This window comes from Nicotiana sylvestris, chromosome 2 (assembly GCF_000393655.2).
Source record: "Nicotiana sylvestris chromosome 2, ASM39365v2, whole genome shotgun sequence".
Taxonomy (NCBI): domain Eukaryota; kingdom Viridiplantae; phylum Streptophyta; class Magnoliopsida; order Solanales; family Solanaceae; genus Nicotiana; species Nicotiana sylvestris.
In genome coordinates, this window is record NC_091058.1 from 210700771 (window position 1) to 210772859 (window position 72089).

The 72089-nt window shown below is 40.1% G+C and overlaps 1 protein-coding gene, 1 non-coding gene and 1 pseudogene across 2 annotated transcripts; 1 reads left to right on the top strand and 2 right to left on the bottom strand.

Annotated features, from left to right (window-relative positions):
- The first annotated feature begins 13832 nt into the window (after positions 1 to 13832).
- Positions 13833 to 13939, top strand: LOC138886616 (small nucleolar RNA R71). The gene has a single exon (XR_011405666.1). It is a non-coding gene; the product is annotated as a small nucleolar RNA R71 (small nucleolar RNA).
- Positions 13940 to 16184: 2245 nt separating this feature from the next.
- LOC104247949 (putative late blight resistance protein homolog R1B-14) lies at positions 16185 to 21653 on the bottom strand (annotated as a pseudogene).
- Positions 21654 to 55187: 33534 nt separating this feature from the next.
- On the bottom strand, positions 55188 to 55868 carry LOC138886244 (uncharacterized). Its single transcript, XM_070167308.1, has 2 exons — positions 55604 to 55868; positions 55188 to 55345 (listed from the first exon to the last, which is right to left on the bottom strand). The coding sequence occupies exons 1-2, from the start codon at positions 55866 to 55868 to the stop codon at positions 55188 to 55190; spliced, it is 423 nt and encodes a 140-aa protein (XP_070023409.1).
- Positions 55869 to 72089: the final 16221 nt, after the last annotated feature.

A 72089-nucleotide genomic window follows, 5' to 3' on the forward strand; every position in this document is an offset into this window, starting at 1 on the left:
ATTCAATGAAGGGACTGGGATGATCATATAGCTTTCCATTATCGAAGGCGGATGAATTACATGCCCAACATGTTCGCCCATCCAGAAGACGCTAAGAGATGGTTAGAGCTGTTTGAAAACCTAACTGAGGATCAAATACAATGGATGTTCGAATGGTTCCCTACCGAGGAGTTTATCTCCCGATCCAGAGACGCGCTGTTTCTGATATTAATCGGTCTGAGAGGAACCTACCATTATGTCCCTCTTCGAGTTATGAGACAGGCTGGTATGAAGCAGATTATAACAAGGGTCGACAAGATGAGTCACTTCCGGGCCGACTTCCAAGCTAATAACAGTCCTTATAAGTGCCAAGCTCAACATATGTGGCATTGCAAGATCATCATGGGAAGAGATACTATCGAACTAGACAGATACCACGCTGGTTGCGCTCCCTACTATTCAGGCTGGTTGGAATCTAATCACGACAGTCTGGGTCAACCTTTGGTTCCCCTCCCCAAAGGTTAGTTCGTGCACTCTGTCATCATCATCCTATTCAACGAGATCCAGGGGCCCCCCACCCACTCCTCCTCTTAGTCCTATCATAAACAAGAACAGAGGGAAGGCGGAAGATTTGAACAACACAGAAAGGAAAACTCAACTGAACTGGTAGAGGTCACTCATGGTACTCAGGTTTCCAAAGAAAGTGCATCCCAACTCGAGCAAAACTGTTGAAGTTCCAAGAGGAACTTGATCAAGTTTGGAATCTGGCAAATTTGTCATTTTCCCTCACCACTCCAGATGTCAACTTCCCAAATGCTCAAGACCCCACACCTCCACAAAATATCCCAAAGCCACTAAACCATCCCGCTCCTCACCGCCACTACAACACTTGCCATATTTCCAACAATACTCCACTTCCCATCTCGAAACCCCAAAACTCCGCAAATGACCACTTTTGCACCCATCATAACACCCATATCTACGTGGAAACCATGCCACACTCCACCCAACCCATCTCAAGCGCACCCGAGTCTGATAATAAAGACTTGCTCATTAGGAATCTGGCTGAAGAACTCAAGAAATTGGCTATCCGAATTCAGGGCGTCGAAGAAAGTAAGGGGATTGAAGGGTTGAACTACGAAGATCTTTGCATACAACCCGGTGTCGAACTGCCCGAGGGGTACAAACCTCCTAAGTTCAAAATGTTTGATGGTACAGGGGATCTAAGAGTTCATTTGAGAACATACTGCAACAAGCTGGTAGGGGCAGGAAAGGACAAGAGGATCCGCATGAAACTTTTCATGAGGAGTCTGAAAGTAGATGCTCTGTCTTGGTACATTAGCCAAGACCTGAAGAAATGGTCGAACTGGGTGAGTATGGCATCCGACTTTATGGACAGATTCAGGTTCAACACAAAAAATGCACCATATGTGTTCTACATCCAGAACCTAAAAAAGAAGCCCGCGAAAACATTCCGCGAGTATGCTACTCGCTGGAGATCAGAAGCTGCTAAGGTCAGGCCTACTTTAGAGGAGGAACAAATGAACAAGTTTTTCGTCCGGGCTCAGGACTCGCAGTATTATTAAAGGCTAATGTTGATTGAGAACCATAAATTTTCTGACATCATCAAGCTGGGAGAAATGATCGAAGAAAGCATCAAAAATGGTATGGTTACAAACTTTGAAACTTTACAAGCCACCAATAAGGCTTTACAGTCTGGTGGTACGTCCAAGAAAAGGGACGTAGGTGCCGTAATGGTGGCACAAAGAACAAAATTACCTATCAAATACCAAACCTATCCAATGCCTCCACTCACATACCAGCCTACTCCGAACTACCAGACACCCTCACCCTCTTACCAAACTCTACCACCCACTTATCAATTACCTCCACCTCCCACATATCAACCTACCTCACCAAGATACTCCCAACCTGCACATGTCTACCAAGCCTACAATGCTCAACCATCCCACTATCAATCGCCTCCTACACATCAAAACTTTCCTATACTTCGACCAAATTTTGTTCGAAGACCTCCCAAAATAGTATACCGCCATTGCTAAACCCATTGACCAGCTGTATGAAAGGCTCAAAGCTGCTGGTTATATAACCCCTATTCCTGTCATAACCCCTGAGAACCCTCCTCAATGGGTCAACCCAAACAAATCATGTGCATACCATTCCGGCATGAAATGACATACCATTGACGGATGTCGCTCCCTGAAAGACAAGATCCAAGCCCTAATTGATAACAAGATTATTGTGGCAAGGGAGCCTACTCCGAATGTCCGCAATAACCCTCTACCAGACCAAAAGGGTGGAGGTTTTCACATGATTGAAATAGAGGATAATTGGGACCCCAAGGGATCGATCGGTTTGATCACAGAAGGTGACGTTCCAAATAAGCCAATAGTCACCCTTAATCCAATTGTAGTCCAGATTTATCCTTCTGGGGATGCCGAGGTAAATATGTCCATGCCACTTAAGTTTGAAGCAACATCCTTTGCAAAGACGCCAAAGCTAATTGAGGTCAAATTTATGTCACCAGCAAATGCATCTGCACCTTTCGAATTGTAGTTTTACCGCCTAAGGTGCATGCTCCGTTCGGAGTAAAGATAGCCACGCCAATTTCGGTGGCAATGTCTGTCGTAACATCATTCCATACAAATGCCATACCTTGGGACTACAAAGCCAAAGCAAGAAGAAAAGGGAAGGTCAAGTTTGGGAAAGCCATTGCGGCACAGGGTATGGCGAGAACCGGTAGGATTTATACCCTGGAACATTTGGTTAAGTCAAGCAAGCAGGCCTCTGGTCGGCCAACCATCACTGAAACCGGGCCCGATGATCTCTAGAGAAAGATACAAGCCAGGGAATACTCGGTCATTGATTAGCTGAACAAAATGTCGGCACAAATTTCTATCCTAGCGTTGCTACAAAATTCCGATGCACACAAGAATGCCTTTTTAAGGATGCTGAGTGAGGCATATTTACCAAGCAACATCATCGGAGGAGAGATGGCAAACATGGTGGGGCAGGTATTGGCAAGTCACAAGATCACTTTCCATGAAGATGAGCTGCCACCCGAAGGGTTGAGTCACAACAAGGCGTTGCACACTACCGTGCAATGCGAAGATTATTTTATCACCAGAATCCTGATTGATGGAGGGTCCAGCCTCAACATTTCTCCGTTGGTAACACTCAAGACATTGGGAAAGGGGTTGCATGAGATCAAGGACAGGGCCATCAACGTCAAAGCTTTCGACGATTCCCAAAGGTCCACCATTGGGGAAATCATCCTGTGTTTGCAAATAGGGCCTACTTGGTTCGATATTGATTTTCAAGTGATAGACGTACCGACATCTTACAATCTACTGCTGGGATGACCTTGGATTCATATTGCTGGGGCCGTAGCGTCAACACTATATCAGACAGTGAAGTTTGAGTGGAACCACTAAGAGGTGATCATTCACGGTGACGGTAGCAATCCCATATACAATCGCCAGACCATCCCAGCAATCGAAGGCAGAAGAAAGATAGGCAGGGAGACCTATCACCACATCGAGCGAGTCAACGCCGTTGACAAGGACAAATGGTGGGACAACAACATTGAAAGAATATTGAACTGGAGTGGATACGAACATGGCAAGGGACTTGGCAAGAACCTCCAAGAAATCGCTAAGCCTATCAAATTAAAGAAACATGGCACCACCTTCAGTCTGGGATATGAGTACACTTGGGAGGAATTCAACAACTGGCCGCCACCATGGCGCAGTCCTTACTATCAGCTGGAGTAGCCAATACCATATTTGGAGCAGACTTTCTAGCCAACCGATGTTATGTATGAGTCAGAAGAAGAGGAAGCACTGACAGCAGTGAGGAATTTGTTCTTAGAAGACGATGATATAGATTGTTGTGTTGTTTTCAAGGAGGAGGGGGAGGAAGGCCCTTCTATACAGGTAGTAAGCAGAGGAGCCCGCCTCAATAACTGGACCATCAGGACAACCAGATCTCGACGAGCCTTGGGGTAGCAAGGCTGAACAAGCATCATGCACTATCTTTTATTTTTACTAGTTGACTTTCCTTTCGTATTTTAAATTTCGTAATAAGATCTTTAATGTTCAAAACAGTCATGGAATTTATCAAAGCATTTCGATTTTCCTTACAAATATTACTCTTATTATTTTCTCTCATTACTTTACTTATACAACATTACTATTACTTGTCTTGATGGACCGATAACTGTGACGTGCAACAAGACAACGCAACAAACGGACATAGATTCAGAGGAAGATAATATACCAGAAGAGATTGTTAAAGAAGTCAAAAATTTCGAGAACAGACCTAAGTCCAACCTGGACGAGACTGAGATTGTTAACCTGGGAGATGCAGAAATGTCAAAGAGACACGAATTAGCATTCATTTGTCACCGTCAGAAAAAGGAAGAGTACACATAATTTCTAAGGGAATATGAGGACATATTCGCTTGATCGTATGATGACATGACTGGTCTGAGTACATCCATTGTGGCTCACAAACTGTCAATCGATCTAGTATGACCGCCGATAAAGCAAAAGCTTAGAAAGTTTAAGCCTGACATGAGTCTGAAAATCAAAGAGGAAGTCGCTAAGCAAGTCAAAGCCAAGGTTCTCAGAGTAGTAGAATACCCAACATGGTTATCCAACATTGTGTCAGTACCAAAGAAGGACGGGAAGGTCAGAGTCTGTGTCGACAACTGGGATCTCAACCGGGCCAGTCCGAAAGACGACTTCCCCTTTCCAAACACACATATCTTGATCGACAATTGCACCAAGCATGAGTTGTAGTCATTTGTAGATTGTTTTGCGGGGTATTATCAGATCTGGATGGATGAAGAAGATGCTGAGAAAATGAATTTCATTACGCCGTGGGGGATGTACTGTTACAAGATGATTCCATTCAGATTAAAGAATGCTGGGGCCACCTACATGAGGGCCATGACCACCATTTTCGACGATATAATACACAAAGAGATCGAAGTATATGTAGACAATGTTATCATTAAGTCCAAGAAAGCCACTGATCACATGGAAGATTTGAGAATGTTCTTCAACAGCTTGCAAAGGTACAACCTAAAACTGAATCCCGCAAAGTGTGCATTAGGGGTTCCTGCCGAAAAACTACTTGGGTTTAGTGTGAGTCGCCGAAGAATTGAACTGGATCCATCAAAAGTCAAAGCTATTCAAGAATTGCCACCGCCAAAGAACAAGAAGGACGTAATGAGTTTCTTGGGGAGACTCAACTACATCAACCGATTCATAGCGCAATCTATTGTCATATATGAACCAATCTTCAAGATGTTGAGGAAGGACACCGCTACCAAATGGACTGATGACTTCCAAAAGGCCTTCGACAGAATCAAGGAGTACATGTCAATACCACCAGTTTTGGTCCCGCCCAAGCCAGGTAGACCTCTATTACTCTACCTTACGGTACTGGACGGAGCTTTCGGTTACGTCCTAGGGCAACATGATGAGACGAGGAGGAAGGAGCAGGCCATCTATTACCTAAGCAAGACGTTCACCCCGTACGAGGCCCTGTATTCTTTGTTAGAACACACTTGTTGCGCTCTAACTTGGGTAGCTCAGAAGTTGAGGCATTACTTATGTGCCTATACTACATATCTCATATCAAGGATGGATCCTTTGAAGTACATCTTCCAGAGGCCCATGCCCACTGGAAAGCTAGCCAAGTGGCAAATACTGTTGAGTGAATTTGACATTGTCTACATAACTCAGAAAGCGATCAAAGGACAAGCACTAGCAGATCACCTTGCTGAAAATCCCGTGGACGGAGAGTACGAATCCCTAAAAACGTACTTTCCTGACGAAAAGGTATCATTCATGGGAGAAGATATTGCAGAATCCTGTGATGGTTGGAGAATGTTTTTCGATGAAGCAACAAATTTCAAAGGAGTCAACATAGGAGCAGTCCCAATATCAGAAACCGGTCAGCATTATCCGGTATCTTCCAAAGTCAGGTTTTCTTGCACCAACAACATGGTCGTGTAAGAAGCCTGCATCTTAGGGCTCAAGATGGCCATTGACATGAACATTCAAGAATTGCTAGTAATTGGGTATTCAGACTTGCTTATATATCAGGTCCGAGAAGAATGGGCGACTAAGAACTCCAAAATACTCCCTTAACTACATCATGTACAGGTGTTGAGAAAGAGTTTCACAAAGACAGAATTCCAACATGTCCCCAGAGTCCAGAATGAATATGTCGATGCACTGGCTACCCTATCTTCCATGATACAACAACCAAACAAGAACTTTATTGATCCCATTCCGGTAAAGATCCATGATCAGCTAGCTTATTGTGCTCATGTTATGGAAGAAGCAAACGAAAAGCCTTGGTTTCATGATATCAAGGAATATTTGACGAAAGGAGAATACCCAGAACTTGGAAAAAGCTACTCATAATTGCACACTTCAGAGGTTGTCCAGCAATTTCTTTCACAGCAGAGGTATCCTGTATAGGAGGACTCCTGATGTGGGATTACTAAGGTGTGTCGACGCGAAAGAAGCATCTAAACTGCTAGAAGAAATCCATGCTGGGTCCTGCGGTTCACATATGAACCGTTTTGTCTTAGCCAAGAAGATACTCCGGGCTGGTTACTTCTGGATGACTATGGAAACAGACTGCATCCAGTATGTCAAAAAATGCCACCGCTACCAGATACATGCAGACATGATCAAGGTGCCCCCAAATGAGCTTACTGTAACAAGCTCACCATGGTCGTTCGCCTCTTAGGGAATGGACGTCATTGGACCACTAGAACCTGCCCCGTCCAACATACACAGATTCATCCTAGTAGCAATCGACTATTTCACCAAATGGGTTGAAGCAGCATCTTTTAGAGCAATGACCAAGAAGGTCATGGCAGACTTTGTCCGTGACCGCATTGTTTGCCGATTCGGGGTTCCAGAGTCAATCATCACTGATAATGGCTCCAATCTCAACAGCGACTTGATGAAAGCTATGTGTGAAAATTTCAAGATCAGACAAAAGAATTCTACAGCCTACAGGCCTTAGATGAATGGAGCCGTAAAAAACGCCAATAAGAACATCAAGAAGATACTAAGGAAGATAATAGAGAAACATAAGCAGTGGCACGAGAAGCTATCATTTGCTTTACTAGGGTACCGCACCACAGTTCGCACATCAACAAGGAAAACCCCCTACATACTGGTATATGTCATAGAAACGGTCATTACCGCTGAAGTAGAAATTCCTTCCTTGAGGATCATACATGAAGCAGAGCTCGACGATGTAGAATGGGTAAAAAGTCGATATAAGCAGTTAGCCCTCATAGATGAAAAGAGGATGAACGCAGTTTTTCATGGTCAACTTTATCAAAACAGGATGTCTAGAGACTTCAACAAAAGAGTCAGGCCGAGACAGTTCACACCGGGGCAGCTGGTGTTAAAGAAAATTTTCCCGCATCAAGATGAAGCCAAAGGGAAGTTCTCTCCCAACTGGTAGGGTCCGTACATGGTTCACCGGGTTATGACAGGAGGAGCCCTCATACTTGCAGAAATGGACAGAGAAGTCTGGCCAAAGCAAGTTAATTCAAATGCAGTCAAGCATTACTATGTGTTATCTTTATGCCTTCCTATACGATGTAATTTGAACTATGCCTGACTTGATTCCCGTTTAAGAGGGGATACGTAGGCAGCCCTATGGGTTCGGTTACAATATAATAAAATTTCCATTTTCCCCCGCTATTGGAAACTGGGCAGAAGTTTGAGGAGGACCCTCAAAATTCCAAAGTTGATTTCAGCCAATCATCGCAAACAACAGTCAGAAACATCAACCCATTAAACTGGGGTAGAATTTTGAGGAGGACCCTCAAAATTCCGTAGCAAGAGCGGTTGCAATATTCTGAACCACGTCACAGTTGTCGATTCATCTAAAAGCTGTTTCTTTATCATATACTTATATCGTATTTTTACAAAATCATGCATGTTTATTACTGAAATTACATTGTTTAGCAATGCTACCCCAATGATACATACAACCTCACCAGATCAAAGTCAAGCGGGTCAAGCAGAGCCTGCGGGGATACGAACTAACCTCCCCCCTCTACAAAAGTCATGATTTTTCTTTGGATGTAGGTACTTGAGTTGCAAAATCATCAAATATGCCATACACTCATGAGACTTACACTATTTAGAAATACAACTCTCAGAACTATTGCACTTATTCGCAGTTGCTATCCGCACACAATAGTGTCCTCAGTAGGCACAATGTCCCTAGCAGCCACAATATCGCAATCAGCTATCAGCTAAGAAAACTCTATGTCTTTCATTTCTTGCATAAGGATACTATTTTGCCTTCCGATGTTAAGCTCTACTTCCATCTGCATTCTTGCATTACATAAGGCTACCATTCTGCCTTCCGAGACTAAACACTATCTCCATCTACATTTCCTGCATTGCATAAGGCTACCATTCTACCTTCCATATGCATTCTCTCTTGTTTCTTGAACTGTGGACTGTTTACAAGACCTACTGCCTGTTTTTCTCTATTTACTTCTTTGAAACATGTTTGTCCTGATTTAAGATTTCAACTTCACAACAATGTGTTTATTTATTACTTTTGGTATCCCTGTCTGCTTACTACTTCTGTATAGTTCAACACTTGCTCTAGCATATTGATTTCTTTCCGCCTACTCTATTATGAATCCCAAACCCCTGCCTCCCTATGTGTTTAAGCTATGGTTTGAGGCATGGCAATACTGCAGTTATTGTCCATGAATCAAACTCGATCCTTTGGGATCCTAGCCTCAAAATAGTGTGTTCTGGCAGGTTTGAGAGTATGCTAGCATCCTCCATTGTTGAGCATGCTTGAAGCCTACCCTTGCCTAAGCAATAGGTTCTTTACAATCTCCCTATTCCCTATTCCCCTATGTGTACTTATTTGTAGCTATTTCCCTCTCCCTTTCCCCTTTCAGATTTTTTCTGCACCTGCACCCTCTCTTAGTCTTTAAGTTCTGCCCCCCTCTTGTGAGCCTTGCCTTGGGACCCTTTGAGCTCCCTCTGAACTTGGACACTTGAGGGCTGACCCTTCCGCACTGCACTTGTCCTAATCTGATAATACATTTGGGTGTGAGCATTGCCCGGAGTCCCATTGAGGCTCTTAGGGAACTTTGACACATTCAAATGGGAGAAATGCTTTGGATCATGATCTCTTGGAGTTGGTTTACCTCATATTCAGACATGAAGTCTGAATCAGGCTCTCCTTTGGTTGTACTTTTATATTTTCTGATGTATTTTGTTTTACTTTATTCCAAGCTGTAATAATTTGTAATAATCTCTTGGGGATGGCTAGTGAAAAGGACGGGTAACTATGTATGCAAAGGGTAGATACCATGCCTATAGGTCATTCAGAATTCTACATTCTCACGTAGATACTATGCCTATATGTCATTCTAAATTCTATATTCTCATATAGATACCATGTCTATAGGTATTTTGAATTCTGCACATTCAAATGCATATAGAAAGCATGCTTATAGGGGATTCTGAATGTCCATTTTCGCATAGAAATCATGATCATAGGATTACTACATTCATATAGATATTATGCTCATAGGTTTTAAACAAATGCTACATCTAGATATCATGCTCATAGTTTTTTCTGCCAGTTAGATACCATGTTTATAGGTTAAAACCAGTCTTATACATTTAGATATCATGTCTATAAGGCTTCTGCATTTTTACCATGTCTACAAAAGGCTTAAAATCAACTACGCATAGAAAGCATGTCTATAGGAATTCCAAATCGAATCTGAATCGCTTCATTTACGTATAGAGCTAAAACCAATAATAATAAGTACCATTAGTTGCAGAACTTATAACCTTCATTAAAACTTGTCTTTTCTTTTTGATTACCGTATTCAGTCTATTTTTAGACCTTGTTATTTCATTGCTTTATGAATTTAGTAGATGTCATGCCCATAGGATCCTTGTCCAACACTTAGACAAGCCTTAGGGTAAAGTTATAAACTAAATCTGTTCTATTAACTACAACCAGCAGGCAGGCCAGATTCAGGCTTCTTATCTGAATTATGTAATAAATCAGTCTACCTAAATCTTTAAGTCCTCTCATGTTAGTATTTAATCAGGCCCTAAACAGTATGTGTAAATCATGCTAATTACGTGCTTATTTGTTTAAAGGAGGTGTATCTGAGCCCTTTTTGCTTGTTATGTGCTTTCTCCTAATTTGCTATACATGTTTTGTGTGTTGCCTTAAAATTTTACCTTTGAAACTACAAATAAGCCTATTACCCCTCCCCTTTAGGATTAGTAGTTCTAAATGCCTCCAGAACTGATATGATTGGGACGGGTAATAACATGCAATAAGTAAAACGAGACCATTCTGCGCTTTAATACCTTAACAGAGTGGGAAAGGTAGATATTGATATGATGACCACGCGATAATGTCACGTGTAGCCCCTCATTGAGGAGTGATTACCGGGCATTATGTGGGGTGATCCATATTATTAATAAACCTAGGACCCCTTTTCCTTTTGTTTCTTCTAAAGATTTCAAACTATGTCTTTAAGGAAAATCAGCTTTCTTTTAGTTCTTTCCAACTTGTTTATTTGTCAACCATTATGTGAAAATCCCCTCTTATTTGAAGTTTCATTTGCTTACATGTTATTTGCACCTAAAGTCACAACAATAGTCTGGTCGGGAACCACACTAGTGGATCCTGAGGGGTGCCTAACACCTTCCCCTTGGGATAATTTCAAGCCCTTACCCAATTTCTAGTTACTCAAATCAAAAACTTCTTGGTGTCCTAATGCACCTTAATCATTAGGTGACGACTCTTCAATTCAAACCCAAATTTCCAAAAGGGAATGAGTTGCCCTCCCAAATGTCATAAACCTGATTTCGCGAGAAAAAGGGGGTGCGACAACCTACAAAACAGAAGATTGTTCTATCTCGGGGATGCACCTCCAGATCATATTGTCAACACATATTCGAAACAGGTAAGGTTCATCCCAATAATACATGCGGCAGTCATGATAAAACGTTTTCTTTTGTACAGAGGAAAGGTCATGGGGAACTATACCGTTGGCCAGGTAATTCGCAAAGTCTGCATACCATGCCATTTCCTCAAGGCTAGTAGTGAGCAGCTGCTCGTCTGGAAAGGTTTCCAGAATATCCTCAACCTCAACTGAGTTTTCACCTCCCTCAAGTCGTGATAGATGGTCAACGACTTGGTTTTCCATGCCCTTATGGTCACAAATTTCGTGGTCGAATTCTTGCAGTAGCAACACCCAACGAATCTGGCGTGGCTTAGACCCCTTCTTCTCAATCAAGTACCTGAGATCTGCATGATCAGTGTATACAATTACCTTAGAGCCAATCAAGTACGATCTGGATTTGTCGAAAGCAAACACCACAACCAACATCTTCTTCTCAGTCACAATGTAGTTCAACTAGGCTCCACTCAGTGTTCTACTGGCATAGTAGATTGGATGCGTTAGCTTGTCTTTTCACTATCCCAGTACTGCCCCCACTATGTAGTCACTGGCATCACACATGAGTTCGAATGGTTGCTCCCAGTCGGGGGCAACAATGATGGGTGTTGTGACTAGCCTTTTTTTCAACTCCTCGAATTCTACCCTGCAATCATCAGAAAACAAGAAAGGGTGATTTTTTCTAACAACTTACAGAGAGGGTTGGCAATTTTTAAGAAGTCTCTTATGAATCTCCGGTAAAATCCGGCATGCCCGAGGAAGCTCCTGATTGCCTTGACTGAAGTTGGAGGTGGCAGCTTTGCTATTACGTCAACTTTAGTGCGATCCACCTCAATTCCTCTACTGGACACCCAGTGCCCCAAGACTATGCCCTCTTGTACCATGAAATGGCACTTCTCCCAATTAAGAACCAGGTTAGTCTCAATACAACACTTAAGCACACGAGTCAGATTTATAAGGCACTCATCAAATGAGTTCTCCAAGACTGAGAAATCATCCATGAATACCTCCATTATGTCCTCTATCATGTCAGTGAATATGGCCATCATGCACCTTTAGAATGTGGGGGGTGCATTACATAAGCCAAAGGGCATCCTCCGATAGGCATAAATTCCATATGGGCAAGTGAAGAAGGTTTTCTCTCTGTCCTCTGGTGCAATGAAGATCTGATTGTACCCTGAGTACCCATCCAGAAAACAGAAGTGAGACCTCCCTGCTGATCTGTCTAGCATCTGATCAATGAAGGGAAGTGGGAAGTGGTCTTTCCGGGTGGCCAGATATAACTTTCTGTAGTCCATGCAAATTCTCCAGCCCGTGACGGTTCTTGTTTAGATCAGTTTATTGTTATCATTTTTGATCACCGTCATGCCACCCTTCTTCGGCACATATTGCACCGGGCTAACCCAGTTGCTATCAGAGATTGGGAAAATGATTCCCGCATCTAACCACTTTATCACTTCTTTCTTCACCGCTTCCTTCATGTTTGGGTTCAGCCTTCTTTGGTGTTCCTTGGAAGGTTTGTGTCCCTCTTCCAGCAGAATTTTATGCATATAATATGAAGGGCTGGTCCCCTTAATGTCTACCATGGTCCACCCAATGGCACTCTTACACTCCTTGAGTACCTGCACGAGTTGTTGTGCCTGTACATCTAACAAACTGGCTGAGATAATAACCGGTAATGTGGAGTCAAGTCCAAGGAACTCATACCGGAGATGGGCGGGCAGTGGCTTCGATTCCAGCTTTGATGGTTCTTCAATGGATGGCTTGGCTGGAGGTGTTTCTCTATTTTCTAAGTGCAAGGGTTCAAGTTCAAGAGTTTTATAGCAGAACCCTCTGCCATCTAATGTCAACACCCATTCATCAAGTTCTTCTCCATTCACCTCATCTAAATTCATCAGACATGCAGCAAAAGGGTCCTTAATAGTCAACATCTCATCATCAGTTTCTACAATTACATCCACGACATCAATAAGAGAGCAATTAGCGAATTCACTTGGTCACCTCATAGATTTTTGCACATTGAATGTTATCTCTTCATTATTCAATCTCATCTTGAGCTCCCTAGTCTCACAATCAATGAGATCTCTCCCAGTGGCCAAGAACGACCTTCCCAAAACTATGGGAATTTCTTCATCCACCTTGTAGTCTAAGATCACAAAATCTGCAGGGAACACAAATTTCCCTACCTGAATCAACACATCATCCAGGATACCCGAGGGTCTTTTTACAGTCTTGTCAGCCAGCTGTAACAACATAGAGGTGGGTCTAGCTCTTCCAATCCCCGACCTCTTATAAATCGCTAGGGGTATAAGATTTATGCTGGCCCCAAGATCACAAAGTGCTTTAGCAAAAGCAAAATTACCAATGGTGCAGGGAATCGTGAAACTCCCCGGATCAGACAGCTTCTCAGCAATTGGTCTAGTCACCACCGCACTGCAGGTCTGAGTAAGAGTCACTGTTGCCATTGGAAATCGAATTTTCGGGACATCAAGTCCTTCATCATTTTTGCATAACCAGGCATCTCCTTCAACGCATCTGCCCTGACTCTTCCACCTTTTTGGTGAGTATACTCATCTGTGTCAATAAGGTGGCCATATTTTCAGCCATAGAGTTGGATGAATCTAAGGGCACTGAGTGAACCACTGGAGTGATAGGTGCATTCCTGGTTGTCCATCCTGAATTCTGTGTCATCTTGTCAAGCAGACTCTGGCCTTCTCTCCAAGTTTTGCTCAAAAATGCTCCACCAGCTGAAGCATCAACATTGCCCTTCACGCTATCTGACAATCCCATGTAAAACCGCTGTCCCAACATTAGATCTGGAATACCATGGTGCGGACATAGAACCAGCATCCCTTTGAATCGTTCCCATGTTTCATGCAGTGTCTCCATTGGTCTCTATTTGAAACTCAAAATTTCATCAATTTGTTGAGCAGTCTTGTTGGGTGGGTGGAACTTGTTCACTAATTGCTTGACTAACTCCTCTCAAGTTGTTATGGAATTAATGGGGAGTGAGTTTAGCCAGGTATGGGCAGCTCCTGTCACTAAGAACGAAAATAATAACAGCTTGATTGCTTCCGGAGTTACGTTGGGCTGCCTTTGGGTTTTGTAGATTGACAGGAAATTCTTCAAGTGCTGTTGAGGATCTTCGACTTGTGACCCCGAAAATAGTCCCTTGTTTTGCAACAAGTGCAACATGTTATTCGTGATTTGGAATGATTTAGCCTGTATTTGCAGGATTAAAATCATTGTGGCCAGATTTTCAACTGCAGGTTGTGCCTAGTCATAAAGCGCAGCCTCTAGCACCAGAGGTGCCACTGGCTCTACCAGCGCAGCTGGGTCCATTACATGATCCCCCATGTTTAATTCGAATTGTTCAGTTATTTGTTGTTGTTTGTTTTTTCGGTTGGCCCGATTCAAGGCCTTGAAAACTTTCTCGGGATCTGATAATGCTTCAAATACTTCACCAATTCTCGATTAGTTTCTAGGCATGCACTTGTACAACCAAGTCAACAAACGTTAAAATTTCAATATAAAGATTGGGTATAGAGAAAACTGACTACACTAAGAATTTTTGTACTTCTTTCAATTGTAATTGATAACACCATTAATTCCCCGACAACGATGCCAAAATTTGATCACGCCCAACTATACCTTATAAAAAGGACACGCGGACATTGTAAATATAATCTGAGTATTTAGCCCAGAGTCGAACCCACAAGGAATTAACCTATCAATTACTTTTGTTAGACTTACTAAATTCTACGGAATCAACTTCCCAAACGTTGCAAATAACAATTGAGGGTATTTCTGCTAACTAATAATGAAAGTAAATTAGCAACTGAAAACTAACTATGATTAAGTTGTAAACAATTAAGAGAAAGATCTAAGGTTATGATTTCCCCTGTTGATGGAATCCCTTCCGGTTGTGTTTCACATAGATTCAACAAATATTCTATATCAATCATGAGCACTCTTATTACTGTAAATCTCTCCCCAGTAATCATGACAATTTACTAAACGCACTCTCCCGAGTTACGCTAGCTGACTTTATTTATTACAGCTCACTTTAGATTGCACCCAAGGCTTCGTTATCCCTAATTCCGCCTTTAAACCCTCGATTATTGATCTCTCATATACTTTGGGAGTGGTATTGTTCAACAATTACCTAAATATGCACTCTCTCCTGAGTTATTCACACTAAATAGGCACAGCTAATTGAGGATCCTATCAATTAACTACAACAAGAACGTAGTTGATCAAATAGAGATTAAACTGGGCAAACTATATTATCATATCAAGAAGTTAATCCTTCAATAGGTTCCATCAAAACCCTAGACTAAGAAATTAGCTACTCATAACAAAACAAGATAAAACTACTAAATTATTCATAATGGATAATTGCAATAATAAAGAGAAGATAGAAGAACTCTAATGTTTTGTTACTCTTCTCACACTTGTTCTTGCCTCCAAAGTGGTCTAAAAACAAGCTTAAACATGTCTTGGGCGAGCTTTTAAAGTTTATAAGGATTTGGAACAAGTTTTCCCCGAGTTACACTTTGCTCCCCAAATTTCTGGCACGTTAATAGTTCACCGCGGTGGCGGCAAGACCGCGGCTCAACCGCGGTGAAAGCTGAACATTCTGCCTCGAGTACGTGATCTGCCGCGGTTCCACCGCGGTTCTACCGCAGTCACGACAGAATTCACTCAGTCCATTTTTTTTGCTTCTTTACGCTCGGGTACTTCTTGGTTGGACGTTTTTTTTCACATTATTGACTCCAAAATACTCTGTAGTGTTTCCTCACTTAGATTATTCCCAGCGAAGCAAAAGAACACCATTTAGAGCTTTTTGTTATCAATTCGCCTATAAAACAACAATAAAGCATGGTAATATTAAGGTGTAAATATCATCTATATAGCCTAATATCAGAAATGTTATGTGGTGTTTTATTATTATGTTGTTTCCAATTTTGTTATCTGAGTTGGTTTAGAAGTGTTGCCTCTGGTTTTGTCAATAAGTATATCTAAGTATGCTTTTGCTCATGACTTAGCAAGAAGAAAAACTGAGAGTACTCATCACATTTGTTGAAGTAGCAGGTCAAGATATAGCACATAGCAACTAGTAGTGAAATATATCTGATGCAATGAAAGATACTTTACTACAATATCTGACTGATTATCCCATCATAGCAGAGAGCCAGAAATCCTATGTATATGCCCAAAAAGAAAAGAGAGTACACAAAAACAACAATCTGAAAGAACAAAACTTGGAATACATAACTAGACTACCTGTTTTAAGCATACAAAATGAAGAAAAAGTGGGGAAATAGTAATGATTGATATCAATACAAAAGCTGTTTGAGGATTCATCTTTAGCCTCAAAAGCTGGATGTATTCCTTACATGCTCTCTGCAAAGAAAATTATATTGGTCAATGTCTGCCACATAAAATGAAATAGAGGTTAGAAATTTGTCTGTACTCACATATTTTCCCTTGTTAAGAGCGCTCAAGACTTAATCAGTCAACAACGACCTGAATCCAGTCAACCCCAGTCATATCTTCAACATCTTGTGCTTCAAGTTGAGGGCTCCTCCATAGTTTAATACTTTTTAATGAACAAATATCCCCGAAACTAGGCGGAATCTCCTCATGCTTACGACATTTCCATAGTTGTAATTTCTCAAACACAGGAAATGATTCCTCCCAAACCTCCCACTTAGCAAGAGTCACTCGCCGCAACGTCAAACATTTGAGTTTCTGGAAGATGTCTTCCTCTCCCATGTTCCATTCTTCCCCCTCAATGATTGCGTTCACAAGGAACAGATTTTCAAGCTTGGGCAGTCTTCCTATTGTTGATAGTGAATCGGACGTAAGAGGAAACTTACAAAAACCCAATATTTTCACACTCAAAGGGAAGTGAAAATCCCACAACGTCCGACTACTATCATTTGAATTTGAACTTTCAAAAGTTACTACCAGGATTTCTAGTTCATTTAGGTAGTTCAATTTCGGGAACCATGATTCCTTGAGAAAAAAATCAAGCTCTTGAAGATTGGGAAACCTTTTGAAAATATCCCATGTGTCTTTCGAATAGGAAAGTTTGAGTCCCGATAATCCTCTCATGTTCTCTAACTTTGAGTCCGCTGCTACTAGTATTGGTTCATCTGTATTCAAATCAAAGAAAGAAGAATAATCTATGTCCAGCACTCCCAACTTTACAAGATTCCAAATTGTCGGTAGTAGTACTAAGGTGGTCCATCGTTTCTCACCTGCAGTGTTTCCAGATTACAAAGATTTAAAGAAGACAAAGGCAAAGATTTAACTTCTGTCTTAATGTTAATAGCCTCAAATGGACCAATGTGCATATTTCATTGAGCAAAGAATCATTCACCTTGATAAAAGAGTCATCCAGTTGCAACACTCTAAGAAGCCTCAAGTGTCTTAGGTGACATATATCATAAAGACTATTGTCCAGCTTCTGTCCATATATCATCAAAGAATAGAGGTGTTTACCAGAATGCCTTTTCTTTTTTGAATCAAACAACACAAAATTGTTATGCCCAAAGTGCTCCTTATCATATTCAATGGTCATTTGACGTGGTATTAAATCCGAAGAAGAAGATGATGGAGCACTTGAAGTTATCAAGTCAAACAACTTTTCCTCTCTTACTTTTATCAAACAAAATTCATGCACAAGATCATGAATTTGGCAAGTCCGATCGTTACCTATCTCATTGAAAGAAATAACCAAGCTACTGGAAATTAAATTATCCAAATAAACATCCATCACTTCTTCCACATTGTTCATATCTGTGTGTTCCGCAAATCCTTCGGCACGCCAGAAACTTTTCAATACTTCGACTGCAATTGCTCTGTCCTTCCGATAACTTGCAAAGTAAGCACGACTTTCATGGATCAGGTAAATGGTCATAACTTAATGCTATAACCTTCATCACGTCGTCTTCTTTCTGGAAAATGAAGGAATGCAAATTATTTCGAACTTCAAGCCACACATACTTTTCTTTTCCTTCCCCGCAATAACTCCAGCGATCAGGTCAACCACCAAAGGAAGCCCTTTAAAATTTTGGACAATTTCTTTCCCAACATCCAGTAGTTCATCAGGGAAACTTTCTTTTCCAAAGACCTTTTTCTCTAATAACTCCATACTTTCTTCTAATCTTAGCAATCGAAGATCAAGCGGGTCAATGTTGCGTTGTGCATGCAAAGCCACTTTCTTTACTTGAGTCGTCAAAATAATTCGACTTCCTTTATCAACTTTAGGAAAAGGCCTTGTCAACTTATCCCATGCTGCAGTATCCCACAAGTTATCTAAGACTATAAGATACCTCTTTCCAAACAGATGTCTCCGTAGCTTATCAACAACATCAAAATTCTCACTGAATTTCGAAGTTAAGCCAGTAACTTGATTAAAAAGTTTTTCGAGCAGCTCCATCTCGTCATAATTTTGATCCACTGTGCACCATGCACGGATGTCAAAATGACTAGAAATAACCTTATCATTATATACTTTGTGTGCCAAAGTTGTTTTACCGGAACCAGGCATACCTGTGATCGAAATGACATCTAGCATTTTTGATCCACCGGTGAGATTCCTAATTATAAAGTCAGTCTCCTCTTTAAAACTTACGATTATTTTACCAGCTACTGATGACTTGCTTTCAACTAGCTTGTTGGGAAAGTTCACAACAATGAGGTCGCTGTTCTTGGAAATCTTCGCCTCTTCTTTGATAAGCGTAATCTTTTTTATGGCAAAGGGAAGTGAGAAAATAAAATGTAAGAGACCATTGTCTCTTACAATATTTGAATCAATGACATCTTTTGTCTCGTATGCCACATCTAAAACACGAGCCCAGAGGTCTTTATTCAATTCTAGCTCAACACTTACCAAAAAAGATCTTATGAATGCTAGATCTTCTTTCACGCACCTGATTTCTTCCTTTATCACAACAACGAGATAAGCATTAGAATTGAGCAAAATATTTAAGTGTCTAAGTAGAAGATGCATGAACAAGGGTCCATCATTCATGGGAAAACAGAGTTGAGATGAGTCCGGGGCTTTTAGGTAAAAATCTTTGAGTTCTCTCTTCAGGAATTCAATGTTGTCGAGCAAGCCTAGAGTTGCACTGTTTGTTTCATTGGTACTCTCTCCATTCTTTGATTTCTCTTCTAGGTCGTGAGCAATAGTTGATACGTCCCTGGTAAGTGCTCCAACACGTGCTAGGAATTCAAACAAATTGCCATTATGAATAAAGTCCTTATGCACATCAGTGAGGATGATTAATAGGAACTCTATCATGATGTGAATGTTTCGAGCCCCTGGAGTGCTAGCGATAATAACATTTATCATGTGCTCTTGCAGATGAATCAGATATTCTCTAAGAATGTCCGAAGATGTTTCTAGGATCTGTTTAATAAAGTGTCCAACTTCTGCTGATGTTGAAGCTTTCAAATTTGTAAAACATATGTGCATAACCTCCAACTGAGTTGGAATAATCTCCTAGAGTAGACGTGCCAGCTTGAAGAGTCGAGAGCGTCCACCAATTTGATTATGCCATAGGAAGCGTCCTACTCTCTCAGCCATTAGTCGAACCTGAGGTAAGACATATTCAACAATCTCATGCCCAATGCAACCATTCACAATCAACTCGTGGAAATCTCTTATGTTACCACATACATTATGAAGAATCTCATATTCGGTCATGAATGGAGAAAGTTGTTCAGCATGATACTTGGAAAGATGATGGAGATTCAGCAGGAGGAAGTCCAGCTCCAATTTAAGCTTTTCAGTTAGATCCACGTTAACAACTCTATGATTTTCTTCATTCTTTAAGCTCTCTATGAAATCCAGAACATTGAGGCTGTCCTTGCGAAGAGCAAAAAATGACACTTGCCAAAAGACAAACATTTTATCAAATTCTCACAAAGAAATACAGTTAATTCTCTATATACATTATGTTCTTAGAGTTTGAGCAACTGGTTATGTCCAAAATTAGCATGTCAAGAAAATTGTTTATTATGCATATGTTCAACTACATTAAAAGAATATGTTAAATTTACTAGAATATGCACTAAATAAGGGGATGCATAGATGATTTAGTGAAGATTTTTTCTAATCATTCCGAGGAAGAGATGAATAGTGGTAACTATGTTAAGCATATGAACACAACCTCTTGAAAATCATAACTAACCAGGATTGATAAGCTTTATAATGTTTTGTTGTTTTTGTCTTTATTCTTACATCAAAAAGTTTATAATTCTGTCAATAAGTTCCTTTTCTTTGTCATAACATAGCAAATGCACATGTCTCTAACAGCAAAAACTTGCTCGTACTTGGTATTTATACCAAATCATACTAACTTATAATGGTTAAGCGATTTAATAACGTAAGAATATATATTAAGTGAAAGAAATTTATATGCAGGCACATGGCATGCATCTGTTGGTTTAGTATATAAAGTCACAATTTATTGGAAAGAAATAAAATAAAACAAACAAGAAACAAAATTTATCCAATTCATGATATTAAGAGAAAACATAGTAAGCACGTCATTGATTTCACTTCCTTCAACCATAGGTTCATTTGTTGAAGTATGAGGTGAAGAAATGGGAGTAGAGGTGATTAAGCGAAGGAGGGAATAATCACAACTTACGTCACGGATTTCAATGCCTCCAACGATAGGCTCCTTGGCGGAAGTGGGCAGAGCAAGTTTCTGCAAATAAACACCAATAGCATCAAGGTACAACCCAGAACGCCCATGAAATCCCACAATAGCTACACCTTCTTTCACCACAAGCAAAAATGGGGTTTCACCAGCCTCACACCCAAATGGTACACAATTCTTTGCATTAGTAATAAGACATAGCGATTTTATAAGCGAATGGACATAAAAACGTTCAAATGTCCCCTAGATTCCGGTTAAATATTCCAAAGGAGTTGCCTCATTAACAACCTGAGATTATTGCAAATCACATATCAGTCAAATAAGTAGCAGAACCGGAATTTTTTACAAGAGTTCAGAAAAGTGCAAGAGGTCATATAAGAATTTGAAATAAGTGACCAAAAGCAAATTTGGACACTTAGTCGAATCCTCTCAAGCAAAGGAAGCGGCAAATTTAAATATGAACCAGTGTGTGCATTCATATCTTTGACTTGAAAGATGCTTATATAACTATAGATTTTACACTATGTACACTGAAAATGCAAAAACTTGCTACACTATCATATTAAGTTGAGATATAACGTGATTTTTCATATCAAGAGCCTGATAAAGTAACCCTGAAGGCTGTAAGACGAATAAATAGCCTGCTATAACTGATTTAATTGTCTTAATAATTAATTCGTTTTACATAATTGAATCACATTGCTATGACATGAGATAAATTTAACTTGAGAAGAACATTCCAATATAATCATGAGAATAAAATATGTCGACCACAATGTTTTTGAACTTACCTTGTCTCTTCGACTTCCATTCCCACCAAACTTGGGTGAGTCGATGGTAGTACCTTGTTCAGTAACGATTCTAAACATGATGGAGTGTATAAAATTTCCATGAACAATCAATATTTCTTTAATGAGACTTTCAGCTTGTAATTCCATTAAGATCCACCAGTGTTTCCCCATGGCTCAACTAATATCGAATCCGCTTGATCGTAACTCACTTGATTTTCCTTCACATGCATAACAAATCAATGGCTCCATTATCAAATTTTATTCCTATATTAGTAGTATTATTTTGCAGTGGAAAAAAACAGAATGAATATAGGCACAATCATGTAAAAGAAGAGAAGGTAAGGTACCATTGTTGGTGTCTTTATGATTTGCAGTACATAGCTAAACTTAAAAAAGTTACTTCTCATAGCGTTAAATTTGTTACAAAGTAGTTATACATAAAATAATGATCAACTGACATGTGAAACGAAACATATAAGAATTATGCCAGGCCTTATTCACCCATTTAACTGCCTTTGATTCTTTTTAAGTGTTATTATTTATTATTTGGAATGGGGTTATGATCACTTGTTATTTAGGCTTAATTTTGTATATAATCCATGTAACATATTTCAATCATTACAGGGCAATCAAAATACCATAAAATGAAACAAATACAAAAAACATTGTCTATAAGAAAATATTAGGTACGATAAAATGGTTGTTTAAAAAGTATACCAAATTGGAGGAATCTGACCAAGAGGATTACATAAGTTAGTGAGCACCTATATTTCCATCTAATACTTTGAACATTCGAATCACATGAAAAGTCAGTTAAACCATCAATTCTAAGAAAGCTGAAGTTCGCCAGTTACAAACAAAAACTTCAGCTCTAGAGCTGAAGTTCGCTATTTACAAACAAAAACTTCAGCTCTAGAGCTGAAGTTCGACAAATAGAGAACAAAACTTCAGCTACTATGCTTAAGTTCAGCAATTACAAACAAAAACTTCAGCAAATAGAGAACAAAACTTCAGCTACTATGCTTAAGTTCAGCAATTACAAACAAAAACTTCAGCACACTTGGTTCAGCACACTTGCTACTTCAGTCCTGTCTACTAGAATGCTGAAGTTTTCCGTGATTGCCTTTGCTACTTCTGCCTCGTATGTTGAAGTTACGCGAAAAAGTGGGTACGCTTGTAATTATTTTTGCAAAGCGGACACAAGTTAAAACGTGACCCAAAAAGCGGGTATAGATGCAAATGCACCTTGTTTAACTTTTAGTGGGCCTTGCGGTAATTTAAGTTTGAAGTTAGACTACCCAGTTTTAATATAGCATGATGATATGATACACTAAAAAGGGATGAATAACTTAGTGAAGGATTTCTTTAACCATTTTTCTGAGGAAGGGATGAATAGAGGTGACTGTCAAATACATAAAAGAACAACCTACTGGCTACGCAAAACAACTCTGCGTAAATCATCCTCCTTCTCTCTAGGAAAAAGGGTGAATAGTAATTCCGATACTATTTATCGGCCATAATTCCGGAATCCGGCGATGGATTGTCGCAAATTTGGTGTCAAAAGAACCCTCTTCTCTTTGCGAACAATCCCCATTTGGTTTCACCATCAAATCCATAGCCATTTGGGACAGATCTTAAATTTTTCTACACTATTACTGTAGCTCCGAGAATTTCCAGATTTTCAACTGGGCATTTGTCTCCGCGATGTAGTGTAGCAATCTATTGTAACGTAGTTGAAACTGTTGCGTAATAGAGCCCTTCCATGGCAACAAATGTCTCTTCCCAGCCTTTGGCTGTGGGAGAGCAGAATTCAAACTCTAATGAAGTTATTCCAAACATTAACAACATTCGTACATATGCAGCAAGTTTGAATCACAAACAATATGCCGCACCTCTCACAAAAACGACTTTGAAACCTTTTGAAATTGTTCATGGAGTCCCTACGATTCAGTTTTCATTGGAGGAACGTGAAGAATTTCCAAAGGAGGAAGGATTACACCAAGTTGTGATCATTAAATTGTCCAGCGACGCACTAAATCTGCAGGTTTTAAGGAATAATCTACCGAAAATCATTGGCATCAAAGGTAATTGCTTGTTAGGTTCATTGGCCCAACGACAACTCTTAATTCGTTGTGATCAATATGAAGATTATGTGTGTTGTTTAGCGAGAGCTGTGAATTACTTTCAACACAATGGAAAAGAGCATCAATATAGAGTTTTTCCATGGACTGTTGGTTACAATCCTAAGGAAGAAACCTCTAAGGCTGCTGTTTGGATTTCGCTGCCGAACTTGTCGCTAGAACTATTTGCACATAAGGCTTTACTGTCTATTGCAGCAGTAGTGGGAAAACCTATTGCAATTGATAAGGCAACTCAAATAAGATCACGTCCTAGCACAGTAAGGGTTAAAGTGATTGTGGATGTACTGGACACACTTCCTGAAAAGGTTAGGCTACAATATCTTGATGCTAAAACTGGTAAGATTATCGATGATTACCAGGAAATTATCTATGATAATTTGCCTTCGTATTATTGCCATTGTAAGCATCAAGGACTTGAAGAAAATCAATGTCGACGCTTAAAAGGAAAGGCAGTTCAAGATGCTCGTGTTTGTGATGAAACAGTTGAGAATGAGCATCAAATAGTTGAAAAATTGCAGGGTGATGCAAGAGTTTTTTTGAATGCTAAGAGAGCCGGACAACAACTTATAGAAGGATCACAAAGTGATAAGAACACTAGGAAGCAGGTGTGTGATGATTTGAGTAAAAGAGCAGATGCTACAGGTGTTCGAGATGCTGTGCAATTAGAAAAAACTAGCGGAAGTAAGGGTCTAGTTGTTCATGATCGAGATATGAATTCCAAGGGTGAAGCAACTGGTGTATATGTGGTTTTGGAGGCTGGGAAACCTGGTAAAGGAAGGGATCAGATTGAGCCTCAGAATACTAATCTTATCACTACAGGTACTGGGCAAAATACTCTAGCGCAAGGGCAGAAAATAGTAGTTGTTTCTAGTGTTGCTACAATTCCAGTTTCTGCAGCTCGTGCTAGGGTATCGATGGAATTGAATCCTGTTACAGTTCCTATATATGTTCGTGCTTTAGCAGGGGTTACTAAAGGACTAGGGAATAAGCAAAAATCTGATGAAGTTGAGCGTCAAACAGTTAATGCACATGTGATTCTTTATGCAGGCCAAGCTAGTGCAATTCTAGAAAACAAAACTGACGCTCTTGAGTTGAATAAAATTGTTGATCGAGTGGTGTCTAAGATTGATAAGCCTACTGCTGAAAATACAAAATCAGCAGGTTTACAGGCTGGAACTAATGACGCTTCTAAGGAAGGTGTAAAGAGTGATAACATTCATGAGAAAAAGGCTGAAAACTGGACAATGGTGTCCAGCAAAATAGGATCTCCAAGAAATAAAAAAGTGCAACAGCTGGCGCAAAAGCAAGGAGTTGAATTTACTAATTCTTTTGATGCCTTAAGCAATGACCAGGAACAAGTGGTGAATAAGGAGAGGAAGAGTATACAACAGGTTCTGATGCACGAACCTTTTTTGGATGATACTGCGATGACTATGCAACAATGTGATCGCGAGGCAGCTACAAAATCTGGGATGCATAAATCTCCAGGCAGTCCAGAACAACAGATACGTTCTAATGCAGAGGCACACAACTCCAATCCACCTAAATTGCATTTCTCCAATCCACAGGTTGAACAAATCATTAAAGATGTTCAAAAAGAAATGATGATGAACAATCCCATGATCAAACAACCTTTGGTCACCATAAACAAATCTGTTTTTGAGGTTCCTTCTCAGTCAATGGAATCTTGTGGAGAGGTTGAAGGTGAAACTGGGCAACTTATGTTATCAACGGGGAATAACAATAATGCTATACAAGGAAATTTGAGGCTGATGGCTATCAACTCTAAACTTTGGCTAGAACAACGGGAGGATGAAGATGAAGAGGATTGGGGAGATGGTTTTGCTGGCTATTAATCACAAGAGGCTGATCGTGAGGCTAATCATGAGAGTGTAGGTGAGGAGATTGATTCCTTAGCGATGGTAATATCTGAACGAGTTCCAGCAGCAAGTCCAACGAGCAATTTGAACTCCAATTCTCCTGTATTCGTTCCCAGAAATCCTTCATCTCCAGCTTTTTGAAATGCAGCAGCTGGAACACCTACAACTACTGTGCAACAGCAGCAAATTAATCCCAACACCTCAAACACAAAGCCTAATGGTGATCAAACAAAAACAGGAACACCAACATCTGGGCTGTTCCAAACTGTGACAACAAGTGCTCCTGCAAGAACATCTACAAGGCAAGGTACGCCAGCTGCAACTCATATAGGTGCAACATCGACCAAACATGCCACATCAGGTATCCATACAAGTCCTATTGAACAGCAGCAACAAAATGATCCAAACACTACAGCTAGGACTCCTACTGGTGATTGCAAAACAGTAACAATTTCACAAGTTGGGCAGCAACAGCTCGTAACCACTGCTCCAGTTATTTCGTTAGACGAAAGACAACTTTTGGATGCAATGGTAAGTTCTGACCCTAAAAAAGCTTTAAATCATGCTATTTTAAGCACTGGTCATAAGAATATGAGCAGGAACAAATCACAACAAAGTAAGGCAAGTCTGGTTACTGCACAAACTGGCAATACATTGATGACTCAGGGTGTTTCTCAAGACATGCCAAATCCACTATTGGTAGGTAGAGATATATATGAAGAAGGGGAGGAAGATGATATCTTAAATCAATGCCGGGGAGAGGCATCAAGAAAAGGTGACCTATCACCTATGCATAGTGGAAAAATAAAGAAGGCACATACAAGGAAAAATAGTTGGGACCTCCAATGAGAGTTGCCAAACAAAAGAAGGCTACCCCAACTACATCTACAAAGTCCAATCGTTCAAAAAAGAAATCATGATTTTTGAATACATCTTGAAGAATTGGGATTGTGATGAAAAAGAATTACAACTTGAAGAAATTACAAGTTCGGACAAGAAGGGACAACATTTTAATTCCTTCATCATTTTATTCTACCATTATATTAGTATACTCATTTGTAATATCATCACAGAGTATGTTATAAACTCTGTGATGATCATTGAATATTTGGTACTTTCTAGTTTTCGAATTTTTTACATGCATGCTAGTAGGTGAGGTTTTTTATGCCTCAATAGGATTAGTAAGGTAAGGTTTAGCAGGGTTTGTGTTTCTTTGGTCCTATGCCTTTGGAAATTATCCATACGGCTATAAGATTATATGCCCTCGTGAGACTTTGCAGGCAGCTACACCATGAATCCTCTACATGAGGCTGCCATAGGCAATGTGAGGCGCAGAGGAGTGATTATATAGCCAAGGCATATGGGTAACAATACCGATGCTATTGTCCCCCTTATTTGTACTTTTCCTAATTGTTATATTTTTCTTTTCTTCTATTAATAAAAAACTAGCCCTAGGCACTTGCCTAGCGGATTGCCAAAAAAAAAAGAGAACAACCTCTAACACTATAATTAACCAGGATTGATATGTTTTATGATGTTTACATTGTTTTTTCTTTTATTCTTTCAGTTTTGGGTTGTTATTAAAAACAATAATCTAGGAATTGATGAACCCTATTATTTGTTGATTAATATTATTGTTTCTATTTAATCGATCTACTTGATTATCTTCATTTGTACAGTTTATTCTTTCCATTGAAAAGATTAGAGCTCTTTTATTGGAGTTCCCCTATAACTAGAATTGACCTCGAGCAAGGAAATTTAAGTGAGAAAGTTAGTTAAACAACGAGTGGCCACGGTTGATAAAGGGATTAATATATATAACCAGGTTAATAGATTGAGTTTAAGGATAAATCAATCCTTGCTGACTTCTCTTTGATTTTCTGCTAATGTTGTTAAATAAGTTCTTCCGTAAACCATATGTTTCATAAGTTCAATATTTTCCATATTTGCTAGGAGTAGGGTTTTAGTACTTGTATATATATATATATTCTTGTTAATCAATACAAGAAGGAAAGACTTTTCTCTTGTTCTCTGACCGAAACTCGGTCCATATTTTTGCATAGTATCAGATCCATTTGATTGTCATACCTATGGCCTGAGACGATAGTAAAGACAAAGGCTGTGCTAGTAGGAGTAACAGAGCCGGTCAAAGAAGGGCAATCTCTCCATACGATATAACATCTAATGATAATCCTGGAGTACTGAGGAAAAAATTATGATGAAGGGGCTAGACCTCCTTGCGGCCAAGGAAAAAGTGTGGTTTTATAGTCGGGATGATCAGGAGACCAAATGAATAGACCCCGAATCTTGAAGATTGGTCGACCATCAACTCGTTGTTGGTGTCTCAAATCTGAAACACAATTGAACCCACTTTGCGTTTGACCAAACCTCATATGGAGGTGGCTGAAGACTTGTGGACAACTATTAGAGAACGTTTTTCAACCTCTAATAGCCCGAGAATACAACAATTGAATGCTAAACTTGCATAGTGCAAACAGAAGGGCATGACCATAGTTAACTACTATGAAAAATTGACTAAACTATGGGACGAACTTGCTAACTTCGATCAGATTCTGACCTGTACCTGTGGAAAATGCACATGCAATCTTGGTGCGATCTTAGAGAAGAAAAAGGAGAGGAGAAGGTGAATCGTTTCCTCATGGGAATTGATGAAACATTGTATGAGAGTACAGTAAGGTCGAACCTGCTCGCTCAAGATTCGTTGCCAACCTTGAATCGGATTTACTTAAAGCTGGTGCAAGAGAACGTGTAAAAATGATTGCTTGAGGAACAGACAAGCACGGTGATGCTATGGCCTTTACTGTGCAAGGTGGCCTCCCTACAGAGGTCGGTACAAAGGGAAAGAAAAATTATTTTCAGATTATTGTAAGCGCGGTTGGTATGATTCCGAAAGTTATTTTTAGAGTATTGGATTTTCAGAATGGTAGGGAGATCGACCTCGAGGTAATGGCAAGACTGGTGGACGTGGTAGAGGACAATAACAATAGATGGGTGGAACGAATGGAGGGTGCAAGTGAGTGCTACTCTATGTGCCAACACTGTGCAGACTACTGGAGGAGGTGCCTCCAGGACTATTTTAGATGCGAAAAAAGCTAAGTCTTCAAGCTTGAGCAACGAGCAATGGCAGAGGCCGATTGCTTTCTTGAATAATCAATAGATTGTGGGGTCCATCCTATGATTTAAGGCTTTGATAAAGACTTCTAAGTCTCTTTCTTTGAAATTGGCGGCCATCGTTTCTACATTGTCAAATATAGTAGGTGTGCAGAAGGAAAATGTCAAGTGTAGTAGGCGATGTTCTACCTATAAAAGGAGAGCTTCGTGTCACGACCCAAACTGGAGGGCCATGATTAGCACCCGACCATACTTGCCGAGCACCAACGTACATTTTATCTAACCTTCTTTATTATCTTTTAGGGCTGACGAGACCAATATAAATGGTAGACATGGATCATGGACAACCAACCATAAAATATGATGGCATGAACATACATAACATAGGATGACCAGACAATCAAGAAACTATATATATATTGTACGAGCTACCACGCTACCATGAAAGACTATACAACAAAAACCAGCCGACAAGGCATACCAAAGTATATACATGAGTCGAAACCTGTCTATGAGACTCTAAAGGAACATAAGTGCCGCAACATAGCCGGAACAGGGCCCTGACATACCCATAATGTCTAAAATAAAAATGCATACCAAGACCACAGCAAGTCCGGAGAAGGGATCTCACCAATCACTGCTGAACTGGACAGCCTACTGTGGTGGGGGAGCAACACCTGCCTGTCTATCAGGGCCTGCAGCACAACATGCAGTGTCCACAAAGAAAAGGACGTCAGTACGAATAAAGTACTGAGTATGTAAGGCAGGGAACCATAAATACGAACAGTAATGTAAGCAGGTATAAAGAATATACATCCTGTAACATCTGATTACCTCTGAGGGATACTGACATGAAATGCATGATACATATACATAAACTTTTAAATCATACGCCTCTGTGGGCATCATCATCATCATCATATTGTACCCAGCCGTACTAGGCTCGGTAAAAAAAATGTACCCGGCCATCATAAGGCTCGGTAGTATCGTACCCGGCCATGTGGAGCTCGGTAAAACCCAACTGATCAGTGGTTGTACAATAGGTGCCGTACCCGGCCGACTATAGCGCGGCTCGGTAGAGTAAAATAGATACATATATATAATGCATGCTCGACCCATGGAATCATATTCTGAACCTTTCGGAGTGACGTAAGGTCGGTATCCTCTATATACGTTATTAGGACTAACTCTTCACTATGAACCTTATAAGAATCAGGAAGTACCAGCTGTGAGCACGTGATTTTTGTTTACACGACAATTACTCCAAAAGAAATCGAAAAAAATAATAAATTGTCTTTGTGTAAAATTTTGTGAATTTGCGTGGCATTTTGATAGTTATTTGTACTTTTTATCTGTGATTGTTTAGTTTTATCAATTAAAAATACAAAAAATATATGTCGCGTATAAATTTAGGGCTTTGTTCAACTATTAGGAATTAATTAAATCATATTGAGTTTTTCAAAGAATGAAAATCACAAAAATATTATTTTTGGTAATTTGGTCATTTTTAGCGTTAATGGTTGATTTTGTTTAATTGATATATGATATTGTGTGTTAATTATTACTAAAAATCAATTAATGTCTGTGTGGTATAATTTTAATTTTTATAATTTATTTTTGGGATTTTTGTAAATTAGGATTTTTAATTAGAAATTAAAGAAGGGAAAAGAAAAGAGTGCAAAATTGAGGAAAAGATTCGGACCTGGGCTCGTGTTAAACCCAAAAATCAGGCCCAAACACATTAATCCAATCCGTCCCCCAGATACAAAAGAACGACGCCGTTTTGGCATTCTCCATCTGAACCGTTGGTCAAACAGATCCAACAGTCCAGTTCAGGTCCCTCATTAGTCCAAACGACGTCGTTTAGGCATGACCAATCGGGGCCGTTCATCCTTTCTAATCCAACGGCTCCCAAGCTTTCCCTAGATACCCGACCCACTGATACCCGGATCGACCCATTCCCAAAATTAAACCAAACGATGTCGTCTCTTTAAGTTGCGAGATCAAGGACGTTGATCATCAATGATCCAACAGCCAAAATTCAACCCCCGTCCCATATATAAACTTTTCCCCCTCACCCCCGCGCCCTAAGCCAGACCCCCTCCCCCATCATCGTCCCCTTCCCAAACACCCTCAAGAACCCTAGCGCCACCCCTTCTTTCCCTCACCATAAGCCCGGCGGAAACAATGCCGGTGACCACCAGATTAACACCCCTAGTGCACCTCGACCCCCTGGACACGGATCTTCAAACCGTTGGTCTCGAATCTTCCCCCATTATCTCGAATCTTCATTTGAAGATTCGAGTCGGACCTCAGCCTACGCCAAACCACCCCAAATCCATACCAGTTGCCCCCCCTGACCTCCTTCGTGACCAAACCAAGCTTGGTTTGGTCCGAATCTAACAAGAAACTCCAAGTCCCAAATCAGCCCCAAGAACCCTAGAAATCCAGAATCTGAGGGTTTTGTCCAATTAAATGAAATGGTTGGGGTCTAATAGACCTTAATCGAAGTGTTCTCAGTCGAGAACACTTCGATTAAAGTCCGTTCAACCCTAAAATAAGTCCGAGTCAGAATCCAAGACGGGTTCGTCTGATTTTCATTTTTCTTAAGGTATTTTTTCTTTTCCTTGTCAGTTCTGTGTTGTTTATTTATGTGTTTAGATGTCAGTTTGATTTGTTTTCATTTTGTGTCGACTATTCTGTCCACCTTGCCCGGACCTTTTATTTGGTCGAATTTTTCTCTATTCACTGATTGAGTGTATGTGTTTTAAACTATATAATCGATTGAAATGAATTTGGTCGATTAATTAGTTTCCAGGGCAGCTTTTGTTTTGGTCAGTACAACTTGAATCACCTGTTAATACTGTTGGATTCTGATCATTGGCTTTGATTGTATGTGTTGTAATTCGCGTAGTCGATTTGATATATGTCGTCAATTAGTTTCAGTTTGGAATGGTAGTAATCTGACTCATGCTATTTAATTTGATTTACTGAGGCATTGTTGAATCAGTTGAGAATTGATTATCACTGTGTGTTAATCTGTTAGTTGAATCAAAAATCACTTAAGGATTGGTTATAGTTGTAGTTTTGATATAGATCCCAGAGTTTAGTTTTGAATTGATATGAAATTGCTGGCATGTTTACTCATTTTAGACCTTGGGGAGCATGTGCATTGTTAGTTTTTAATTAATTAAAGTAGAATGGACAGCATGTGCTGTCAGGACATTCTCATGCTGCACATACTTGCTTAATTTAATAAAGGATAAATTTTTAACAATGAAAAGAGGGCTGTCAGGGGGAATCTCATGGGGAATACCTTTCTTTTAAATTGTGAGTGGAAAAACAGAAAAGAGAAGATGGGGGAGGTCAGTTTTAATAGGTTTTAACAGGCTGTGGAATAAAGGTATCTTCTTGGGCTATAAAAGGGTAGGGTTTTTCAAAACTAGTGGGGCAGACAACCAAGAGTTTAAAAATCAGGGAGGAGAAGAACTAGTTTTAGGAGGACAACCAAGAGTTTTAAGGATATAGAGAGAGTGCAGGGAGAACTAGGGAGAGGAGGGAATAGAGATATCACTTGAGACAATAGAGTTTTAAAAATAGTTGACAACTAAAACAACAGAAAGACTATTCCATTGAATTTTTCGATTCAGTTTCGAGTTTAGTAGTTGAAGTCGACATCTCAGTTTGATTTCAATTTGCATGAACTTCTTCTACGATCTATTAGTTCAGCTTTGGTTTAAGTTCAAGTTCAGTTGAGTCTTTCGGGTGTTGATTATGTTGTTGGGTTTTAACAAAACATTCCGGGCTGCTTTTGAGTGTATTTCTGGGGTATTTGTGTGGTTGAAGTTGCTGTGTTGCTGTTCGTTTGCCACTTTTACTCTACTGACCCTTCTTCTTTTTCAATTGTAAGCACTTCCAGGTACATACTTCTGAAACCATGTGTTGTTGAAAGCTTGAAGTTGAAGAAAAAATAAAGAAATGAACGTCGCCTGCTTCATAGTACTTGTGTTCAAAATATAGCAATAGGTTGAATGATAGTTAGCCTGTATTTGTTTAAGCTCATTCCGATTGCATTTATTCTGTATGAATTGGAACGTACCCTAACTAATATGGATTGTTAAATAGTATGCTCTTAGATCAGACGTATCTCCATGTGCATAACAATTTAGTCTGATTTAGTGATGATAGTATAACGTAGAATCATGTCAAGCATCTGTATGTACTCCTGTTTGGATCTTTGAACTGTCAAACTTGTTATGTCCGGACCAATTTGATTTCAAGAAAAACGTATCCCAAACAAATTTTCATATTGTCTTATGTTAGTACCAACGGGTTAGCCATGTATGTCAACTCTCTTGTTGGATTCCTTGTTTCAACATAGGTTTAATAAGGTAGATTAATCATTAATATTGGCATCGACCCATCATTTAAACGAAGTGGCTATTAATAGGATCAACAGGTTTTTACATATTTTGAAGCACGAAACAACGCAGCAATTTTAAGAACACTAATCTAATAGGCATGAGTTTGGTAAGATGGTTTGGCGTTTAGATCTAATAAACTCCCGAATAAGCATTAATAATTAAGGTTAATTTCAGCGCTAATAGTCGCGAACAGTTGTTCGTTTGTTCATATAATTATGAGGAGTTAATCTAGCTATAGGATAAATAATCACGTTCGAATATATTATTTTATCGTTCCCTATTTGGTTTATAATTCCTAGTAATGTTCCTTTCCGTTAACATTCGTCTCAATCTAGCATTTAATATGTTATGCCTCTTTTAAGCCTATAACGGATTAGGATTTTCTCAAACGAATTTAATAGAAATGTAGTCGTTTTAGGATATCCTTAAAAATAAATGAGACGAGCATTGCCAAACAAAACGCACAAATCATGGGGCCCTCGTAAATGTATATATTAAATACTTAGAATTTGGGAGAGTCCATTTAGTGGATTTCACGACTTTTCCCCAAAGATAATAACTTGTTATACTCTTTAGGCGCGATTTAATTAATTTACATTCTTAAATTCGGGTGCACATTTATGTGACCCAAATCCAAATCTCAACGGAGTCGGAATGTATTAACGACCACGGGCGCATTGATTATGACGTGGTTCGAAATGCATTTTCACGACGTTGCAATTCCATAAAAAATAAATAATAATAAAAGCGGTTTTAAACCTAATAAAAGCACACAAGTTATAACATGTATTAAATCAGATATTTAGCCATTATAACAATTTAAGCGACCGTGCTAGAACCACGGGACTCGGGGGTGCCTAATACCTTCCCTCAGGTCAACAAAATTCCTTACTTAGAATTTCTGGTTCGCAGACTTCATTTGGAAAGTCGAAAATTTCCTCGATTTGGGATTCAAGATAAACCGGTGACTTGGGACACCAAAAGCCAAACCTTTCCCAAGTGGCGACTCTGAATTAAATAAATAATCCCATTTCGAATATTGTCGCTTAAATTGGAAAAACTCCCTCGCGCATCTATCCTTCGGGGTAGGCGCGCAAAAAGGAGGTGTGACAGCTCTAGCGACTCTGCTGGGGAATAAAACCCAGAACCACTGGTTCAGCGTTCAAGAATTCGAGCTTAGAATAATTGTTATAATTGGCTTTATTTATTATCTGATTTTATTGCATGTTTAAGCCTAACGTGCTAAATGTTGTCTTTTACCGCTTTGATATTATCTGAACTGTATATAAACTGTGCAGAAACCCTTCTCTTCTTACCTCCGGGGAGGAGCTTGCTGGTCAAGACTCCCTATTCTGTTAGTGTCATACCCTAAAATAAGAAAGAGGCCGGACAAGTTACAAAGACAGACGATCTCGCGGGTCCCCGGTACGTAGCCCCCTCCTCGACTCGAGTTGTCCGCTCGAGTACACGGTCTAGAACAAGTACCTAGGTTATAAACCTAGTATAACAAAACCTCATGCTGGATCCCTAGTAGGAACGTTTATTTGCATCATGTTGCAGTTGACATAGGGGACTCAACATAGGGGTTGGGTCCGTCTAGGACAGGCTACCTGAAATGAAAAGACCATCCTGCTGCATCCCGTTTGTTTTGCGTATTTATTTGTTTCAGTTCTGCATGCTGACCGGTTTCTAAAAAAAAAATTTAAAAAAAAATAGCAGCGTAGGGAGATAATTACTTATTTTGAAAAAATAAAACCAATGTCCAAGTAGTGTCAAACCTCGCCGAAATTTTCTTTTAAAAAAAAATGAAAACAAAATTTGTCTTTTAGTTTGATTTATTAAAAAAAGCATATATAATAAAAAAAATTTATTTTTAATCACTTTCAAAATCCAAAAAAAAAAGTATTTTTTTTTTCTAAAAAAAGGGAAAATTCAAAAAAAAAAAATATTTTTTTTTCTCTTTTGTAGTACCTCTTTCATTAAATTCAGACTAATAGTCCAAATACTTCCTTAAAAGATTTTTCGAAATTTCAAAAAAAAAAAAAAAGTAAAAAAAAAGTTTTAAATTCAAAGAAAAAATATTTCTTTAGTCTTCATCTCTTTTCAAAAAATAATAAAAAAAACAAAAATATAAAAATCCAGAAAAAAAATATTTTCTCCTTTTCTTTAAAATATTGTATTATAAAAAAGGGGTTTAGTTTATTTCCCTACTCCTGATCAGCCCAAACTACGCCGGTTTGATTCTCACAGGGTGCGAGATACGTAGGCAACCCTCATCGGGTTCAACCTCTCCATTTTCAAAAATAGCCAAAATGTTAGAATTTTAGTTTCATCATGAATGAGTCGGGTGATGCCCGTTTTGTAAGGATAGCCGAATGTTCCCGAAAGGGATGCCGGAAGGCCGACTTTGCACAAACGACCATTGTTGGTCATTTTAATTTTTCTGACCAAATTGCCCAATGGCCATAGGATCCTCGTCCCCGAGGCTCTGTGAGGCCGTGTTCCCTAGGTCGGGTCATTACTAAAAAAGAGTCATAAATAAATCAAGTTGTTGTTTTTGTCAAAAATAGCCAAATATTCCCGAAAGGGACGACGGAAGGCTGATTTTGCATAAACGACCACTTTCGGTCATCTTTAGAGTTTTTGATCAGTTGACCCTCACAGCCTTAAAATCTTCATCCCCGAAGCGCTAAAAGGCCGTGTTCGAAAATCGGATCTTTCTTTCTAAAATATAGTCAAAACATTTTTGAGTCAAATCGTTTTGCTTAAGTCACCTTAATAAATGTGCAGGATGAGCACAATGCAAAATGAACGCTTTTCGATAATGACTAAAATCCCTGTCAAGTTACGGCTATAGTGGAATGATTTAGGTGTTGAAGGGCAAGATGAGGTCAAGAAATATCTGAAAGGTCTTACGGGTTTATTGGAAATCCAGCCTCGGAGAGATATCATAAGAGCTTTGGTCACCTACTGGGACCCAGCGCACAATGTTTTCCACTTCTCCGATTTTGAACTCACCCCGACTCTGGAGGAAATAGCTGGGTACATCGGAAATGCTGAACTTCCATTAAGGCAAAAATATCTGGTAGCCCCAAGAGCTGTCACGGTGCATCGATTTCTACACTCACTAAAGATACCCAGGACGGTCCATAACCCAGATTTGGCCGCCGGTTTTTGTAATCTATGCTTCATATACGACAGATATGGTCATGTATGAGGATTCAATAATACGGTTAACAAGCTATGCAACAAAGGTAATCGTCAGAAGTGGGATGAGCACAGACGGGTAGCTTTCATGATAACATTTTTGGGCCTTCTGGTGTTTCCGAGGAAAGAGGGAAATATTGATCTGAAAATATCCGGGGTCGTCAGTACTTTGCTCACTCAGAATGAAAGTACTCTCGCGCCTATGGTGGTATCTGATATCTTTCGAGCTCTCACAGCCTGCAAAGCCAGGGGAAATTTCTTCGAAGAGTGTAACTTGCTGCAACAAATATGGATGACTGAACATGTCTGCTATCGTTCCGAGCTTTTGAGCCATGTTTCCTCGAAGAAAACTTGCATAGAAGAGTTTTACACGAGAACCAATGAGGTCAGTCTGCCCGAAGGAGTTATGGCATGGACTTCATTCTTTCAGACTCTCATTGCCAGCCAAATACAGTGAATACTAGGATGGTTGCCTGTTGATGAGGTCATGTATATGCCAGCAGCTAGAACTCACTTCCTACTGACGGGACTTAAGAGCATTCAGCCTTACGCGCCCTATCGAGTTTTGAGACAACTTGGGAGATGCCAGATAGTGCCACACGAGGAAGATCTTAGTGCTCAAACAATTGAGATTAGCACTGACGGACAATTTCCTGAAGCAAAAGTCCGCCAGATCTAGAATGAATGTCAATATTTGAAAGCGGATACTTGTGTGCAGGATCAGGCCAAAAGTGAAATGGCGCCAGGTTACCTTGCGTGGTACAAAAGAGAACTTGAACACGAAAGCCCGGCTAAAAGACCCCACATCCTGAATTTCGCCGAGTCGTCACAAAAGCAATGAGATTGGTTAGCAAAAGAAAGAGGTTATCGTGCCGAAATCAGCAAATTGAAGCGACAAATCAAAGGTCTAAAATGTGAGCACAACGTGCAAGTTGCTACAGATCTGGGAGAAAAGAACAGGTTGACTTAGGAAAACGAGATGCTCAGGGCCCAGATCGAATAGATGAGGATAGCCGCTCATAACCAACAAATGAGCCGGTCGGATGAACGATTGATAAAAGGTTTAAAGATGGAAATTGGGGAGTGCCGGAGTGAGTCAGAAAATCTTGAAAATACCATAGCAAGACTCGAAGCACACTGGGAAATAAGGACAGAAAAGCGTAACCGGTACCTGCAGCAGTTGAAAAGGGATCACGAGCAAACTATTGCCAATCTGAAGAAAAAGGTGGTCACTCTTGAGGACAGGGCGGTTGAGCAAACCCGAACCTTTGAAGCTGAAAATAGACATTGCCACAAGCTCCTAGCCCAAATGGAAGTAGAAATTCAGTAATGGCGAAATCAATATCTATAGGATTCTCGGATTATGACAGCCCGTAATAATCAAATAGAGCACCTACTCAAAGAAAAGAGGCAAACCAGGGATAAGATTAAGACCATTGCCCATGCCATCATCAGAAGGTGTCTACGATGTGAAAACATGACCAGTATTACTGTTCTCTCAGCAGTGATGATTTATGTCAAGCAGACCATGGATGAGCTGGAACAACTTGAAAGGGACCTCACATTTAAGACCGCAGCGAGGCCGAACGATGCCCCGCGAGCGCCAATTCTTGAAACCTTAATGTATTTATAGGTCGAGTCTGTATTTTCCATCTTAGCATCTTCTGTCTGTCTTTTCGCATCAGGGTGTATCAGTAGTTGTTGAGTCTGTACTTATTTCAAGTCTTGTTATTTTCTCCTTTTCAAAAAATGTTAGTTTGTAATAGATTGTTTCAGTAATAAAAATGTGTACTTCTTTTACACTCGTTTGTTTTGAACTACGTAATGATCTGATTCACACGGCATCGTGATACGTAGGCAATCCTTATCGGATCCGGTCACATTTTAATTGTAAATAATGAAATAAAAATAAATAAATAAAAAATAATAATATATGATAAATAAAGGGAAGCCTAAAGAGAAGCCGGAATGACGCATGTCATCGTTGCAAACATGTAGAAATTCACTTAACTATATAGGTGCATTACGCCCCAACGTGAGATTACCTATCTGTTATTTGTTTCAAACTAACCGTTTCTTGCTGCTAAGTTCCAGGTTTTTAGAAAAGGTGGTTTGGTTTGGTGGAGGTCTGGCCTCACATTCATACTTCACGAGGTCGAAAGGAAGTGTTCAGTTGTCCGTCGCTAAGTCGAGAGGGAGTATTCACACTTACTTCACAAGATCAAAGGGAAGTATAGAGATGTCTTTGGAAATTCCTTTGCCGACAATTCCTGTCTCCGAGGAGAGTTCAATCTCGGCCGTCCCAACTCCCGAGTCAGCAACTGCTGAGGAAAACAGAATCTTGCGGCTCCGCATGTTGGAAATGTTGGATGACTGGAATAACGGAAAAGAGCCACCGAGTGTAGTCCCTGGGTTCCCCGAGTTGTTTTCCAGGACAAGTGGGACTTCCAACGTCCCCATAAGCTATCCAACTACCTCGTTCGGGTACCCGGCCATTTCAGCCCACTCTGATGGATCACCCTCTGATTCTTATCCCCGGATGTCAACAATAGATGAAGCTACGAACATATTCACTACACCGCCCTGCCCGATCGTGGCACAACCCTCTACACATAGGCCGAATTTTGACTCGTCCCCATTCACATTTCAAGCACCATCCTTCTCATTGGAACCGACTCAGTTTACCACCAACACTCATCCTCAACAACCTCAATACGAGTTTACACCTGGGCAAGACCAAAACCCCAAAGCTTTTGAACAGGATGAGATGGCAAAAAGAATGAGGAGCCTCGAGCAGAGTTTGAAAAACAAGCAAGGTTTAAGCGGGCAGAAGAGTGTTTCCTATACTGATTTGTGTATGTTTCCACATGTACATTTGCCTTTAGGGTTCAAATCACCAAAATTTGAAAAAGTATGACGGGCACGGCGACCCTATTGCTCATCTCAAGAAGTATTGCAACCAATTGCGTGGAGCCGGCGGCAAAGAAGAATTGTTGATGGCATACTTCGGAGAAAGTTTGGTAGGAATAACCTCAGAATGGTATATGGACCAAGACATATCTCGATGGCATATATGGGATGATCTCGCCAGAGATTTTGTAAGACAATTTCAGTATAATATTGACATCGCACCGGACAGAAATTCTTTGTCAAACTTGAAGAAGAAACCCTCGGAAAGTTTCAGAGAATATGCTATTAATGGCGCGAGCAAGCATCAAGGGTAAAACCTCCCATGGATGAGATAGAAATGGTCACTACTTTCCTCCAGGCTCAAGAATCAGACTACTTCCAAAACATGATGTCAGCCATGGGAAAGCCTTTCGCGGAAGCGATTAAGATCAGGGAGATGGTGGAGAATGGTTTGAAAACGGGTAGAATTTTGAGTCAGGCAGCCATAAGGGCAACCTCCCAAGCCGTCCAAAGCGGGTCCGGAGGAATGGCAAGAGGGAAGAAAAAGGAAGAGACGTCCATGACGGCATCAGAAGCAAGGGAATATCGTAATCCTAGGCCTCGTTTTCTAGAAAGAACCCCACAACATTACTACCCCCACCAAAATGTGACCTATGCTCCTCAACCCTACATGGTCATGAATACCCAGCCTTATGTCCAGCCGCCACAACAAGCCAATCGAGGCCAAGCTCCACCTCCCAGAAATCAGCCTCCCTACTGAAACCACTATAATCCGCAACCACCTCAAAATAACTTCCGCCCTCAAGAACCACCCAGAAGACGGACTTTCACACCTATTGGTGAACTGTATTCTACCTTGTTCCCAAAGCTAGTCTAGATGGGTTTCCTGCAACCAGTCCCTCAGACAAGGCACAATCCGGCATCACCTGCTTACAAAGCCGGTGTTACGTGTGCTTGTCATTCAGGAGCAGAAGGGCACGATATAAATGATTGTTGGACTTTGATAAGAGTGGTTGAGAACTTAATAGAGCAGGAAAAGATAGTACTGTGGGACGAGGAGGTCCCAAATGTGACCAACAATCCGTTGCCCTCTCATAATAACGGGCCGTTAATTGGAATGATTTGTGAGGACAAGGAGTTTGATCCCGCCTTGAAAGCTATAATCGCCATCATTAATGCAGGGAAAAAGCCTAAAGCCGCCCCAAAGCTAGAGAAAGGGGAAAAGAAGACTAGTACTGTCAAGGTTGAGCTCGAAGGGAAGGTCGAGACAAAGACAGTGACGATGTTGCCTGCAAAGAATGAAGTTCTTTATATTCCACGAGGTCGATCAGAGAAGCCGCAGAGATTCGAAGTCAGAAGGGCAAAACCAATGTATGTATCGAAAGGGGCCTATGTGGTCCGGGGAACGATTAAACCACCTCGGCTGAATGAGCTAGTGGTTATCGAACGCGTACCACAAAAGCCGATGACAGACCCATCCACAGTACCATGGAACTATCAAAGAACATTGGTTACGTACAAAGGCAGAGAAGTCACAGGGGAACTTTCGTAGAATACTTTCATTGGAAAATATCCAGACACTCAAGAGTTAAACAATGCCACACGGAAAAGCTTCCTACCCAAGAGGCCTGTAAGCGTTGAAGAAACAAAAGTTTTCTTCCAAAAGATGAAAATGCCTGACTACGAAGTGGTGGATCAGTTACGCAAGTGCCCTGAGAAAGTGTCTATGTTATCTTTGCTGATGAGGTCGGCCGAACACCAGAAGATCTTGCTCAAAACCCTGAACGTAGCGTATATACCGGCTGAGACTTCAGTTGAACAACTGGAACGAATGACAGAAAGGTTCTTCACAGTAATCAAGTTTCTTTCAGCAAGAACGACTTACCTCCGAAGGGAGCAGCTCACAACAAAGCTTTACATCTGACAGTTAAGTGCAAAGACTACTACGTCAAGCGGGTAATGTTGGATGGAGGTTCAGGTGTTGACATTTGTCCGCTCTCCACGCTGTAGAAGATGGAAATTGGGACTGGAATAATTCGCCCCAATAATGTCTGCTTAAGGGCTTTTGATGGCATCAAGAGGGACACCCTCGGGGAGATAAACTTGGTATTGACTATAGGACCGGTGGAGTTTGAAATAACTTTCCAGGTGCTTGATATGGATACGTCTTACAATTTTCTCCTCGGCAGACCTTGGATTCATGCGGCAGGGGCTGTACCTTCCACTCTTCACCAAATGGTGAAGTTTGAATATGAAGATCGGGAAATTGTGGTCCACGAAGAAGACGAACAGTCTATTTATCGGGACCCGTCCATCCCATATCTTGAAGCAGGGGAAGGGAGTGAGCACACGGTTTATCAGGCTTTCGAAGTTGTGTTGGCAGAGCAGTATGAAGAAGGAAGACCTTGCCCCTAACCTTTCCTGTCCAACGCCTCAATCATGATGGCTAAATAAATGATCCGACATGGATTCAGACCAGGGAAAGGGCTTGGACGAATGCTGCAAGGAATAACCGAACCCATCACCTTACCTTCCACTAAGAAACCTTTTGGAATAGGTTTTCAACCCACTCCAAAAGATGAAGAGTGGGAAAAGAAGAGGAAAAACGAGGGTTGGAAGCTGCCTCGACCATTGCCACATTTATACGAGACTTTCGTCAGACCAAAATACATCGAAGAAGAAGACGACGAGGCTTTTACGGCTGAAGAGATCGAAGAAATATGTGAGGCAATGAGAGGAATGCTCTACGAAACTCACATGGTTCAACCAGGAGAAGGCAAAAGCACCGCTGAGATGCTATATGTGGGGCCAAATGCCAAGCTTCGGAATTGGTTAGGCCACGCCATTCCCAACTAGGCAGAAGTCCGGGTAGACCTGTCCTGCCACCTTTCCTACATCACGAGTTATCCCAGGATGTAACTCGAATGTTTTTCTTTAGTTTCCTGTTTTGAATTCCTGAATTATAAACCTTATTATCTTACCAATTCCAAGGAATAAAATCAATATTTCCTTTTTTTTCTTTATTCTGATTTTTGCTATTTTTTTCTTTATCTTTTCCTTTCAGTTATAATAATAAGGCTTTAAATAATATGACATGCTTGCGGACTTCACGCCCAGATTACAACGAGCTGTTTAATTGTGAAATAATGAACCAAGAACCGGAATATGACGAAAAAGAGGCTTTTAGGAAAATAAATCGAGAATTAGAACACTTTGAGAATAAACCTAAGCTGAGTCTGAATGATACCGAACCAGTTAATTTGGGAACTCCTGAAAAAATTCGAGAGGCCAAAATAAGCATTCACACGAACGAGAAAATGCGAGACGCGATAATTCAACTCCTTTTTGAATTTAAAGATGTGTTTGCTTGGTCATACGATGACATGCCAGGATTAGGTGTTGATCTAGTGGTGCATAAATTGCCAATTTACCCTGATTGTCCTCCAGTTCAACAAAAGCAGAGAAAGTTCAAGACTGATGTCAGTGATAAGATCAAAGAAGAAATCACCAAGCAGTTAAAAATAGGAGTAATCCGGGTAGTCCAATACACTACGTGGTTGGCGAATGTAGTTCCAGTGCCGAAAACAGATGGGAAGACTCGGGTATGTGTGGATTATCGAGATTTGAATAGGGTGAGTCCCAAAGACAATTTCCCATTGCCCAACATCCACATCCTTGTTGATAATTGTGCCAAACATGAGATACAGTCTTTCGTAGATTGTTACGCTGGATATCATTAGGTGTTGATGGATGAAGAAGACGCCGAGAAAACCGCCTTCACTACACCTTGGGGTACTTACTATTATCGGGTTATGCCGTTCGGTTTGAAGAATGCTGGGGCAACTTACATGAGGGCCATGACTGCCATTTTTCATGATATGATGCATCAAGAGATAGAGGTGTATGTGGACGACGTGATAGTCAAGTCCAGGACTCAGGACGATCATATCCAAGACTTGAGGAAATTCTTCGAGAGGCTGAGAAAGTATGACTTGAAGCTGAATCCGACTAAATGAGCCTTCGGAGTCCCATCGGGCAAGCTTTTGGGTTTCATAGTAAGAAAGAGAGGTATCGAGTTAGATCCAACAAAGATAAAATCTATCCGATATCTACCTCCTCCAAGAACGAAGAAAGATGTGATGAGTCTATTGGGCAGGTTAAACTATATCAGTCGATTCATTGCCCAGCTGACTAGCACGTGTGAGCCCATATTCAAGCTATTGAGGAAGGATGCAACAATCAAATGGACGGTTGAGTGTCAAGAAGCTTTTGACAATATCAAAGAATATCTTTCAAATCCTTTAGTTTTGGTCCCGCCAGAGCTAGAGAGACCCCTGTTCTTGTATCTGACAGTATTGGAAAATTCCTTCAGTTGTGTCCTCGGGCAACATGACATAACCGGAAAGAAAGAGCAGGTGATCTATTACTTGAGCAAGAAATTAACCAGCTATGAGGCCAAGTACACTTTGTTGGAAAGAACGTGTTGTGCTTTGACATGGGTCTCTCAAAAATTGAGACATTATCTCCAAGATCATACTACTTACCTCATAACCAGGTCTGATCCGTTGAAGTACATATTCCAGAAACCAATGCCTACTGGCAGACTGGCCAAGTGGCAAATCTTGCTTACTGAATTTGACATAGTCTATGTCACTCGCACGGCGATGAAAGCCTAGGCGTTAGCGGATCATTTGGCCGAGAACCTGGTTGATGAGGAATACCAACCATTGAGTATTTATTTTCCAGATGAAGAAATAAACACCATAGAAGTAGTCTCGAAAAACGCTCATGTTTGGAAGATGTTCTTCGACGGGGCCGTAAATACCAAAAGTATAGGAATTGGGGCAATATTGATTCACCCACTGGTCAGCACTATCCTGCTACAACTAGGCTTCGCTTCTTTTGCACGAACAATACAACTGAATATGAAGCCTGCATCATGGGCATGCATATGGCGATCGATCAGGATGTTGAAGATTTATTGATTATGGGGGATTCTGACCTGATTATCCGGCAAGCCCAAGGTGAATGGGAAACTCGAGATGTCAAGCTTATTCCTTACCGACAACACGTGGAGGATCTCGGGAAGCGATTCAAATCAATAGAGTTAAGGTATATCCCGCGGTGTCATAATGAACTAGCGGATGCACTTGCCACCTTAGCTTCAATGTTACCTTACTCAGGCAACGCCCACGTCGATCCCTTGGAAATCCAAATTAGGGAAAAATACGGTTACTATAATGTAATCGAGGCAGGATCATGTACCCAACCATGGTACCATGATATCAAGAGGTTCTTGAATACACAAGAATACCCCGAACATGCTACTGGAGATCAAAAGAGGACTATTAGGCGGCAAACGGTTGGTTTCTTTTTGAGCGGCGAGGTATTGTATAAAAGAACCCCGGACCTCAACTTGTTAAGATGCATTGACGCCGAGGAGGCCGGAAGAATCATGCGTGAGGTACACGCGGGAGTATGCGGGCCCCACATGAATGGGTATGTTTTAGCAAAGAAAATCCTTCGAGCAGGTTATTACTGGATGACCATGGAAAAGGACTGTTTTAGTTTCGTTCGAAAGTGTCATCAGTGTTAGGTGCACGGCGATCTAATTCATGCACCTCCCACAGAACTGCATCCCATGTCTGCACCTTGGCCATTTGTTGCTTGGGCATGGACGTCATTGGTCCGATTGAACCAAAAGCCTCAAATGGGCACAAATTCATATTGGTCGCTATCGACCACTTCACAAAATGGGTAGAAGCTGTCACTCTCAAATCGGTCACTAAGAAGGCTGTGGTGGATTTCGTACATTCAAATCTTATCTGTCATTTCGGTATTCCTGCAACTATCATCACAGATAATACGACAAACCTGAATAGTCACTTGATGGGGGATGTATGCGAACAGTTCAAAATAATGCATAGGAACTCCACTCCTTATCGGCCCAAGGCCAATGGCGCTGTTGAAGCAGCAAACAAGAACATCAAGAAGATTTTGAGGAAGACGATCCAGAGTTCCCGACAATGGCATGAACAGTTACCCTTTGCCTTGCTGGGATATCGCACTACAGTACGCACATCAGTAGCGGCAACCCCCTATTTGTTGGTTTATGGGACCGAGGCTGTAATACCAGCAGAGGTAGAAATTCCTTCGCTCCGAACCATTGTCAAAGTAGAAATTGAAGATAGAGAGTGGGTTAAGACTCGATTGGAGCAGTTGACTTTGATTGACGAGAAACGAATGGTCGCGGTTTGTCACGGGCAGTTGTACCAACAAAGAATGGCCCGTGCTTACAACAAGAAAGTACGACCTAGGAATTTTGAAGTAGTTCAACTGGTATTAAGGCGCATTCTGCCACATCACCAGGAAGCAAAAGGAAAATTTGCTCCTAATTGGAAAGGCCCGTACATCACCAGGAAGATACTGCCAAGAGGAGCGTTGTATCTGGGTGATATTGAAGGAAATGATCCTGAGACAGCGGTGAATGCAGATGCGGTCAAAATGTACTATGTCTGAGTTTACTTCGGTGATGTCTTGGCACATTTGAGATGATGAAGGTTTTATTCCCACTACCCAAACACTATCAACTCTCTCTACAAGCCCTTTGAGCCGGTTACATTTCTTTGGCTACCTCACACACAAAAAAAAACATTGATTGAGCCTGAACTACATCTGACTTGATTCCGAAAGGATACATAGGAAGCCTCTCTCTGGGGTTCAGTCACACCAAAAATAAAATCCAATTTACCTTGAAGTTGAAACTGGGGCCCACCAAATGGTTCAGAAGTTGTAATTTCATCCACAATTCTTTTTACCAAAACCAAGTACAAGTCCTTCGAATCAATTGCCAAATGCGTGAGAAACCAAGAGATATCATGGTTGGAAGCCAATACATTCTAAAATTGAGAGAAATAAAATGAGAGAGTCTTGTCGGTGAAAACCTTCGGGCACCATGAGGCGACGGGTGTAGAGAAATCGAAAATCAGAGAGCTTATTAGTAAAAACTCGTAAAGAGTGATATCAGGCGACAGTGAGAAGAGAAATGAGAGAGGTCGACTAGCGAAAACCCGCAAAGGGCGCTGTTGGCCGAAAAGATGATTCCACCTCAGGAAGTTTTAGCAAGGTTCCACTGGTTTGGGAACATAAATCAGTTTTGGTTCATGAGGAAATGCAAGTTCATGAAGGTCGGGCATCCAGTCCAAAAAGCATGTCATGTCAATTTAAAGTCAGCATGTTTGCCTCAGATAAGTTTTCTTGTCCCGAAAGGGACACTTCTCTTTTAAATTCATTTTCTCCGCTCTTTGTTTTACCTTTCCTTGAATCACTTTCATTTTAACCCTAAATATGCTGGAAGGAAAAAGTGGCAGGGCCGGTTTCACGGAGCTCCGTTTAGTAAGAAGTGAAGAAAATACCCCGTTTCAGCGGCACGTTAGTTCGATCCCGACTGATCATGATGTTGATTGCTTTCGAAGTAAAAAAAAAAATCTGGCAAATCCCCACAGAATCTCCCCTTGTAAAAATCCCCAAAGAGTCTGCCCCGGCAAATCCCCAACGAGTCTTTCTTGTAAAAAATCCCCAACGAGTCTGCCCCAATAAAAATCCCCACTGAGTCTGCCTCGGTAAAAATCCCCAAACAGAATGGGATGAAAGAACCAAAGCCTTACACGGGCAAATCATCACAAAATCCGAAAATGCGAGTCTGATCAGTTTAAAAGGGGTCGCCTGTGAATCCAATCAATTGCAGAGTTTCTCAACTGGAATAAAGACGGTACAAAGCAATTGGAACAATCAAGACCACCGAACCAACTACCGTTTTCAAACTGACAATTGTTCTTTGTTGGGAAATTGAAACAGGTGTGATCCAAAGCAACCGTACAAGAAGCAGGTGCCGCCCAAAAGGAAAAGAAACGCGTGAATGCAAGAAACAACTTTGCAATAAGGAATCAACCCAAAAGGGAAGTCTCCCCAAATTCTTGCATGCATTTTACTAAACAAAAAATGAAAAATAATAAAAAAAACGAAAAGTGAAGTAAGAAGAAAATTCAAAAAAGGGGGTTAGTTAGAATCCCCAATATTTCTTTTTGGCCAGCATTAGGGCTCCAATCCCTGAGTTGAGTAATGTTTCTTTATCCAACATTAGGGCTCTAATCCCTGAGTTGAGCAACTTTCCTTTAGCCAGCATTAGGGCTCCAATCCCTGAGTTTAGCGTTTTTCCTTTAGCCGACATTAGGGCTCCAATCCCTGCGTTGAGCAACTTTCCTTTAGCCAGCATTAGGGCTCCAATCCCTGAGTTGAGCGTTTTTCCTTTAGCCGACGTTAGGGCTCCAATCCCTGAGTCGAGCATTTTTCCTTTAGCCGACATTAGGGCTCCAATCCCTGAGTTGAGCGTTTTTCCTGTTAGCCGACATTAGGGCTCCAATCCTTGAGTTGAGTGTTATTCCTTTAACCGACATTAGGGCTCCAATTCCTGAGTTGAGTGTTTTTTCCTGTTAGCCGACATTAGGGCTCCAATCCCTGAGTTGAGCGTTTTTCCTTTTAGCCAGCATTAGGACTCCAATCCCTGAGTTGAGCAGTTTTCTTTAGCCGACATTAGGGCTCCAATCCCTGAGTAGAGCAATTTTCTTTTAACCGCCATTAGGGCTCCAATCCCTGAGTTGAGCAGTTTTCTTTAGCCGACATTAGGGCTCCAATCCCTGAGTTAAGCAATTTTCTTTTAACCGACATTAGGGCTCCAATCCCTGAGTTGAGCAGTTTTTTTAGCCGACATTAGGGCTCCAATCCCTGAGTTGAGCAATTTTCTTTTAACCGACATTAGGGCTCCAATCCCTGAGTTGAGCAATTTTCTTTTAGCCGACATTAGGGCTCCAATCCCTGAGTTGAGCAGTTTTCTTTAGCCGACATTAGGGCTCCAATCCCTGAGTTGAGCGTTTTTTCTTTTAGCCAATATTAGGGCTCCAACCCCTGAATTGAACATTTTTACCTTTTGCAAACATTAGGGCTCCAACCCCTGAGTTGCGCCTTTTAGACGTGAGGTTTCCAATCCCCTCATCAATTCTTTGGATTTTTACGGCAATTAACTCACGAAATTTTCCTAATGAAACTGGGGCAGAAAATTTCGTTTGTTTGTTTTGTTTTGTCTCAGCAGGTCTGACCTCGAGGCGCATGGATCGAGATGACCTACAGAGTGAGTCTCAATCCGAAATAAAGAAAGGAAGAAAAGAACAAAAAAGAAGACTGTTCCCAAATATTGGAACAAACAAAGTGCAGGTTGCTCAAAATTTAATTAAATTCCCGAGCCCCACCAATCCCATCTCACTCAAATGCTGCAGAAATGAACAAGCGCCTACAACTTGCGAGCATCACGATTCGGGTCTTAGTCTACAAGCAGAATCAGCTAAGACCCAAGATCAAGTTGCAAAAGAATTATAGATAGGAATCTTGTAACTAGCGGTTGATAGGCATAAGTAGTTAGTTCAGTTTCAATTTTCTTTGGTTGTAATAAGGAGGTCGGTAAAGCAGTAGCGGCAACAACAAAATCAGTAACAACAAGCATTGCAATACCACGGTAGTCCCAGCTACCAAAAAATTCCCGAACTACATTGACCTGATTCCTGTTTAGCCCAGGATATGTAGGAAATCTTTGAAGCAAAGATTCGGTCAAATCTTTCAAAAATGTGCTTCACACGGAGTATTCCAACGGGCAAAAATCTCTCATATCCGCTCACTTTATCTTTGCACAAAAACCCTTCGTGTTTTCGAACAAAGAGGGGCAGTTGTGAACACGTGATTTTTGTTTATACGACAATTACTCCAAAAGAAATCGAAAAATATAATAAATTGTCTTTGTGTAAAATTTTGTGAATTTGCGTGGCACTTTGATAGTTATTTATAGTTTTTATCTGTGATTGTTTAGTTTTATCAATTAAAAATACAAAAAATATATGTCGCGTGTAAATTTAGGGCTTTGTTCTACTATTAGGAATAATTAAATTATATTGATTTTTTAAAAGAATAAAAATCACAAAAATATTATTTTTGGTAATTTGGTCATTTTTAGCGTTAATGGTTGATTTTGCTTAATTGATATATGATATTGTGTGTTAATTATAACTAAAAATCAATTAATGTCTGTGTGGTATAATTTTAATTTTTATAATTTATTTTTGGGAATTTTGTAAATTAGGATTTTTAATTAGAAATTAAAGAAGGGAAAAGAAAAGAGTGCAAAATTGAGGAAAAGATTCGGACCTGGGCTCGTGTTAAACCCAAAAATCAGGCCCAAACACATTAATCCAATCTGTCCCCCAGATACAAAAGAACGAGCCGTTTTGGCATTCTCCATCTGAATCGTTGGTCAAACAGATCCAATGGTCCAGTTCAGGTCCCTCATTAATCCAAACGACGTCATTTAGGCATGACCAATCGGGACCGTTCATCCTTTCCAATCCAACGGCTCCCAAGCTTTCCCTAGATACCCGACCCACTAATACCCGGATCGACCCATTCCCAACATTAAACCAAACGACGTCGTCTCTTTAAGTTGAGAGATCAAGGCCGTTGATCATCAATGATCCAACGACCAAAATTCAACCCCCCGTCCCATATATAAACTTTCCCCCCTCACCCCCGCGCCCTAAGCCAGACCCCCTCCCCCATCATCGTCCCCTTCCCAAACACCCTCAAGAACCTTAGCGCCGCCCATCCTTTCCCTCACCATAAGCCCGGCGGAAACAATGCCGGTGACCACCAGATTAACACCCCTAGTGCACCTCGACCCCCTGGACACGGATCTGCAAACCGTTGGTCTCAAATCTTCCCCCATCGTCTCGAATCTTCATTTGAAGATTCAAGCCGGACCTCAGCCTACGCCAAACCACCCCAAATACATACCAGTTAACCCTCCTGACCTCCCTCGTGACCAAACCAAGCTTGGTTTGGTCCGAATCTAACAAGAAACTCCAAGTCCCAAATCAACCCCAAGAACCCTAGAAATCCAGAATCTGAGCGTTTTGTCCAATTAAACGAAAGGGTTGGGGTCTAATAGACCTTAATAAAAGTGTTCTCAGTTGAGAACACTTCAGTTAAAGTCCGTTCAACCCCAAAAGAAGTCCGAGTCAGAATCCAAGACGGGTTCGTCTGATTTTCATTTTTCTTAAGGTATTTTTTCTTTCTTTGTCAGTTCCGTGTTGTTTGTTTATGTGTTTAGATGTCAGTTTGATTTGTTTTCATTTTGTGTCGACTATTCTGTCCACCTTTCCCGGACCTTTTATTTGGTCGAATTTTTCTCTATTCACTGATTGAGTGTATGTGTTTTAAACTATATAATCGATTGAAATGAATTTGGTCGATTAATTAGTTTCCAGGGCAACTTTTGTTTTGGTCAGTACAACTTGAATCACCTGTTAATACTGTTGGATTCTGATCATTGGCTTTGATTGTATGTGTTGTAATTCGCGTAGTCGATTCGATATATGTCGTCAATTAGTTTCAGTTTGGAATGGTAGTAATCTGAATCATGCTATTTAATTTGACTTACTGAGGCATTGTTGAATCAGTTGAGAATTGATTATCACTGTGTGTTAGTCTGTTAGTTGAATCAAAAATCACTTAAGGATTGGTTATAGCTGTAGTTTTGATATAGATCCCAGAGTTTAGTTTTGAATTGATATGAAATTGCTGGCATGTTTACTCATTTTAGACCTTGGGGAGCATGTGCATTGTTAGTTTTTAATGAATTAAAGTAGAATGGACAGCATGTGCTGTCAGGACATACTCATGCTGCCCATACTTGCTTAATTTAATAAAGGATAAACCATTTTTAACAATGAAAAGAGGGCTGTCAGGGGGAATCTCATGGGGAATACCTTTCTTTTAAATTGTGAGTGGAAAAACAGAAAAGAGAAGATGGGGGAGGTCAGTTTTAATAGATTTTAACAGGCTGTGGAATAAAGGTATCTTCTTGGGCTATAAAAGGGAAGGGTTTTTCAGAGCTAGTGGGGCAGACAACCAAGAGTTTAAAAATCAGGGAGGAGAATAACTAGTTTTAGGAGGATAACCAAGAGTTTTAAGGATATAGAGAGAGTGCAGGGAGAACTAGGGAGAGGAGGGAATAGAGATATCACTTGAGACTTAAAATAGTTTTAAAAATAGTTGACAACCAAAACAACAGAAAGACTATTCCATTGAATTTTTCGATTCAGTTTCGAGTTTAGTAGTTGAAGTCGACATCTCAGTTTGATTTCAATTTGCATGAACTTCTTCTGCGATCTATTAGTTCAGCTTTAGTTTAAGTTCAAGTTCAGTTGAGTCTTTCGGGTGTTGATTGTGCTGTTGGGTTTTAACAAAACATTCCGGGCTGCCTTTGACTGTATTTCTGGGGTATTTGTGTGGTTGAAATTGCTGTGTTGCTGTTCGTTTGCCACTTTTACTCTACTGACCCTTCTTCTTCTTCAATTGTAAGCACTTCCAGGTACATACTTCTGAAACCATGTGTTGTTAAAAGCTTGAAGTTGAAGAAAAAATAAAGAAATGAACGTCGCCTGCTTCATAGTACTTGTGTTCAAAATATAGCAATAGGTTGAATGATAGTTAGCCTGTATTTGTTTAAGCTCATTCCGATTGCATTTATTCTGTATGAATTGGAACGTACCCTAACTGATATAGGCTGTTAAATAGTATGTTGTTAGATCAGACGTATCTCCATGTGCATAACAATTTAGTCTGATTTAGTGATGACAGTATAACGTAGAATCATGGCAAGCATCTGTATGTACTCCTGTTTGCATCTTTGAACTGTCAAACTTGTTATATCCGGACCAATTTGATTTCAAGAAAAACGTATCCCAAACAAATTTTCATATTGTCTTATGTTAGTACCAACGGGTTAGCCATGTATGTCAACTCTCTTGTTGGATTCCTTGTTTCAACATAGGTTTAATAAGGTAGATTAATCATTAATATTGGCATCGGCCCATCATTTAAACGAAGTGGCTATTAATAGGATCAGCAGGTTTTTACATATTTTGAAGCACGAAACAACGCAGCAATTTTAAGAACACTAATCTAATAGGCATGAGTTTGGTAAGATGGTTTGGCGTTTAGATCTAATAAACTCCCGAATAAGCATTAATAATTAAGGTTAATTTCAGCGCTAATAGTCGCGAACAATTATTCGTTTGTTCATATAATTATGAGGAGTTAATCTAGCTATAGGATAATTAATCACGTTCGAATATATTATTTTATCGTTCCCTATTTTGTTTATAATTCCTAGTAATGTTCCTTTCCGTTAACGTTCGTCTCAATCTAGCATTTAATATGTTACGCCTCTTTTAAGCCTGTAACGGGTTAGGATTTTCTCTCATTTATTTTAGAAACGAATTTAATAGAAATGTAGTCGTTTTAGGATATCCTTAAAAATAAATGAGACGAGCCTTGCCAAACAAAATGCACAAATCGCGGGGGCCTCGTAAATGTATATATTAAATATTTAGAATTTGGGAGGGCCCGTTTAGCGGATTTCACGACTTTTCCCCAAAGATAATAACGTGTTATACTCTTTAGGCGCGATTTAATTAAATTACATTCTTAAATTCGGGTGCACATTTATGTGACCCAAATCCAAATCTCAACGGAGTCGGAATGAATTAACGACCACGGGCGCATTGATTATGACGTGGTTCGAAATGCATTTTCACGACGTTGCAATTCCATAAAAAATAAATAATAATAAAAGTGGTTTTAAACCTAATAAAAGCACACAAGTTATAACATGTATTAAATCAGATATTTAGCCATTATAACAATTTAAGCGACCGTGCTAGAACCACGAGATTCGGGGGTGCCTAATACCTTCCCTCGGGTCAACATAATTCCTTTCTTAGATTTTGGTTCGCAGACTTCATTTGGAAAGTCGAAAATTTCCTCGATTTGGGATTCAAGATAAACCGGTGACTTGGGACACCAAAAGCCAAACCTTTCCCAAGTGGCGACTCTGAATTAAATAAATAATCCCATTTCGAATATTGTCACTTAAATTGGAAAAACTCCCTCGCGCATCTATCCTTCGGGGTAGGCGCGCAAAAAGGAGGTGTGACACCAACAACATTGATAACATAAGAATAAGAGAAGCAACATTAGCATCAATCATTCCATAAGAGGGAACACAATGTAAGTACAACTAGCTTCTAAGAGTAGAGTATCTTGGAAGCTCGTTCATTACATTATGTACAATCGGAGTAGTGCAAAAGAAGAAAAGTAATAGCCTCACATACCTTGTATATACTACCCAAATCTCAAGCTATGCAATTGTCACAACTCCTTAGTCTACAATAAGAGAAACAATACTATCGTTATCATTTAAGCGTCATAACTATTATGTATCGACCATAACCTATTTTACGATGAAATGGACAGAACCTACCCTATATATATGACTTCACACCATTCAAAACAATCACCAAACATCCCAAACAACATCAATAATAAACATATTGAGCCTCCACAAATAGTCCATGCACAGCCTAATCACTTCATACATACGACGACCACCGTAGTCGTATCAAATGACCCGGAAATGTTACGAATAACTATCATCCCACAACCCTACATATATATGGTGTTTCTCCACACCCTTACTCCCCCAAAAATCCACAAAATAGTAGTAAAATACGCAGCCCAACAGCAACGCAAAACAGTCCACAAAATAATAACATTACTACCAAGCCTTTCGATATATATTTCACAAGTTCTAGCTTCAATGGCTTAGCCGCAACTTGGATAATCTTAAATACATATAGAGTAAGAGGTTCCTTACCTTTACAAATAGAGAAAAACTCCAATTTGACCATAAATTTCCAGGAAATATCCCTCCAATACTGCCACAACAACAGGAAAGCGAAACTAGCGATCAATTAGTGTTTTTCGGCACTAGAATCACTTTAGAAGGCTTGAAATCACCTAGGATTGATATTAAGAACATGAGGGAGTATTTACAAAACATAAACCCTTTAAAATAACCTCCCACACGAGCTGGAACAACACAAAAATGAGCAACAACAAGAAGAACAAGAGACTTACTAGCGCCACGAAATTCCCGACACTTGATTTGTGTTGTTTGCCCTTTTTTGGGCCTTGAATATTGAGAGGATGTTCCTAGGGTTCTACTGTCTGAAAATAGTGAAAAGAAATGACTTAAAATGGGTTGGAGGCATCCTATATAGGTCAAAATATCTTAAATCGCCTTAGTGAGCCCCATAGAGAGGTGTTTGGCGTAGTCTCGCGAAAATGTGAGATCTCTCTACTCTGAGATTGTATCGATGGTCGGTTTAATGAGTTAGAAACTAGACTCCTAGATATTTAATTTTGTGGGTAGATCACCTCGTGATTCCTTGTAAATTAGGAGAAAATCTTAGAAATATTTGACCTAATGTTTAAGTAAAATTATGAACCTATGTTGCGACAACTTTTGTCGACTTTTGTTTCATAACTCGTTTGAATTCAAGACATATGATATGGATATTATATGATTAAAATATCTTAATACATTCCCTCTTGAGTGTATTAATCACCGCTAGATTTACCTGAAAATACGAGTTACAACAACCTTGATTCATTTAACTTCTAATACTTGTTAATCACCCTGATACACTCCTGTATCACTTAAGACCAATAGGATTGACTTCTTATCATCTCAAAGATAGTTCCTTCTTGGATTTATGTTAACTAATATATGGCATGAACTAACACATGTGGATATGGGTTGTAACACCCTCCCCCCTAGGAACATTAGCCCTCGAATGTAAGGGTTCATGGGAAGTTTAAATCATCGTGGATTCCAATGGAAATTCCTGATCAATTTTCCCCTATAAAATGGTCACTAGCAAAACTTGCAAGCAATTAAGCCCAACATATGGCCTCACAAGGCTACACAAAGCATTATGCATATTTACATTATCTACATATCACCATTTTGTATTAAGGAGGAATATTCTCAAATTATTGCTTACCTCATAGAGTCGTTTCACCTTCCAATGTCTCCTGTGTTCTACCAACATCCTCATTATCTTCATTCTGGAATAGGTAAGGGTATTTAGACTTCATCTCCTCTTCTTCTTTCCATGTCATTTCTTCCACATTTTTGTTCCTCCACAATACTTTGACGGAAGCTACATCTTTTGTTCTCAGCTTGCAGACTTGTCAATCTAATATCGCCACTGGCACTTCTTCATATGATAGGTCCTCTGTAACTTGTACATCTTTGATAGGGATGACTTGAGAAGGGTCTCCAATACATTTCCTTAACATAGATACATGGAATACCGGGTGGACAAATTCCAATTCGGATGGCAATTCTTACTCATAAGCAACCTGTCCAGTTCGTCGGAGAATTTTATACGGCCCGATATACCTTGGAATCAGCTTACCTTTCTTCCCAAAACGCATAATACCCTTCATTAGTGAGATCCTCAGGAAAACCCAATCACCAATCTTAAACTGTAGATCACGACGTCGGACATCAGAATAAGATTTTTGCTTGCTTTGTGCCATCCTCAATTGCTCCTGTATCACTTTCACCTTCTCAATAGTTTGGTGAATCAAATATGGCCCATATAATTCTGTTTCACCGACCTCGAACCATCCAACTGGTGATCTACATCTCCTCCCGTATAGTGCCTTGTATGGGGCCATTTTAATACTGTAATGGTAGCCATTATTGTAGGCGAATTCTGTGAGTGGAAGATGGTCATCCCAATTCCCCTTAAAATCTAGAACACATGCTCGTAACATATCTTCCAGTGTCTGAATGGTACGTTCAGCATGTCTGTCAGTCTGCGGATGAAATACAGTGCTGAGATTTACTTGTGTACCTAAATGCTTTTGGAAAGACCTCCAGAAGTTAGCCGTAAATTGAGCTCCTCGGTCTGATATAATAGATATGGGCACACCATGAAGCCTAACAATCTCCTTGATATACAACTTCGCATAATCTTCAGCCGTGTAAGTTGTCTTTACTGGCAGAAAATGGGCACATTTTGTAAGTCGATCAATTATCACCCAGATGGAGTCAAACTTATGATAAGAGCGAGGTAATCCAATAATGAAGTCCATATTAATCACCTCCCACTTCCAGGTCGGAATCTCTATATTTTGAAGCAATCCACCGGGTTTCTGATGTTCTATCTTTACTTGTTGACAATTGGGACACTGGGCTACAAATTCTGCAATAGACTTCTTCATATTATCCCACCAATACTGCTCCTTGACATCATGATACATCTTTGTCGAGCCGGGATGGATGGAATATCGGGATTGATGAATCTCATTCATAATCTTCTCTCGCAACCCTGCCACATTAGGCACACACAATCGGCTCTGGTATCTCAGTGCCCCATCTTTTCCGATCCCAAAAGCCATACTTTTACACTGTTGAATGCTTTCTCTTAATCGTACTAAGATAGGATCTTCATATTGTCGTGCTTTTACCTCGGCTACCAAAGATGATTCTGATGTATTCTGTACAGTAACACCTCCGTCATCAGAGTCTAACAATCTGATTCTCATATTGGCTAGCTGATGAAGCTCTTTAATCAACCCCCATCTACCTGCCTCAATATGTACTAAGCTTCCCATTGATTTACGGCTGAGAGCATCTGCCACAACATTGGCTTTACCGGGATGATACAATATCTCGACGTCGTAGTCTTTCAATAATTCAAGCCACCTACGCTGCCTCAAATTCAACTCTTTCTGCTTGAAGATGTATTGTAAACTCTTGTGATCTGTGTAGATGTCAACATGGACGCCGTATAAGTAGTGCCGCCATATCTTCAAAGCATATATTACTGCAGCCAATTCCAAATCATGGGTTGGATAATTCTTTTCATGCTTCTTCAATTGTCTTGATGCATAAGCAATCACATTCCCACGCTGCATCAATACGCACCCCAAACCTATACCTGAGGCATCACAATATACCACATAACCTTCTGTTCCTTCAGGAAGAGTGAGCACTGGTGCAGATGTCAATCGATTCTTCAGCTCCTGAAAACTACGTTCACAAGTGTCAGACCACTGGAATTTGGTAGCTTTTTGTGTTAACTTAGTCAATGGTGATGATATAGAGGAAAATCCTTCTACAAACCGCCTATAATATCCTGCTAGCCCTAGGAAGCTGCGGACTTCTGATGGTGTTGTAGGTCTCGGCCAATTCTTTACTGCATCGATCTTCTGAGTGTCGACACTAATACCCTCATCAGATATCACATGGCCAAGGAATGCTACTGAGTTCAGCCAGAATTCACATTTGGAGAGCTTAGCATATAACTTACGATCCTGAAGCGTCTGTAATACTATCCGCAAGTGGCCCGCATGTTCCGCCTCCGAACGAGAATACACTAGAATGTCATCAATGAATACAATCACGAACACATCAAGATAGGGCCTGAATATAGTATTCATGAGATCCATAAAAGCTGCTGGGGCATTTGTTAGCCCGAACGACATCACCAAGAACTCAAAGTGCCCATATCTTGTCCGGAAGGCCGTCTTTGGAATATCCTTCTCCCTAACCCTCACCTGATGATACCCTGAACGTAAATCAATCTTGGAGAAATACTTGGCACCCTGGAGTTGGTCAAACAGGTCATCAATTCTTGGAAGTGGATACTTGTTCTTTATAGTAGACTTATTCAACTGTCGATAGTCGATACACATCCGTAACGACCCGTCTTTCTTCCGCACGAATAGGACTGGTGCACCCCAAGGTGAAGTGCTAGGCCTAATAAAGCCCTTATCCAGCAAGTCCTTCAACTGCACCTTCAACTCTCGCAACTCTGCCGGGGCCATTCTGTATGGAGGAATAGAGATCGGTTGAGTGTCAGGCAACACATCAATGCTAAACTCAATCTCCCTTTCAGGAGGAAGGCCTGGGAGTTCATCTGGGAAAACATATGGAAATTCATTGACCACGGGGATTGATTGTAGAGTAGGCGGCTTCGCCTCCGCATCCCTAACGTGAACGGGTTGATAAATGTAACCTTTTGAGATCAGTTTCTTTGCCTTAAGATAGGAAATAAACCTACCTTTCGGTGTAGCAATGTTCCCCTTCCATTCAATGATGGGTTCACCCGGAAATTGGAACCTAACCATCTTCGTACGACAATCAACATTTGCATAGCATGAGGCCAACCAGTCCATTCCCATTATCACATCAAAATCAACCATTTCTAACTCAAATAAATTTGCCGAGGTTTGACGACTACAAATCATCACAGTGCAACCTCTATATACCCTTCTAGCAATCACAGAATCTCCTATCGGAGTAGATACCGCAAGGGGTTTACTTATCAATTCAGGTTCAATGCCAAACTTATTAGCCACAAAGGGTGTAACATATGATAATGTAGATCCCGGATCAATCAGCGCATATACATCATAAGAAAACACAGATATAATACCTGTAACAACATCTGGAGACGACTCGAGATCCTGTCGACCTACTAGAGCATAGGTTCGATTTTGAGCACCACTCGAACTCGGCACTGCACCTCTACCCCTACCACGACCTGTCGACTGCTGAAAACCCCGTGCTGGAGGTCGAACTGATGAGGAAGAACCAGACACAGATCCAGTCGGCTGAGCCATACCATCACCTCCTCTATTAGGACAATCCCGCATCATATGGCCAGGCTGCCCGCACGAATAGCATGCATCAGAACCTCGACGACACAGTCCAAAGTGGGCCTTGCCGCACTGATCACAATGTGGTGTTGGGGGTCTCATCTGACTAGTATCCCTGTGATGTTGCGAGCCAGATGCCCGCGAACTCTGACCTGGACCAGAATAGGATCGATCATATCGAGGCCTCTGAAACTGTGGAGGAGCACTAGCTACAGGTGGCGCCGAACTCCTCGAAAACTGTGGCCTGATGCGGCCTCTGAAGTCATCAGAATACCCTGCAAATCTCGCCCTCTTATGCTGGCCCCTATCCTGCTCCCTAACTGCCCTCTGCTGGCGCTTACGATCCTCTAGGGTCTGGGCATAAGCTTGAATACGGGAAATATCCATGCCCTCCACCAAGGAGGCTGTCGTGCACTCATTTATCAGATGTGGTCCCAACCCGTTCACAAACAAATGCACCCTATCACTCATCTCGGCCACCATATGGGGAGCATACCTTGCTAAAGAATCAAACTGTATATTGTACTCTCGCACATTCATATTACCTTGTCTAAGGTTCAAGAACTTATCAACTCTAGCTCATCGTATCTCAACTGGCAAGTAGTGACGAAGAAAGGCCTCAGAAAATTCCTTCCACACTACTGGAGGAGCGTTCGTACCCTTGGATCTCTCCCAACTATCATACCAGAGAACCTCTAAATCATGTAGCCGATAAGAAGCCAACTATATTGCCTCTGTATCACTAACATGCATAACCCGCAGTGTACGATGAACCTGGTCAATAAAAGTCTGCGGGTCCTCCTTGGGGTCTGATCCGGTAAACACTGGAGGGTCCAAATTAAGAAAATCACGAACTCTCATACTAACTGGTTTATCAGCAGCACCTGTATTCTGCCTCTAAGCCTGAGCAGCTATCAGGCTAGGCAATAACTGCAAAGCACTCTGCATATCCTGGTCTATAGTGCCAGCTGGAGGAACTAAAGGTGTTGGGTGCCTCCTAATATCCTGTGGAGGAGACAGAGTAGATGAGGTATGAGAGGGCATCTCACTCTGAGCCTCACCTTGGCCTGCTCTGGCTTGGGGCACCTGACTGGTACCTTCTCCCGCTGTTGTATCAAGTCGTCTACTAATTGTTTGCTTTCTAGTCGAAGGCATCACTAAAAGAAAACAAGGTGAATATTAGAGACAAACACTTATGACTCTACTTTACGCACGATCTAGATTCAGGAAGAAGGTAACAACCCTAGATGTCATGTAGCCTCCTGATTATAAATGTGGCACGCTACACATCCATAATCAAGACTCTACTAGACACGGCTCATAGACAACCCCTAGGACACACTGGCTCTGATACCATGTTTTTCACGACCCAAACTGGAGGGCCATGACTAGCACCTGACCATACTTGCCGAGCACCAACGTACCTTTTATCTAACCTTCTTTATTATCTTTTAGGGCTGGCGAGACCAATATAAAGGGTAGACATGGATCATGGACAACCAACCATAAATATGATGGCATGAACATACATAATATGGGATGACCAGACAATCAAGAAGCTATATATATATGGTACGAGCTACCACACTACCATGAAAGACTATACAACAAAAACCAACCGACAAGGCATACCAAACTATACATGAATCGACACTTGTCTATGAGCCTCTAAAGGAACATAAGTGTTGCAACATAGCCGGAACAAGACCCCGACAAACCGATAATGTCTAAAATAAAAATGCATACCAAGTCCACGGCAAGTTCGGAGAAGGGATATCGCCAATCACTGCTGAACTGGATAGCCTACTGTGGTGGGGGAGCAGCACCTGCCTGTCTATCAGGGCCTGCAGCACAACATGCAGTGTCCACAAACAAAAGGACGTCAGTACGAATAAAGTACTGAGTATGTAAGGTAGAGAACCATAAATACGAACAATAATGTAAGCAGGGATAGAGTATATACAACCTGTAACATCTGATTACCTATGAGGGCTACTGACATGAAATGCATGATACATATACATAAATACATAAACTTTTAAATCATACGCCTCTGTGGGCATTATCATCATCATATCGTACCCGGCCGTACTAGGCTCGGTAAAAAAAATTTACCTGGCCATCATAAGGCTCGGTAGTATCGTACCCGGCCATGTGGAGCTCGCTAAAACCCAACTGATTAGTGGTTGCACAATAGGTGTCGTACCCAGCCGACTATAGTGTGGCTCTGTAGAGTAAAATACATACATATATATAATGCATGCTCGACTCATGGAATCACATTCTAAACCTTTCAGAGTGACGTAAGGTCGTTATCCTCTATACATATTATTAGGACTAACTCTTCACTATGGACCTTATAAGAATCAGAAAGTACCAACAATATTGATAACATAAGAATAAGAGAAGCAACATTAACATCAATCGTTCCATAAGAGGGAAAACAATGTAAGCACTGCTAGCTTCTAAGAGTAGAGTATCTTGGAAGCACGTTCATTACATTATGTACAATCGGAGTCGTGCAAAAGAAGGAAAGGGATAGCCTCACATACCTTGTATACTGCCCATATCTCAAGCTATACAATTTTCACAACTCCTTAGTCTACAATAAGAGAAACGATACTATCGTTATCATTTAAGCGTCATAACTATTATGTATGGACCACAACCTATTTTACGATGAAACGGACAGGACCTCCCCTATATATATGACTTCACACCATTCAAAACAATCACAAAACAGCCCAAACAACATCAATAATAAACATATTGAGCCTCCCAAAATAGTCCACGCACAGCCTAATCACTTCATACATACGAAGACCACCATAGTCGTGTCAAATAACCCGGAAATGTTACGAATAACTATCAGCCCAAAACCCTACATATATATGGTGTTTCTAAACAACATTCCTCCTCCAAAACTCCACAAAACAGTAGTAAAATACGCATCCCAACAGCAACACAAAACAGTCCACAAAACAATAACATTACTACCAAGCCTTTCGATATATATTTCACAAGTTCTAGCTTCAATGGCTTAGCCACAACTTGGATAATCTTTAATACATATAGAGTAAGAGGTTCCTTACCTTTATATAGAGATAACAACTCCAATTTGACCTTAAATTTCTAGGAAATATCCCTTCAATGCTGCCACAACAACAAGAAAGCAAAACTAGCGATCAATTAGTGTTTTTCGGTACTAGAATCACTTTAGAAGGATTGAAATCACCTAGGATTGATATTAAGAACATGAGGGAGTATTTACAGAACATAAAACCTTTAAAACAACCTCCCATACGAGCTGTAACAACACAAAATAGAGCAACAACAAGAAGAACAAGAGACTTACTAGCGCCACGGAATTCCCAACACTTGATTTGTGTTGTTTGCCCTTTTCTTTGGGTCTTGAATCTTGAGAGAACCTTGAAAGGATGTTTCTAGTGTTATAAGGTCTGACAATAGTGAAATTAAATGACTTAAAACGGGTTGGAGGCATCCTATATAGGTCCAAATATCTTAAACCGCCTTAGTGGGCCCCGTAGAGAGGTGCTTGGCGCAGTCTCGCGAAAACGCGAATATCTCTCTACTCTGAGATTGTATCGATGAACGATTTAATGTTTTAGAAACTAGACTCCTAGATATATAATTTGGTGGTATATCACCCCATAATTCCTTGTAAATTAGGAGAAAAGCTTAGAAACATTTGACCTAATGTTTTAGTAAAATTATGAACCTAAGTTGTGACAACTTTTGTTGACTTTTGTTTCATAACTCGTTTGAATTCAGACTTATGATACGGATATTATTGATTAAAATACCTTAATACATGACCTCTTGAGTGTATTAAGCACCGCTAGATTTACATGAAAATACGAGTTACAACATCCTTGATTCATTTAACTTCTAATACTTGTTAATCACCCTTATACACTCTTGTATCACTTAAGACCAATAGGATTGACTTCTTATCATCTCAAAGATAATTCCTTCTTGGATTTATGTTAACTAATATATGGCATGAACTAACACATGTGGATATGGTTCGTAACACTTCGGCTCTCATTTCTAACACACAAAAATCTCAGACAATACATCCGAGTGAGAGAGAGCAAGGTATTCCATAGACTATAAGAAAATAGTCTGTGAAGAAAAATAGGGCGTAAGAGATATTGTAGTGAGGTGAAAAAGCGAAAGAGTGTTCTTTCTTTTGAGGGTGTAGTGGTCTTAGGAGTATTTGTACTCGTTACTATACATTATAAAATTCCTCGCTATAGTCATATCAGTTGCTCTTCTTGACCGTGGTGTTTTCCCTTATTTAGAAGGGTTTCCATGTAAAATCTTGGTGTCATTATTGCTGCATTTCTATTCTTGCTGATTTAATAGAAACTTAGTGTTCCGTACTTATCACTAATACCGTAAATATTATTTTTATGGGGTTTATTCCCAACAAGTGGTATCAGAGCCAAGGTTCTGTCTGAGGATGCTCTGTGGTTGCAGCACAGTCTGAACTTCCACATCAAAAAAGAATTACTTTGGTCTCATAATAAATAGTATTTTATTTGTAATAAATGATGGAAGTCAACATTAGTAGAATGGTTACTTTGAATGGCAAAAACTATGCCATTTGGAAGGGCAAAATGGAAGATTGCTCTATGTCAAGAATTTTCATCAACCTGTCTTCGCCACTATAAATCCTGATAATAAATCAGATGAAGAGTAAAATTTGTTACACAGGTAGGTTTGCGGCTTTATTAGATAGTGGGTTGATGATAATGTTTTGAACCATATTTCTAGGGAGACACATGCTCGGACCCTGTGGGAGCACCTTGAATGTCAGTATGCTCGGAAAACTGGAAACAACAAGATATTTCTAATAAAGCAAATGTTGGGTTTAAAATACCATGATGGTTCTCCGATTACAAATCATCTGAATAAGTTTCAGGGGATCATGAACCAGTTATCTGCTATGGGCATTAAATTTGATGAAGAAATTCAAGGCATGTTTCTACTTGGTTCCCTACCAGATTCTTAGGAAGTTCTTAGAACTCCATTATCAAATTCTGCTCCGGATAGTGTGATCTCTATGGATCTTGCCAAGACCAGCCTTTTAAATGAAAAGATGAGAAGAAAATCTCAGGGTTCCTCCTCATCAGATGTCTTGGTGACTGACTTTAGGGGGAGAAGCAAGAATCGAGGTTCTCAAAATAGAGAAAATAATAGAAGCAAATCCAGAAGCAGACTTAAAGATATTGAGTTCTATCATTGCGGGAATAAAATGTACACAAAGAAGTTCTACCGGATTTTGAAAAAGGAGAATAGAGACAAGGAAGAATAGAAAGAAGATGGAAATCATGTGGCCACCATCACTACAGAAGATCTTGTTACCGTCCTTGATGCGGATCTGATAAATATTGCTTGTGATGAGTCAAGCTGGGTTGTGGACAGTGGTGCCGCATCTCATGTGACATCAAGGAAGGAATTTTTCTCATCCTATACTCAGGGTGACTTTGGAACTTTGAGTATGGGTAATGAGACTGTATCTAGGGTTGCTGGTGTTGGAACGATTTGTTTGGAAACTAGTATTGGAACTAAACTAGTTTTAAACAATGTAAAGCATGCACTTGATGTTCGTTTGCACTTGATCTCTATTCATGTTTTGGATGATGAGGGATATGTTAGTACCAATGGTGTTGGAAAGTGGAAACTCACTAAGGGTTCCATGATTGTGGCTCGTGGGGAAAAGCGCCATGGTATATACTGGACTACGACCTCTACCTGTGTTGATACAGTGAATGTCGTTGAGAGCAATAACTCTTCAACATTATGGTATAAGAGGCTTAGCCACATTAGAGAGAAAGGTCTAAATGCTCTGAGCAAGAAGAAATTGTTGTCAAATTTTGAAAGTGCAAAATTAGAAAATGTGAGCACTGCTTGGTTGGAAAACAAAAAATAGTTTCGTTCCAGTCTCATCCTCCTTCAAGAAAGACAGAGTTGCTTGAGTTGGTGCATTCAGATTTATGTGGCCCAATGAAGACAAGAACTTTGGGTGGTGCACTTCATTTTGCTACCTTTATTGATGATTGCTCAAGGAAACTTTGGGTCTACATCTTGAAAACTAACCAAGTGTTGGGTGTCTTTAAGCAGTTTCAGGTTTCAGTTGAAAGAAACTAGAAAGAAGCTGAAGTGTATTCATACTGATAATGATGGTGAATATTGTGGACCGTTTGATGAATACTACAAGCAACAGGGTATCAGACACCAGAAGACTCCTCAGCTTAATGGTTTAGCAGAAAGAATGAACAGGACCTTGATGGAAAAAGTCAGATGTTTGCTTTCTGAAGTAAAGTTGCCGAATTCCTTTTGGGGTGGGGCTTTGTTGACTGCTGCACATGTTATTAATATATCCCCTGTGGTTGCTTTGCAAAGTGATGCTCCAAACAGAGTTTGGTATGGCAAGGATGTTTCCTATGACCACATGAAATTGTTTTGTTGCAAAGCTTTTGTCCATGTACCTAAAGATAAGAGGTCAAAATTAAATGCTAAGACAAGGCAGTGCAGCTTCATTGGTTATGGCCGTGATGAGTTTGGTTACAGGCTATATGATCCAATTGAGAAGAAGGTCCTGAAAAGTCGTGATGTTATCTTCTTGGAGGATCAAACCATTGAAGATATTAACAAACGGAGAAGCTAAAATCTCTAAGTTCTGAAGGTTTAGTTAATCTTGATCAAGTTCCTCATACAAATGCGGATGACGTTGGTGGGCTCAATGATGATGGTGATGCCCAGAACCATATTCTAGATCAACATATTGATGGTGATGGTGATAACAATGCTAATATTGATGAGGCAGATTCTCCTACTCACGAAGCTGTGGACGAGTTAGATATTCCACTCATGAGGTTTTCTAGATCTGGTACTCCTTCCTCCCGTTAGTCACCCAATGAGTATGTATTACTCACTGATAGGGGAGAACCTGAATATTATGCGTAGGCCATAGAAGATGAGCACAAGGATCAATGGATTGAAGACATGTAAGATGAGATAAAATCTCTACGTGAGAACCATACTTATGAGTTGGTGAAATTGCCTAAGGGCATGAGAGTTTTGAAGAACAAGTGGGTGTTAAAAGTTAAAGTTGAAGAACATAGTTTGAAGCCCAGATACAAAGCTAGATTGGTTGTCAAGGGATTCGGTCAAAGGAAAGGTATTAACTTTGACAAAATATTTTCTCCTGTCATGAAAATGTCCTCCATTCGGAGAGTTCTTGGTTTGACTGCTAGTCTTGATTTGGATATTGAGCAGATGGATGTGAAGACTGTTTTTCTTCACGGTGACTTAGAAGGGGAGATTTATATGGAACAACCTGAAGGCTTCAAGGCAAAAGGTAAAGAAAATATTGTATGCAAACTTAAGAAGAGTCTATATGGACTGAAGCAAGCTCCCAAACAGTGGTACAAGAAGTTTGAGTTTGTTATGGGGGAGCAAGGCTACAAAAACACTTTTTCAAATCACTATGTGTTTGTACAAAGATTTTCTGATGATGATTTTATCATCCTCTTGCTATATGTGGATGATGTGTTGATTGTGGGCAGGAATGTTTCCAAGATTGACGAGTTGAAGAAACAATGGAATAAGTTTTTTGCAATGAAAGAGTTAGGTCATGCTAAGCAGATTTTGGGCATGAGAATTACTCGTTCGAGAAACTGAAGAAAGATTTACTTGTCATGGGAGAAGTACATAGAACGTGTATTGGAGTGCTTTAATATGAAAAGTGCTAAGTTGGTTCACACACCCCTTCCTGGTCATCTGAAGTTGAGCAAGAAGATGTATCCTACCACAATAGAGGAAAAAGAGAGAATGGCCAAGATTCCTTATTCCTCTCCTATCAGAATTTTGATATATGCAATGGTATGTACTCGACCAGATATTGCTCATGCAGTTGGTGTTGTTAGCAGATTCCTTGAAAATCCTGGAAAAGAACATTAAGAAGCTGTAAAGTGGATACTCAGGTATCTAAGAGGAAGCTCACATGAACACTTATGTTTTGGAGAATCAAATCCAATTTTAAAGGGCTATACAGATTCTGAGATGGCAGGTGACCTCGATAACAGAAAATTCACTACTGGATATTTGTTTACTTTTTCAGGGGGAGCTATATCATGGCAGTCAAAGTTGCAGAAGTGTGTCGCACTATCTACAACTGAAACGGAGTATAATGCGGCTACTGAAGCTGTCAAAGAGATGATATGGCTCAAGATATTTCTTCAAGAACTTGGATTGCGACAGATGGAGTATGTTGTCTATTGCGACAATCAAAGTGCAATAGACCTGAGCAAAAATTCCATGTACTATGCGACAACAAAACACATCAACGTCAGATATCATTGGATTCATGAGCAAGTGGAGAACGAATCACTTCAAGTCAAAAAGATTCACACGAGTGAAAATCCTGCAGATATATTGACCAAGGTAGTACCAAGAGACAAGTTCGAGCTTTGCAAAGAACTTGTCGGCGTGCACTCAATCTAGAATCTCTTGTTTTACCTTCTTCAGATGAATAAGACTGGAGGGAGAGATTTGTGGGGTCCATACCATAATTTAAGACTTTGATAAAGACTTCTAAGTCTCTTTCTTTGAAATTGGCAGCCATTGTTTCTGCATTGTCAAATATGGTAGGTGTGTAGAAGGAAAATGTCAAGTATAGTACGTGATGTTCTACCTATAAAAAGAGAGCTTCGGCTCTCATTTCTAACACACCAAAATCTCAGACAATACATCTGAGTGAGAGAGAGCAAGGTATTCCATAGACTAGAAGAAAATAGCCTGTGAAGAAAAATAGAGTGTGAGAGATATTGTAGTTGCTGAGTGTCAAAATTGTCCCACATCAGTTGAGGAGTGAATTGGGTGGGAATTTCACCCTATAAAAGGAGGCCTAATGTTTAGGATTTAAACACACCTATCATTTACCTTCTTATCTTCTTAAGGCATTTGTATCTTCTCTCTTTAGTATTATTTCACTTGTATTTTGGAGTGGAATAAAATATTGGTTGTGTTCGAGGAAGTAAGCTAAATTGGCCGAACCTCATAAATTCTGGTGTTCCTTTTATTGTTGCTTTATTGTCTTATTTATTATTTGGTGGCTGTCATAATTTTTGGTATAGTAGTTGTGACTTATTCACACGATATACATTAGGCTTCCGCAACAGTAGTGAGGTGAAAAAGCAAAAGAGTGTTCTTTCTTTTGAGGGTGTAGTGGTCTTAGGAGTAAATATTTATACTCGTTACTATCAGTATAAAATTTCTCGCTATAGTGATATCAGTTGCTCTTCTTGGCTGTGGTTTTTTCCCTTATTCAGAAGGGTTTTCACGTAAAATCTTGGTGTCATTATTGCTACATTTTTATTCTTACTGATTTAACCAAAACTTAGTATTTCGCGTTTATCACTAATACCGTGAATATTATTTTTACGGGGTTTATTCCCAAAATAGATAAGTTTGGGTGAAAACATGACTGGTACTATGTGTCTTGGATCATCGACATAGGGGCATCTAATCATATAGCAAATTGTTTAAATTTTTTGCATAATGTGCGAAAAATATATTGATGTCCCGTTACTTCGCCTGATGGAAGTAACGTTGTAGCCACCAGTGAGGGTTCAACAAAACTTGAAGGGAATTTGGTTTTGAAAAATATTCTTTATGTGTCTGGCTTAACGTGCAATTTAATATCTGTGTCGCAATTGACGGATTAGTCAGATTGTTTTCCTATTCACTAAATTTTATGTGCTATATAGGACCGCACCTCGAGGATGTTGATTGGAGCACGTGAACGAAAAGATGAACTCTATTATTTTTAGAACAAGTCGAGAATGTGTACGCTGAAGATTGATGGTGTTGACTCATTAGATCTTTAGTACAAGCATTTGGGACATCAATCTATACAAGTAACCAAATTAATTTCTGTCGTAGATTTTAAGAATAATATTGACGTTTTAAATAAGAGCTGCAATGTGTGTCATCGGGCAAAACAAAAGAGAGGCAAATTTTCTTTGATGATTTATGTGGACCTTTTGGATGACTTCGTCTTGTGGTGCATCGTATTTTGTTTTGCTATTGTAGAGGATTATTTGAATGCTATGTGGATTTTAATTTATTGATTGATTAGGAGGAAGTAGCCAAACTATTAAGAATGTTTTTGCTATGATAGAGACTTAATTCAATATGCAAGGTTATTTTCAAACTTCATGTACAAGAACTCCTCAGCGGAATGCAAGAGTAGAAATAAAACATTGTCACATATTGAATATAGCACGATCCTTGCATTTTCAAGGTGCTTTATCTATAGATTTTTTGGGGGAATGTATTTTGATGGCATGTCATTTGATTAATCGAACTCCGTTCTTAACTTTGGATAGAAAACCTCTTAACTTTGGATATAAAACTCCCTTATGAGCTTTTATATGGTCGAGTTCCTAATATGGGCATAGTTGGATGAATGTGTTCATGCACATAATTTAGGGAGGACGGGTGACAACCTTTTGAGTAGAAGTCGTAGGTTTATTTTTGTGGGATATATATCCCTGTAGAAAGAAGGGGTAGCGTATGATTTAATTAGAAACGAAAAGGTATTTTTTCTCACGAGATGTTGGCTTCTATGAGATTAAATTTCCTTTCGCTTCATTGATGACCGTATCGGGCAGTGATAAGATCCATTTATTTGTTACACTTGTTGTCAACATTACTGTTACTATTGAAGATAATTCCAGTATTTTGTAGAAGGCCGCTTCAAGGATTCCTCCACAGTAGTTGAATAGAGTTTCTCTTTTATGATATTAGAAAGGGAAAAATTAACTTTTGAAGATTCTGTGAGGCATATGCAATATGGTGTTATGATAATATACCGTATGGCATACCGATAATTTTATTGCTTTCCTTTTCTCTCATTCTTCACTTTCTTTTCCTCTTTCCATTATTGCAACACAGTACTGCCAAACCAAGTGCTTCTCTGAAAGATTAGTTAGAGGAGTATTATTTGCATGTCTCTTGTCCTGACATATGACCTGTAATCTGATATACTGTACTCGTCTTCATAACTACACCAATAATCTAATTATTTTCTAAGACATTTAGAAGCAGAGTTGGATGCAATCTAACCAAATTTATACAAGTACAACAAAAATAACAACATTCCCGGTAAATTCCCACAAGTGGGGTCTGAGGAAGATAGTATGTACGCAGTCCTTGCACCTCCCTTATGAAGGTAGAGAGGTTGTTTCCGGAAGACCATCGGCTCGATAAAGCAGAATCACAGTACTTATGACAAAGAATTATAGAAAATAAAATAGTAACAACAACAAAAAAAAATAACGAAGCAAAGGAAACATCAGATAATAATAACGATTTAAAAACAGGGAACACGGGGACAACACTAATACTACAGCTAGGGGAGAAAATATTAGTTTGGAAAGGAAATAGGCTCGACTACTTACTAACCAACAACCCTAATATTCTACCTCCACACCCTTCTATCAAGGGCCATCTCCACGGTAAGCTGAAGATGTGTCATGTCCTATCTGATCACGTCTCCCAGTATTTCTTCAGCCTACCTCTCCCTTGGATCCGCCACATCCAACCTCTCACACCTGCTCACTGGGGCATCTATGATTCTTATTTTCGCATGCCCGAACCATCTCGGCCTAGCTTTCCACATCTTATCCACCACACAGGACACTCCCACCTTATCTCAAAAATCTCTATTCCTAATCATATCCCTTCTAGTATGACTACATACCCATCTCAGTATCCTCATCTCTGGAACTTTTAACTTTTAAACATAAGAGGTCTTGACTGACAAATACTCCACCCCATACAACGTGGTTTGTTTAACCACAACTCTATAAAATTTACCTTTAAGTCTTGGTGAACCATTTTTGTCACACAAGATGCCAGATGCGAGCCTCCACTTCATCCACCCCACTCCAATATGATGTGTGATATCCTCGTAAATCTCCCCATTATAGACCCAAGATACTTAAAACTTTATTTCTTGTGTATGACTTGTGTCTCCCCATTTTTAAAGAAGCTTACTAATTGTAGAAAACACATAAGTTCAGTGGATGTTAAATGACATTACTACTGATTTTAGACTTGTTGATGAAATAAACAAATCAGATTCAACTGGTTACTCCTATAGGCATCATTTCTAGGCGTTGCTATTTTAAGACGATTATAAAAGTGCAAGAGTCCTATAGACTTGGTATCTAGAATGAAACTTATTATTACTTAACCTATAACTGTTTGCCTAATGATAGATGTAAAATGCAGAAGTGTCGAAGACTTATAGTCATGATTTCTATATGCAAAAGTGCAGAAAAACCTACAGACATGATTTCTATATGATATGCGAAAGTGCAGAAAACCTATAGACATGATCTCTATGTATGCAGAGGTGCATAAAAACCTACAGACAGAATTTCTATATGATATGCAGAAGTGCAGAACCTAATAGGCAAGATTTCTATATGATATGCAAAAGTGTAGAAACTATAGGCAGGATTTCTATATGACATACGTAAGTGCAGAGCTTGTAAATAGTAATGCCTATGAGCATCCTATCTACCCTTTGCATACATAAGTGACCCTCCCCTTTTCACTAGAACCCCATAAGTTATTACAATATATTATAGACCAGAATGAATTAAGAAAAGTAAAATTACATCAGAAATTAAGCAACAACCAAGGAGCCTAATTCAGACTCAAGGTCCAATAATATGATGTGAACCAACTTCCAGGATCAGGTTTCCAAAGACTTCTCTTATTTTGGATGTGTCAAAGTTCCTCAAAAGCCTTAAATGGACTCCGGCCAGTACTTACAACCCAAATATATTGCAGAATTAATAGCATAGTGCAGTGTGGAAATGCTAGCCCTTAGATGTCCAAGTTCAGAGGTAACTCGAGGTCCCAAAGCAAGGCTCATAAGAGGGGGGGGAGAATTAGAATCTAAGAGTAAGTGTAAGTGCACAAGGGGGAATTGGGAAGAGCCATGGCAGGCTGGTGGTCATGCCCAGCAATCAGGAATGTTGGCACATCCCTGACTAGTGTATTAGCCACATTTTGAGAATTAGGATCCATTGAGGATCAGGTTCAGACCTAAGCAGCAATTTGGATGCTGTCAGACCATGAACCTTAACTCAAACACATAGAAGGGAGTGGGGGTATAGGGAG

Coding starts and splice junctions, on each gene's coding strand:
- LOC138886244 (XM_070167308.1), bottom strand. CDS start 55,868: ATGGCCCCATACAAGGCACTATACGGGAGGAGATGTAGATCACCAGTT. Junction 55,346..55,603: donor TATGCGTTTTGGGAAGAAAG/GTAAGCTGATTC, acceptor CAAAAGATGTAG/CTTCCGTCAAAGTATTGTGG.